At 38.2% G+C, this 72,089-nt stretch overlaps 1 protein-coding gene across 1 annotated transcript; it reads right to left on the bottom strand.

Moving 5' to 3' along the window:
- Nucleotides 1–23,121: 23,121 nt before the first annotated feature.
- On the bottom strand, nt 23,122–69,630 carry dchs2 (dachsous cadherin-related 2). The gene is made up of 20 exons (XM_056459462.1): nt 67,781–69,630; nt 64,491–64,682; nt 64,153–64,384; nt 55,845–56,081; nt 50,894–51,922; nt 49,791–49,978; nt 48,751–48,847; nt 48,482–48,639; nt 46,059–46,893; nt 43,757–43,996; nt 38,636–38,770; nt 36,421–36,630; nt 33,381–34,232; nt 33,130–33,243; nt 30,131–30,342; nt 28,903–29,054; nt 26,652–26,782; nt 26,269–26,555; nt 25,907–26,048; nt 23,122–25,775 (listed from the first exon to the last, which is right to left on the bottom strand). The coding sequence occupies exons 1-20, from the start codon at nt 69,518–69,520 to the stop codon at nt 23,164–23,166; spliced, it is 9,795 nt and encodes a 3,264-aa protein (XP_056315437.1). The 5' UTR covers nt 69,521–69,630; the 3' UTR covers nt 23,122–23,163.
- Between the last annotated feature and the right edge of the window lie 2,459 nt (nt 69,631–72,089).

Here is a 72,089-nt window from a genome sequence, read left to right as displayed (position 1 = left end):
CAATCGTCGCTTCATTCCTGAAAACCAACGGGTAGATCTGATTCATTCCACCCATACATCTTTGGGCACAGGGCATCCCGGGACCAACAACACCCTCTCGTTGCTATCCCAACGCTTTTGGTGGCCGCACATGGCGAGGGATGTGAGGAGATACGTTCAAGGCTGTAGAGAGTGCGCTATGTCAAAGAGTCCTCGCCATCTACCTGCAGGTAAACTCCATCCCTTGCCCATCCCAAACCGCCCCTGGTCACACCTAGGAGTTGACTTCATGACAGATCTACCATCATCTGAAGGTAATACCTGCATTTTAGTCATTGCCGACCGATTTTTTTCCAAATTCTGCCGTCTGATTCCTTTGAAGGGTCTGCCCACAGCCCTAGAAACCGCCGAAACCCTATTCAACCATGTCTTCCGATGCTTTGGGTTACCTGAAGACATAGTCTCGGACCGTGGACCCCAGTTCATCTCCAGACTATGGAAAGCCTTCTTCAGACTCCTAGGTGTGACCGTCAGCCTCTCGTCTGGCTATCATCCACAGACCAACGGCCAGACAGAGAGGAAGATCCAAGAAGTGGGGCGGTTCCTCAGAACATTCTGTCACGGTCATCAAAACTCCTGGAGCCAGTTTCTGGGCTGGGCGGAATACGCCCAGAATTCCCTGCGGCAACCTACCACCGGACTTACGCCATTCCAGTGTATTCTGGGCTTCCAACCTCCACTATTTCCCTGGGATGGCGAACCTTCTGATGTCCCCGCAGTGGATTACTGGTTCCGGGAGAGCGAGAGGGTCTGGGACGATGCTCATCACCATCTCCAGAGGGCAGTTCGCAGAGCCAAGGAGGTCTCCGACAAGAGGAGGATCCCAGGTCCAAGCTATGCGCCGGGGCAGAAAGTTTGGCTCTCCACCAGAGACATCCGCTTGCGACTGCCCTCCCGAAAACTTAGTCCCAGATTTGTTGGTCCCTTCACCATCCTGGAGCAGGTCAACCCCGTCACGTTTAAGTTACAGTTACCACCACAATATAGGATCCACCCCACATTCCACGTTTCACTCCTCAAACCCTTTCACGACCCTCTGACTCCCTCCACAGAGCCTGGCCATGAAGAGGAACCTCCTCCCCCACTGATGTCGGAAGTCGGATCCATCTACAAGATCAAGGACCTTCTACGGTCCCGACGTCGTGGTGGTCAGCTGGAATATCTTGTCGACTGGGAGGGATACGGTCCGGAGGAGAGATCTTGGGTCCCCAGATCAGATATATTAGATCCTGCACTTATGGAAGAGTTCCACTCCAATCACCCCGAGTTTCCAGCACCTCGTGGACGTGGTAGACCACCACGGCGTCGGAGGTATAGGCCCTCAGGAGCGGGCCCTGGGGAGGGGGGTAATGTGACGGATTGGCCAGGCTCTTCCACCAGCATCACGCAAAGATCACCATCACCTGAGTATTAACCACACACAGCTGCACCCAATCACTTATAGTCACTATATAAGCACACACCTCACTTCACTCAGTGTCCGGTCTCGTTCCTACGAAGCGGACTCTGAGTGAACACCTCCTGGTAATCACTAACATTCGATCTCAGTATATTGTACTTATCTGCTCTCTGTCTCTCCTAGTTTGTCCAGTGTTCCCGGTGTCCTGTCTGCCTTGTGTTTGTCATCAGTCTGTCTTCCCCGCAAGCCCTCTGGTGTGTGCATTCGGTCTCCCTCAGTATCAGTCATCCAGTCTGCCACCAAGGATCATCCGCACAACCGGACTCCACTCACTTCTCCTCCGTTCTCCTTATGTGCTCATGTGTTGCAAATAAACATTGTTAATAATTCACTCACCTTCCTTGTCCGTCTGCTTCCCATAACAACAATGATGTTGTTTGAGTGTTTGAATATCCCAAAATATACAGTTGAAGACCAAATGAAATGACGTGAAATTGTTGTTGATACTTAAATATTTCAAATATATCCCAACTGATGTGGACCTGAGCATGGAATTTTTCATTTTTTCTTATGTTTTTTTTTTTTTCTGGAGAGTCTTGTTGATTTTATCTTGGCTGGAATATATTACTAACTACAAAGATTAAAATTACTAGTCTCATTAATATTAAATTCTTATTATTTTATTGCCTACAGAAAACTGTTGTCTAATTACTTACATAATTAGCCTATCTTGCCTAACTTTAGCTGTTAAATTTTACTTCACGCCGAGTAACTTGTAAAATAACTAGAAAAATATTATGTACTGTCAGCAAGAAGGTCGCTGGTTCGATTCACTGCTGGGCCAGTTGGCATTTCTGTGTGGAGTTTGCATGTTCTCCCCATGTTGGTGTGGGTTTGCTCCGGGTACTCCGGTTTTCCCCACAGTCCAAAGACATGCCCTATAGTTGGTGGTTCATTCCACTGTGGCGACCCCTGATGAATAAACGGACTAAGCTGAAGGAAAATGAACCAGCTATTAAATTTAAAAAGGATATTGCTATCTTCAGCTGTATTATGGACTTACAGTATAAATCAATGTTAAAGAAAATCCTGGATTACACTTTCAATTGCATTTCTGTTTACCAGTATATCTGACAATACAAATAAACATAAACATAGTCAAATATTGAAGTATACTATACACTATAAAATCTGTTGTTTTGTTTAAAGCCAAATTTGGGTTAAATATAGACAAACCAAACCACTAGTAGTTCATTACCTGGTTTATGGATCTTAATTTGCACGATAAATCTATACAATATATTATTCAAAATAATAAACATTTTAATAATATAAATTTGTTAAACTCGAAAGTTCATTCATTCATTCATTTTCTTTTCGGCTTCTGGGAAACATCCCTACACATTCATTTACACTCATACACTACAGACAATTTAGCCTACCCAATTCACCTGTACCACGTCTTTGGATTGTGGGGGAAACCGGTTTGTGGGATTGTGGGAGCACCCGGAGGAAACCCACACAAACACAGGGAGAACATGCAAACTCCACACAGAAACGCCAACTGACCCAGCCGAGGCTTGAACCAGCGACCTTCTTGCTGTGAGGCGATAGCACTACCTACTGCACCACTGCATCGCCAAACTCAAAAGTTTAAAATATCAAAAGTTGCCAGAAAAAAAAACCCATAATGCAATTTGAAAACATAATCAAAAGGAAATCACCTACTAATCATAAACTATTGACAACTGTGCATTTACACTGCAAGTCTTAATGCACAGATCTAATCTTTTGAAATGATCAGATTGTGTGACCTGTCTGTTTACACCACCTCCTATCCAAAGTGTAGGATACCTATCCAAATGCTATGAGCACAATTATGAATTGTCGATTGTCGACTTTCCTTAATTCACCTTTTCGAAAGTTTACAAAAGTTCATCCAACATCAATTAATTGAATAACAAATGCGAAAGCATTTTTTAAATACTGGAATCACATGGCTTTAATGTTTGCCACATCAGTGACACGACAGCTGTAGACCAGATCTAGAAGGCAAAGGGGGGAAATCAAATCCACAAATTTGAGGAAAAGGAAATGGTACAAAATTTCAGCATAAACAGTGCACATGAATATGTCTGTGTCATAAGGACACCTCATTCTCACTCATCCTTGCTACAGATGCAAAATGATTTTTAACATAATCATCAAAGTGAATCAGATATCTGTGTTTAGACACATGTCGGATGTCTACATATCTAATATGAATTCAATTAAAATCTCCATTTGGAAGTGACTTAGAACAGATTAGAAAAATACAGATCTCATGCACATTTTTGTATCAGGTGTGAACAAAAAAAACGTAAGTTTTGAGCCAGTGTAAATGCAATCCAAATCAATAAGTCCCAATAGACTGTGGAAGTGGCATTGTTATGCATGATGCAGAGTGGAATTGTAAAGTCACTGTAAACGATGGCTACAGAAAGTTTAAAAAAAAAAATTTTATAACAGTTATTTGATATACTGTACGTAGCAAGTTTTACCAATATACAACAAAGCATATAAAACGTAATGACATTAACAAAAACATTATTGTTTTACTAAATAATGTAGTTGCTTAGAAATGGTTGTGGTTGCAAAACAGATGCAGAAACAAACACTTTACTTTTATTCTTGTAATGCTTTTTTTTCTTGTGTAACCAATGTACCAGCTATAAAGACTCCACCCCTTTCAGGAAAGGAGGTGGGAAGCATCAGCTCATTTGCATATAAATACAACATATTTTTGCTTAAACCCAAGAAAAATTTACATCTCTTATGATCGCCAGTGATGTAGCCCTTGCGGGTCGCAAGAGAGCACTCCCTGTCATTCACTCAAACTAAATATCCCATCTTGCCCTGCAGCACACACCAGTTTCAGTTCTTCTCCTGATTTCACACACACACACACACACACACACACACACACACACACACACACACACACACACACACACACACACACAGCTGAAGGACATCATCACTGATATCACTGATTACATGGACCATATACAGCAGTTGCCCCCAACCTTTTTATCACCGTGGACCAGTCAATGCTTGATCATTTTCCCACGGACCAGGACGGATGTGGGGGATGGGGCTGGCGGTGGTTTGTAGGTAGCTAAGCGACCTTCTTCCATTTTCTCAGAGGATGACAAGCTGACAAAATATTGATGTCACTCTGATACAAGTTTTATTCATGGAGAAAATTACAAAGCACTGCACTTGGGTGTTCGGTGGTTGTCTGAGATAATTAGTTGACCGAAATGTGTATATTCCATACAAGCTGAAGCTGATCGTCAGTTCTTGTCACATGACTCGAGGTGCACTGGGCCTTTTCCTCTTAGCAAAGAAACCTTCCAAAGACGTCTGTATCTTACTCATTTTGCAGCTTATGGGTTAAATTTGGGCGCTCAAGTGACTGAGATGTAAGCGAGACAATACTGTCATTTTTTTAAATAAAAGATTTTTAGAAATAATTAATGTCTTGTGCGGCCTGGTACCAATTGATCCACGGACTGGTACCGATCCACAGCCTGGTGGTTGAGGACCATTGATATACAATATACACCACTCACACATACATCCAGTTGCTGAGTCTTGTTTCACTGTAGTGTACTTTTCTAAGCATTTTCCCTTGCCATTTTGAGTCTTGATTGTTTATAGGGTTCATGATTGTTTGCTGCCTGTCCTGACCCTTTTGCCTGTTACATCGTTTGATGTCTGGATTATCTACGTCTTTCTGTTTGCTCCTGTATTGAACTTTGCCTGTCTGACTACTCGAATAAACTGCATATTGGATCCAACCCATCATCACACACAAAGCATTGCAACATCATAGTAGAATAAATGATCTGTGAAGTATTTTGATCTGAAACTTCACAGACTTTACATTCTGGGGACCTTTTTATAAAGGTGCATAATAGGACCCTTTTGACACAACAATTTCACATTAGAGAATTTAGAAACATTAATATTAGAGGAAAAACTACATTGCTGTGTATATTTCAAATGTATAATTAATAGACAATGTTTTTTTTCCATATTTGACAATAGCAAACCTTAGAATAAAATGTATATCTAAATAAAAGTATGAATCTAAACAAACTAGTTTTTCTTCTCTTCAATTAATAGATTTTAAATAGAATTTACAGCTTGTTTTCTTAAATATGAAAGACATTCTCTATCAATAGACATTTATTTAAAACAACAACAAAAGTTAGGATAAAGTACCAAATCAAAAGTTTTCAAGTTTCAACAAACACATTCAGTGGAGCGCAAGCAAGTCTGTGAAATCATGCCTTTTTTGTGCATAAAAATAATGCATTCCCCTTGCCTTCCAAGGTCCAGAGCACATCTGAAAATCATAGAGCTGGTGTTCCACATGGTTTTGATAAGGCTTAATGCTAACAACAGAATGTGAAGGAAGCTGAGGCCTATTGTACAAAAATACATGAAGTCATAAAGGATATGTAGAGATCAATGCACAAATCAAAGTATCCTAAAAACACGTTTTAGAAATAAATATTCTGTAGAATGAAAAGAACCACAAACCATATATCCAATTTACAGCTTAATTATTATTAATTAAATTTAAGGTGCTGTCATTAATTTTCTTTTTGTCTTTTAGTCTCTTTAAACGCTAAGAGAAGAGGCTACATTTTCAGCTTGAAAATGAGGCCAAAGCCCAGCTGAGGGATTAAAGAAACCCAACAAAAATACAACTCAAATGAACTTGGGGATTTTGGGGCAAACCTTTGACCTGTCCCCAATCCCTAAATGTCTGGTGTTGTCGAGGTTGTTCAGCGGTGATGAATAGTCGGCCATCATTTATTCAGAGCTCTACTGTAGTGCTGAAAGACAGTAAACAGAGAACTGGAGCTGCTGTAAAGTCTGCTGTCTGTCATTTATCTGCATTTAACGCATCACTCTAAGCCTGCTGAAATCTAACACAGATGTGTAGTCTCCTTTTTTCATGTTCTTTGGCTGCTTTGTCTTAAAGGCCCGGGAATTTTGTCGACGAACTGCATGATTTAATAGCTTGGGATTGCAAGGGTTTTATTTTTACCAACAAGTGTTGGCATGTGGCTCAAAGCTTATGGACTTGACGTGTAATAAACTTTTGATGGCTTCGGCTCAAGCTGAAATGAAATGAGGGCATTCCAGAGAAATGTTTGACGGACAGTTGAAGTCTGAATTTTTCCATACTGGATAAACAGGGGGTGATTGAACGGATATGGATGGTAAATGTTTAAAATCTTTTAGTGTGTGTTTTATTCAATTAATGTGTATATTTTGAATAGGCAGCAATGCTTAATTTTAGAAAATAGCAAAATGACAGAACTATCGCCAAATATATTTAGCCAAGCTCTGGATAGTTTTTTTTTTCTTCAGATCAAAAACAATGCTGATGACCATCTTTTCTTAATAACCTCTAAATAAATATACATTTTTGAAATCACACAGATTTTCGGCACAATGCTTATAAACAACTTCTTGGTTCCTAATCAAAGTTTTTATATTAAATATACACAGATATAAAAATAGTGAAAAAATACTAGAAAGCAGATTTGTCCTCAATTACTCACCCTTGTGTAGTTCCAAACCCAAAACTTCCATTCATAGTCATCTGACTTTCTAATACTGTTTTATCTATAATTTGTTCAAGTAAATATATGTGTTCTTTGTTTACTTCTATTGTCCACATTTGAGAGCCACTGAGGCTGTTTGTATGTGTATTTAGAGACATTTTGCCTAAAAACATAACTTAAAAACTGCCACTATACCTATTTTTGACAGCATCCACCTCCTGAATTATATATTCAGCTTAAATTAATAGACAATTGAATCTAGTTTTTCTCTTTTTTCTGTTTTTACTACTAAGGTAAATAACATTAGCATAATTTTTATGTAATTTTTGTTACAATATATAAGCATATTGTGTCTGCCCCTATGTTCTGGTCAACTTGGTTAAAACAGTTATAAATAGGCATAACAATCTGTAAAGCACTGATAGCAAAAGCATGTAACTTGCTCTATGTGATTTAACTTCCTCTGGTAGGAAACTCTGGAAGGCACTGAGATATGTCAATTATACTTCTCTCATTAATTTGGACAAAATATTTAGGATACACCAATAGTAGATTGATTATTTGTCAAATGTTATTGCAACATTTCAGTGAATTTATGGTACATTTTCTCACCCTTTGTAACTGAACGTGTCTGGCAACACAGTTGAAGATCCAAAATGCAGTGTCTTTATTTAATTAAACACAACCCAAATGGCAGACAAACTCAGTGGGTCAGGAGGTATTTGTGGTTCAGACAACCCCAGAGGGACAGGAGGCTTTGGTTCAAGAGGCACTGATAATTCAGACAACCTCATTGTGTCAGGAGGCTTCAGGAGGCACTGGTGGTTCAGAAAACCCCAGTGGGTCAGGAGGTCCTGGGTCAGGAGGCACTGGAGGTTCAGACAACCCCAGTGGGTCAGGATGCTCTTGTTGAGAAGGTACAGGCAGTTCAGACAACCCCAGTGGGTCAGGAGGCTCTGGGTCAGAAGGCACTGGTGGTTCAGACAGCTCTGGTGGCACTGGAAGGTCACACTGCTCTGGCGGCACTGGATAGTCACATGGTTCTGGCGCCATTCATGGGACTCAGATGGTGGTGGTGAATTTGGGAGGATTTGCCACCTGCCATTATGGGAATTCTGGAGGATCTGGTGCCTGCCATTTGTGGAATTCAGGAGGATCTGTTGCCTGCCTTTCAGGGATTCATGAGGATCTGGTGCTCACCATTCAGGGGATTCAGAGAGATCTGGCAGCATTGACGGCTCTGGCAGGGCGGCGATGGGTCTGGAAGCTCTAGTGGCAGCGACAGCTCTGTTGGCGATGGTGATGACTATTGCAGTTCTGGTGGCAAAAAACTGCTTTTGGCAATTTTCAGAGGGTCTTGTTGTTGATTTGACCTTTAAAGGCAATCCAAAAGAGTAGTCAGCATCACAGGTGAAGAGATCGTAAAGCAGGCAGTAAACAGCATCAACAATAAACAAGGCGAGAATCAAAAGACACAACAAGACTAGACAGGAATGACATTTTGTAAAGTTGCAACAAACAAGATTCAGCAATGTGTGTGTATGAGAGATGAATATATAGTCCAGGTAATCAGTCCATCATGTGTTTCCAGCTGTGAGTAATCAAGTGTAATGTGTAACTGGTGTGTGTGTGTGTGAGGTGCATGATGGGATGTGTAGTTCATTTCAGTGGCAGACGTGTTGTTCAGTTGACAATAAACGTTCTCCAGTGATCTGTAAGGATGAAATCACTGGTGATTGTGACACCATTAAATAGTTTCAGAAACCTGCTACATATGTGGGACAGAGACAAGCTTCACCTCTTTGACACCAGCTCTGCTTGTGCGCTGCTTTCCTGCTCACAACTCAACAAAATTTGCAGCTCCGAGTGCACTAGGGGATGGGCTCTTGATTCTTGCACCTCCACCCTCTCGCCCATACTTCATCATGCCCTAGAAAAACAGTAAGATCAATCTTGCATCTGCATGCTTTTAATCAATATTTGCTGGTGTTTCCATCCTCGGAATTGGTTGGAAGCAATCGACGTGATGGATGCATGCTTCATTACAGATCCCTCTGTGGTTGGGCAGAGTAGTCCTCTTCTCTGTCTCCTTAGGTTACTCTAAACTCCTGGAGAGTGCCCTAACACCACTCTGGTCTGTGGGCGCTTGCATTTTTGTTTATTTTTGAGGACTGGCTTATTTTAATTTAGTCTCAGGATCAATGCATTATGCACAGAGACATGGTACTCTAGCACCTCAACCTATTGGAGTCTCAGGTCAACCAAGAGAGGAGCGGGCTCTCCCCCGGGCACATCCTTTTCTTTCTCTGGATGGAGCTGGACTTAATCTTTCTTTAGTAAGTCTCACAAATAAGCATTTCAGTCTAGTGCTGGCTCGTCTGATAAAATTCGGCAGGTAAAACAGTGGTCCAACTGAAACATGTAAAGGCTCCAGGGGCATATGGCATCCGCAGTCATGATTCACCGCTTGGATTGTTGCAAATGAGACCACTTTATTGCTCACTTCACAATCAGGTCCTCAGATGAGCATGTCGCAAAGACACATGCTGGGTGACCTTTAATCCAAAATGTGGTCATATACTCAGAACCTGGATACATTATGTCATAATGACAAATATTTTCAGTTCAGGCTGGGGCACATTGGGTAAATTGGTATGGAGCTGCAGTTTCGCAAATAGACTCTGGCTGCATTGGCATGTCTAGTGCCTGGGGCTTTTGACAGTGTTTCATGGTCTCTGCTGGTCTCAATTGGCGTGAGAAAGGAGTCACATACTGGTTAGTATGCACAGTAGAGTGATGGTTCATATATCTTTAACCTGGGGTGTGGTTGGTATAACAAGCTCTACATCTGCTCCTTTGGAGTCACATGTGGTTGAAATTGCTGCATGCCTTTCATATCCAGGGTGAGCTTAACCGTGCAGCCAATGTGCTCTCATGGCAGCTTACGCTCTAGGGAGAATGTCCCCACCCTGGTGCGATCCATTTGAGCCACAGACTCAAATTTGGGCCAGACTACTCTTCTGTTAGGCCCATTAAGTTGTCTGGTATGGCCGCCTGGTCAACCTGCATTTATGAGATTGCATGATTCCCGCTTGGTGATCCCATATGTGTCAGTTCCAATTCCATTGGCCCCTTCCCTACCAGCTAACCCTCTTGCTCATATAAAGTGCTCCCTTTAGGTTACGCCTAGCCCATATTTTGTTTATTGTCACAGGGTCTCCACATTTGGGTAGATAGTGGCCCAAGAGGCATCCTATACTTGTGAGACTAGCATGCTTTCCCAATGCACTGTTGATGTGCTTTGCACTCACACTACCCGAGCCCAACTCAACCAAGCTCTGACCCACCTATTCCAAGCAGGCCACAGCCACACTTGTAAAATGAAAATGGGGGTGGGGAAATAGGGGTCAAATGCACCCGGGTGCGGTTTTGATAGCCTAGTGTGAATTCACCTTTCAGGCTGATTTATACTTCTGCACGCTAGCGGGATTTTATGTTCCTCTGTTGAGTTTCTTTGCAGGTGTTTTATTTTTCTGAATGATACCTTAATGTACAAATAGCTCATTCAGACTTGCTCATACAGAGGCAGGAACTGGCGGACATGCAACAACTTTTTAACATAAGGTAAACATGAAACAAAGTTTCCAACTGGAGCTTCTCCACAAGACTCTTCACTTTTAAACACTCCAATGGGCTCGCTACTTTTCCGCAGCTCTTGGCCATACCCACACACATTAATGCTACCAAGCCAACCAATCATAGGGCTTGTGCTAAGTGTCATCATGATGTGGTTACATTGTTTGAGAGGTGTGCATCAGCGTTGGCATCAGCATGGTATGCAGCAGTGCGAAGGCTATGCCAGTTCCTATGCGTGCACTTGCAGAAGTATAAATCAGCCTTAACTCTCCTTTAAGCTTATGTACTCAGAGCATTAAAAGCGGCCATACCTGTGAGAAGCTGCATTTTTCCAATAGGATTGTACTCTTCAGAGTGATTGGTCTGCTCGTGATTACCCATAACGTCTCCATTCCCTCCTTTTGGGAACAAGGGTTACACCAGTACCCCAGATGTTCTTTATCACATTTAAGCGTTTTGCATTATTTTACATGAAATGGATTCAGTTTACTGTAAATTATACATTTGTTGAATATAATTTCAGTTAAAGGAAAATTAATGGAAAATGCCTGAAGCAGGTCTGCAATAAGTCATATATAGATAGAGATCTCTTCATAAATGTATTTAAGTGTCTGTGTTTTGGTTGAATAGAGTTTCATTGAAGGGAAATTTATTTGTTTTCTGAAGATCAATCACAAAGATGAGTAAATTACTTTTGTGTGTGTCCAAAGACAGCATGGTTAGTTTTTGTTAGTTGTTTATGAATGTAGCTGGGTGGAATAGCCCTTTATGGCTATTGGCTGGTCTAACACTAATTTGTTGAGCCTATGAGGACCTGGTTGACGATCACTGTTGGCTGGGTCATGTTAAGTCATCGAACCTATCAGATTCCAGTTAGGAAGTATAAACATTGAGCGCATTTGGTAACTTTGTATGCGTCATCTATGTTGCTGTCCTTTTTTTTTCTGATGGGTAAACCCTTCCGGTTGGAAGTAGCGGTAAGTGTGGAAGTTGTGAGTTTTTGTACACCTTAGTCTATTCGGGTTATAACTGTAGTGTACGTGTTGCCAGGATTCACTGGTTTGGTCCTCAGCTGCTCTGCATCAGATGCTGTTCGTCCGGCAGACTTTTTACCTGCTCTGACTCCCGGCGCTTTGATGTGCAGTGGAGGTTTCCTATTTAGTGTTTACCAATGACTTTCAATGTTTGAAGAGTGATGCCATGTCCTAACATCTGTGCAGTATGTATGGCAAAGGGTTTGTTTGTTTTGATTTTTGTTTCTTATTTGTAATTTGAGGCTTTGTGCCAACATGTGACTGTGCACAAGGGTTTTTATAATTGAGATCCAGCTGTGTGCATTGTACTGGTGTGTGTGTGTATATACTGAGTGTTGTGCTGAACAGATTTTGCTGTTTGGAATAAGTTTGCTGTGTATCGACAGGGTTTTGTGTGTGTGTGTGTATATTTCTTGGTGTGGTGGACACTTGCAATCGTCTGCTGGTACCCTGCTCTATTGTTTAGGAGTATTGTTGTCTGTCTTTGTAAATGGCTAATGTTAAACGATTTTGTATGTTTTTAACTTTTGTACTTTAATAAAATGCCTTTTCTGAGTTTACATCTCCATGCTCATCCTACTTTGGCTACGAAGCTAAGTGCCTGTTAAATATTATTATTATTATTCCCGGCATAACCGGGTGGCGTAGCCGTTTAGGTGTTGATTTAATTTCTTATGCCTCACCACATTACGCTTAATGTGCATATTGTTAGGGAAGCAGACGGACAAGTTAGGTGAGTATATAATGAAAGATGTTTATTACAGCAGAGGAGCATACGAGGATAACAAAGGGGATGTAATTGTAGTAATGTTGTGATGGTATTCCTTCTTCGGAGCAGGATGGATGACAGACACTGAGGGAGACCGAATGCACACACCAGAGGGCTTGAGGGGAAGACAGACTGAAGACACACTCGAGACAGACAGGACACCGGGAACACTGGACAGACTGGAACGAGACAGAGATCAAGTAAGTTCAAGCGTTTAGAGAAATGTGATAGTGACTACCAGGAGGTACTCGCTATGAGTCCGCTTCGTGGGAACGAGACCGGACACTGACTGAAGTGAGGTGTGTGCTTATATAGTGAATGGATGTGATTGAGTGCAGCTGTGCGTGGTTAAAACTCAGGTGACGGTGATCGTTGCGTGATGCTGGTGGAAGAGCCTGGCCAATCCGTGACATTACCCCCCTCCCCAGGGCCCGCTCCTGAGGGCCTAGACCGTCGACGCCGTGGTGGTCTACCTCGTCCACGAGGTGCTGGGAACTCGGGGTGATTGGAGTGGAACTCCTCCATGAGTGCGGGATCTAATATATCGGATCTGTGGACCCAAGACCTCTCTTCTGGACCATATCCTTCCCAGTCTACGAGGTATTCCAGATGACCACCACGACGTCGGGACCGTAGAATGTCCTTGACCTTGTATATGGACCCTTCTTCTGAAATCAGTGGGAGAGGGGGTTCCTCTTCATGGCCAGGCTCTGTGGAAGGAATCAGAGGGTCGTGAAAGGGTTTGAGGAGTGACACGTGGAATGTGGGGTGAATTCTGTATTGTGGTGGTAGCTGTAACTTATAGGTGACTGGGTTGACCTGTTCCAGGATGGTGAAGGGACCAACAAATCTGGGACTAAGTTTTCGGGAGGGCAGTCGCAAGCGGATGTCTCTGGTGGAGAGCCAAACTTTCTGCCCCGGAGCATAGGCAGGTCCAGGAATCCTCTTCTTGTCTGACACCTCCTTGGCTCGGCGAACTGCCCTCTGGAGATGGTGATGAGCATCGTCCCAGACCCTCTCGCTCTCCCGGAACCAGTAATCCACTGCGGGGACGTCAGAAGGTTCGCCATCCCAGGGAAAGAGTGGAGGTTGGAAGCCCAGAATACACTGGAATGGCGTGAGTCCGGTGGTAGGTTGCCGCAGGGAATTCTGGGCGTATTCCGCCCAGCCCAGGAACTGGCTCCAGGAGTTCTGATGACCGTGACAGAAGGTCCTGAGGAACCGCCCCACTTCTTGAATTTTCCTCTCAGTCTGGCCGTTGGTCTGTGGGTGATAGCCAGATGAGAGGCTGACGGTCACACCTAGGAGTTTAAAAAAGGCTTTCCATAGTCTGGATATGAATTGGGGTCCTCGGTCCGAGACTATGTCTTCAGGTAGCCCAAAACATCGAAAGACATGGTTAAATAGGTTTTCAGCAGTTTCTAGGGCTGTGGGTAGACCCTTCAGAGGAATCAGACGACAGAATTTGGAAAATCGATCTACAATGACTAATATGCAAGTATTACCTTCAGACGATGGGAGGTCTGTCATGAAGTCAACTCCTAGGTGTGACCAGGGGCGGTTTGGGATGGGCAAGGGATGGAGTTTTCCTGCAGGTAGATGACGAGGACTCTTTGACATGGCACATTCTCTACAGCCTTGGATGTATCTCCTCACATCCCTCGCCATGTTCGGCCACCAGAAGCGTTGGGATAGCAGCGAGAGGGTGTTGTTGGCCCCGGGATGCCCTGTGCCCAGAGAGGTATGACTGGAGCGAATGAGATCTACCCGTTGATTTTCAGGGATGAATCGTCGATTGGGGGGACAGCCCGGCGGAGTTCTGGACTCTGGGGTGGCGACAACTGTTGGAGCAGACCAGGTGATGGGACAGACAGTGATCTGATCTGGGAGAATGTTGGCCGGGGTCTCACTTGTTTCCTGTTGGTCATGGATTCTGGAGAGTGCATCCGCCCGGATGTTTTTGGATCCTGGTCGATATGATATGGAGAACTGAAATCTGGAGAAGAATAAGGACCACCGGGCTTGACGAGGACAGAGTCTTTTCGCTTCTTTAAGGTATTGTAAGTTTTTATGGTCGGTAATCACCTGGAATGGGTGTTTAGCTCCCTCCAACCAGTGTCGCCACTCCTCCAGGGCGAGCTTGATGGCTAGAAGTTCACGGTTCCCGATGTCATAGTTCTTTTCCGCCGGGCTGAGCTTACGGGAGAAGTAGGCGCATGGATGGAGTAGTGAGGGATTCCCATGGAGCTGGGACAAGATGGCTCCTACTCCGGTGGTCGATGCATCCACCTCGACCACGAAAGGTAAGTCGGGATTGGGGTGAGTCAGGAGTGGAGCCTGCGTGAAGGACTTCTTGAGTCTTTGGAAGGCTGCGGCCGCTTCGGGTGACCAGGATAGTGTTTTGGGTTGATTCTTTAGGAGGTTGGTAAGTGGAGCGGTGATAAGACTGTAGTTGTTGATGAAACGGCGATAGAAATTGGCAAACCCTAGGAATCGTTGGAGTTCTTTGATGGTTTTTGGTTCAGGCCAGGAGATGACGGAAGTGACCTTCCCCTCGTCCATGCGAACCCCTTTTCGGTCAATGATGTATCCGAGGAACTGGACAGATGGTAAGTGAAATGAGCACTTCTCAGCCTTGAGGTACAGTTTATGGTTCCGTAGGGTTTGTAGGACCTCCGCAACGTGGTGGCGATGTTCGGCCTCACTCCGGGAGTAAATCAGGATATCATCAATATAGACAATGACGGAGATATGGAGGAACTCCCGGAGGACTTCGTGTATGAAGTTCTGGAATACGGAGGGGGCGTTGACCAGACCATAGGGCATGACCAGATATTCGTAGTGTCCAGTAGGGGTCACAAACGCCGTCTTCCATTCGTCCCCCTCGCGTATTCGTACCAGATTGTAGGCGCTGCGGAGGTCCAACTTAGTGAATATCCTGGCGGATCGGAGTTGTTCCAGGGCCGCAGGGACGAGAGGAAGTGGGTATCTGAATTTGATGGTTCCTTGGTTCAGGACTCGATAATCAATACATGGCCGCAGCCCTCCGTCCTTCTTGGCCACGAAGAAGAAGCTTGAGGCCGCGGGTGACGTGGACTGGCGAATATACCCCTGACTCAGAGCCTCCTGAATGTACTCCTCCATGGCCTTAGTTTCTGGAAGGGACAACGGGTAGATCCTACCTCTGGGCATAGGAGCATCAGGAAGCAGGTCAATGGCGCAGTCCCATGGCCGATGTGGAGGTAGCTGGGAAGCTCTCTTGGGGCAAAATACGTCCTCGTATGAGGAGTAGATCTTCGGGATCTGGATGGATTGTTTCTCAACTGGACTTTCGACAGACGTGACATAGACATTTATGGGTCTCTGGATCTGCAAGGGTAGGTCAGGAAAACAGCTGGAGACGCATTCTTTACCCCATCTTTTGATTTCTCCGGTGCCCCAAGAGAGGATGGGATCATGCTTCACCAGCCACGGGCGCCCTAAGATGATGTCCATTGCTGCTCCCTCCAGAACCAGAAATTGAATTTCTTCTTTATGAAGTAACCCTACTCTGAGGGTGACGGGTTCACATTTACGATGGATACGTGCCTGGGAATGGATATCGGTGGTTATAGGTTGAATCTGGTAGACGTGCGTCGAGGCTTCGGTGTGGAGCTGGAGGCGGCGACAGAGGGCGTGCGAGATGAAATTTCCGGCTGACCCGGAGTCGATGAGAGCCGTGACTGAAATGGAGACAGAATGGGCAGTTAACTGAACATTGGTGGTGAGAGGGTGCATTTTTTCAACGGGAGAACTGAACACACTCACCAATGAACGTACTGGACGAATGGGACAGTCCAGCCTGACATGTCCTTCGGCACCACAGTACATACACAGACCCCGGGTCAGCCTCCTCTGTCGCTCAGTAATCGTAAGTCTACCAGATTCGACGATCATAGGTTCTGGTTCTGGAGGGACGACTGGCTCTGGCGGACGAAGGAGTGCTTGTGAGTTTGATGGGAGATCATGCTGGTAGACCTTCAGACGATCAGAACATCGAAGTGAGTGTTGGATGAATTTTTCCAACCCCATGGTATCGTCGAGGGCTGCCAGCTGTAACCTTAGGTTGGGCTCCAATCCGAGCCGGTAAGTGGTTAGGAGAGATCGCTCATTCCATCCACTAGCAGCAGCCAGAGTACGAAACCGGAGCGCATAGTCCTGGGTGGACATGGCTCCCTGCTTCAGATGATATAGTTGTTCTCCGGCTGCTACTTCTCCATCTGTACGACCAAAGACCTCCTTGAAATATGTGATAAAGTTATGAATGGAACTGGTTACCGGCCCAGCTTGCTGCCAGATGGTCTCTGCCCACCTGAGAGCCGACCCAGAGAGAAGGGAGATGATGAAGGCAATTTTGGACCGATCTGTAGGGTATAAATCTGGTTGCATTGTGAATATCAGAGAACATTGTAATAGAAAGCCATTGCACTCCTCCGCCCCGCCAGAGTAGGGCGCTGGTCGAGCCATGGGACTGGATGAGTGGGTGGACGGTGAAGAAGTGCTCGGTGCTGGTGGTGCTTCGGGAAGTGGAGTAGCTGGCATTAAAACTCTCTTCAGGGAGTCCACCAACTCCTGAATGGGATCCGGAGTGCTCATGCTGTAAACTGTAAGGTCCGGTCTTCTGTTAGGGAAGCAGACGGACAAGTTAGGTGAGTATATAATGAAAGATGTTTATTACAGCAGAGGAGCATACGAGGATAACAAAGGGGATGTAATTGTAGTAATGTTGTGATGGTATTCCTTCTTCGGAGCAGGATGGATGACAGACACTGAGGGAGACCGAATGCACACACCAGAGGGCTTGAGGGGAAGACAGACTGAAGACACACTCGAGACAGACAGGACACCGGGAACACTGGACAGACTGGAACGAGACAGAGATCAAGTAAGTTCAAGCGTTTAGAGAAATGTGATAGTGACTACCAGGAGGTACTCGCTATGAGTCCGCTTCGTGGGAACGAGACCGGACACTGACTGAAGTGAGGTGTGTGCTTATATAGTGAATGGATGTGATTGAGTGCAGCTGTGCGTGGTTAAAACTCAGGTGACGGTGATCGTTGCGTGATGCTGGTGGAAGAGCCTGGCCAATCCGTGACACATATATGTGATATCTAGATGCATTTCTTTTTGGTTTTGTTTAAACCCTTTGGAGTGAAAGCATTCCAAGTAAATCACATAAATTGAAAAGATGGTAACGAGTAGGGGTGACTTGTGGGAATTGTGGTCATGGGCTTTTACTGAGTTTGGATTATAGGAGCTGTTAAACTGACTGAGCTAAAGCTGCCATCTCACTCGTGGTTTTGACTGCTCTTGTCATGGTTCTGGAACTTGGAAATGGCAAACTGGCCAGAATTTATCCATTAAAACTAAATTCTGCATCTTCTTTCCAACAAAATCGTACTTCCACTTCAAAGTCATGAAGCAAAATATTTGGCCACAATTTTATTCAGTGTAATATTCTGGCTTGAGGAGTATTGAGGTTTATATTTGCAAAAGGCCTTCTGTTTTTGTAAATGAACTAAACTAATTAGACATTTAGAAACTACAATAGTGAGGAGATCTCATTCAAAAGCAAGACTGAAAAATTGACCGAACATGGTTTTTATTAACTGCGTTTTGTCAAATGTAAAACAAAGTCTGCCAAAAAATCTTTAAATAAAGAAGTTTTGTCATTGGTCAAGATTTTTATGTTGAATAGACATGACATATACAGCATTTTTTTCGTTATCTGTTCTACATTTTGACTAATTCACTTGAACTGTTAATAATATTTATTCAACTATGATGCTAAAACTAGTTTAATAGTTTTGAAACACAACAGTTTCTAACAATAGACTGACAGTAAAAAAGTGCACATATGATAACCACTTACATTATTGAAACATTTTCCAGTTTTGAAATGCTGGTAACTAATGCTAACTATTAATATTTCTTATATTTGCCTTATATTTTCTTAATTATGTTTTACAAACTTTAGGTTGTAATTTAGCTAAAATAATGTACTTTATAATTCTTAGTACATTCTCATAATGTTATAGTTATTTTTATATAAGTAATGTAAACCAATGAACTGCAATAAACTACAATCAGAATTTTCATTACAAACATGTTTTTTTTCCTCTCCAAGGAACATAAATGGTTAATTTCTGACAAATATTCTGACTCATCTGAGATGGGGAAAAGTCCATACCACTATTATGTTATATTCAAGTTATTTTCCAGGAATAATTAACAGTATTGTGATTCAATACGCTTATTTCACGCGGCCGCCATTTTAAAGAACCAAAGCGAGGCTGTGGTGGGAAGAAACGCGGAAGTATAGGACCAGCACTGTAAACATTGCGGTGACATGCTGTGGACTACAAACCTCCAGCTGTTGCCGAGATTTCAAAATACAGAAATGGTGTAAACATCACTTTAATATCATTCAGTACGTTTAATTTAAACAATTAAAAGCAATTTAGCATCAAACAACATCACAAGCTCTGTAAGAGTAATATGCTCAAGTGTCCTCCTAGGCTTCAGTTCATGGCAGCAGGTAAACAGAGGGGACGCTTCCCTGCTTCAGCCTATGTAACTTGGTGAGCGATAAACACTGCAGTCCTCGGTAGCACACCCTCGTGTTGTCCCGGTACTGAAGTTTTAAAACAGTCTAATTCCCGCTAAGTTAAAATTGAAGCGCCGCTGAGCGCGGATGACTCGACTGATCTTCACGGCTGCTTCGCGATCCAGTCTCCATTGTGTTTGCACTCAGTTTACCGCTCTTCACCCAGTGCAAACACAGATACACGGAGACTGGAGCGCAAGCGCGAAACAGCCATAAGGATCAGTAGAGTCATCAAGCAGATCGCTCGGCTGTGTTCGTGCTCAGTAAACAGCGGAGGGTGAACTGATGACCTTCTCGGCCAATCACAAGCATATCTGTTAAGCACGTGAACACAATGGCCAATCAGCGCTGTTTTAAGAAAGCCTTCAACAGTGCCGTAAATGTTAGCGGGAAATTGATGGTTTTTCTTTTAATTCAGTATCGTGACAAGTATAATATAGTGAAAGAATCAGTTCATTAACTTGAGTTTGATAAATGGCATCTAAAACGTGTGTTTGGGAAAGAAAACGTTAGCTAACTAGTGCCGTTTCCCTTAACTTAGCTGAAAATGAGCTCTGATATCCCTTTATATTTTCACCATTCATTCAGAACGGACCTTCGGGTCACTCAGAAGGCGGTGAAATGATAAATTTGTGTCTCTTTCTATTCGCTGATAAGATATACAGCCAAGTACACAACGTTCTAATGAAACTCCCAACGATACTTCCGGGTTTCTTCCCACCGCAGCCTCGATTTCGCTTTTAAAAATGGCAGCCGCGTGAAATCAGTCTATTGACAATGACTAATCATTTAGATGTTTTTTTGCTAACTGGATCAACCATTAACATTTTTGTTATTTAGTAAAGCTTTTAAAAAAGGTTTCACAAAGGAAAGAGCCATGCAACTAGTAGTTGAGTTAAAAACAGACTATTTAGATTTTTGGTTAATGTGTTCCTTTAAACATGATACACATATCTCAAATATCTCACAGCTCTACACACATTTCTAAAAAGATTGATCACACAAAAAAAATTCTTGTAATGTCACGCCAGCAGAGGGAGCCCTCACCCAACTACTGACTCAGCTCCGCTCCCTCTGCAGTCACTTTCTGTTTGTGCTGTATTTCAGCAAGAGCTCAGGCCATGCTTCCTTGCGAAGTATTACCAGTTCACCTGCCTTACCAAGCATTGTTCCAAGTCACTTTCAAGACTGCTTTCCTGTGTATGACCCTGCCTGCCTTGATCAAGTATGTTATCTGTCTTTGACTCCAGTCCTCCAGCGCATAAGATGATGGGCTCACGCATGGGTAAGCGCCAAGCTGGCGCTAGCTCACAAGATGGCTCCCTGTTTCAAGTCTGTTCCTGCTATAGTTCCAGTCCAAGAGTCGCCGAAGAATACCTCTGAAATTCTCGAATGGCCAGGGGTGCGAGACCCACTTGTGTCCCATGAAAGGCCAGAGCAGTCACCTGAGACCCACGAAAGGCCAGCGCAGTCATCTGAGTCCCACGAAAGGCCAGAGCAGTCACATAAGTCCCACAAAAGGTCAGAGCCGTCACCTGAGTCCTACTAAAGGCCAGAGCAGTTACCTGAGTCCCACGAAAGGCCAGAGCCATCACCTGAGTCCCTCGTAAGGCCAGAGCAGTCACCTGAGTTCCACAAAGGACCAGAATTAACACCTGAGTTCCACAAATGGCTGCAAGAGCTGTGTAATTTGCCCGAGTCGTGTGACGTGCTAGAGCCATGTGACTTCCCAGTTCCACCCAAGCCGTGTGACGTCCCAAAGCCTCCTGAGCCACTGAAGTTAAAGGAACTGCCAGTGTCTCCTGAACCCAAGTCTCCTGACCCACTGGAGTTAAATGAACTGTTAATGTCTCCTGAACCCAAGCCTCCTGACCCACTGGAATTGAATGAACCGCCAGTTTCTCCTAAACCCAAGCCTCCTGACCCACTGGGGTTGAATGAACTGCCAGTGCATCTTGAACCTAAGCCTCCTGACCCACTGGGGTTGATATCATGGCCAGTACTTCCTGAACCTAGGCCTCCTGACCAACTGTGGGTATATGACACGTCTATGCCTGCTGAACCAAAAAGCCTCCAGATATACCTTAGCCCCATGCTCCAGGCCCTCCGCAGCCCCACTGTCCAGGCCTTCTGCAGCTCAGCACTCCAGGCCCATGGCCCAGGCCTGACCGACCAGCTCCCAGACCGCGGGGGCGCCCATGTGGAGCTCCAGGAGTTGCTCCTAGAGGAGGAGGAGGGGGGGGGGGGGTTTCTGTAAAGCCCTTGCCCAACTACTGACTCAGCTCCACTCCCTCTGCAGTCACTTCCTGTTTGTGCTGTATTTCAGCAAGAGCTCAGGCCATGCTTCCTTGCGAAGTATTACCAGTTCACCTGCCTTACCGAGCATTGTTCCAAGTCCCTTTCATGACTGCTTTCCAGTGTATGACCCTGCCTGCCTTGATCAAGTACATTATCTGACTTTGCCCTCTTGCTCTGTTTTGGACTGCTTATTGTTGCCTTGAACTTTTGCCTGCCTTCTCACCACGTCTTCTGGATTTGCCCTTGTGTATCTTGATCTGTTTTGGACTGATTATTGTTGCACTGATCCTCTGCCTGAATTACTACTACGTCTCCTGGAATTGCCCCTGTGTTTGTTGTTTGGTTTGAACTGCTTACATGTTGCCGACTCTCTGCTTGTTTACCCTTTGATGTCTCTGTCTAATCCCATTAATAAATTTCTGCATATGGATTCTAATACTGTCTCAGACTAACCATTACAGTTCTATCAGTATTATACATCATCATAGTATTATAAAACTATATTTACTATTTAACTATATTTAAGTATTTATAAAACTTTTGTTTATCCTCAACACAATTGAAGACTTTTTAAAATAAAAATTTTAATGAAACCAGCAACAATCAAAAATGCACAAATATATGGTGTCATGGCTTTGCAATCCAAAATGCCATCAAAATGAAAGTCAATGTAGCAAATACAGCAATGAACATAAATTTGCCCAGATTGTATTGTTGAAATTTTGAAAAATTTCATAGCATTTTTCCAAAATATGTGTTAAAATGAGATTTGGTACCAAAAAGCATTCCATTTCCTGAAACACAGAGAAAGTTGTGGGAAAATTAAGACAAACCACAGACTGGATGAAAACATCCCCAACAGCTCACTATGCTTTTCTTAGGTGGCTTAATCATTTCAATGTTTTTGAGTTAAAAAGGTTATTACAGATAAGACAACGTGTCGATATTTTTTATTTTATTTTTAAGTTTATAATATAATGCATTTCTCACAATGTAATTATATATATTTTAACAGTATGAGAATAACATTATATTACATTTTGGGAACCTTGTTACATTATGCACATTTCATTACAATAATAATGTAAAAAAATATTACATTATGTGCAGTTTTTACATGTAGCTATTATATTATGATTTGCTACAAGTACATAGCTTCCAATAAGAGTTGTGGCATAATTATGTGTGATCTTGCATACACCGTAAGTTGTGGTGCTTGGAGACTGAAGCGGAAGTAAATAACTCTGAATAAGGTTGTAATTGTAATTGTACGTATAGGTATACTCTGTAAAGTATAATAAAGTGCTCATTTAATTTTATATAGTGGGCTCAGAGAGATCTTTGCATGCCAGTCTATTACTTAACCACCACAATTCAGAAATTCAGAAGAAAAAATTTGGCAAAATAAAAAATAAGCTAATGCGAACAATTAGGAGAATCATCAACAAATAATAATTAGAAATAATAAAAAAATCAAGCATAATACAAATGTTTGTGTGTTGTATTTTATAACAACTTAATACCATAGTTAAAACTTTGGTTATTAATATTATAAAAAATATAAAAAGTCCTTACAGTCATCTTGATTAATACAGTAGATCAAGTTTTTTTTCATAATTCAACAATATTGCTCAAAAACCACACTATAAATTAATTTCAGAAAAAAACATACTGTACATACTTACATACAACATACAAAACAAATATATACAATATTAAATTTGAATCTCTGCTTCATCCAACATGTCTCTAGGCAGTGTTGCTATTTTTGTGTAGGATCCCAAACCTGTTTCTGAGACCACTGGAGAGGTACTGGGTGTCCGAACCGTAAGTATTGACAGAGAGGGGGAGAAATTAGGAGTCATTGCTGAACTTCTCAATTCTGTGTTTCTAGTGAAGCTCTTAGTGTATGTGGGCAATCTAACCAGGGGCGATCTTCTATAAGGCATTCTGGGTGGAATGGCACGTATTCCTGGCTGGGCAACAGCTGTAATGAGCGGCGGTGGGTGTAAAAGACTCTGAGACTCTGGCTCCACATCTCTGGTCCTCATTCCTTCATCTGGAAGCATCCCAATGTCTGTAAAAACAGAGGCCAAAGTTTGGAAGCGTGGCTGCCAGTTGATGACGTAGTCCCAACTGTGGCTTCCATGCAGCCTTTCCTCAGAGGAAATCAGATTGGCGAGTGAACCCTCAACTGGACCCTGGTCATTACGCATAGACATGCACCTTCTCATGACCTCCTCAACTTCCTTCATGTTAACCACCTGTGGAAGCATGCCCTCACCTCCTCCTTCATCCTTGAAATTATGGAGACTCTCAGAACTGGGCATATCCACTATTCTCACTATACCTATATTGGGATCAAAAGGCGGATCTTCATCTGCAGAGTGGAAGGAGAATTGATCAGAGTCTCTGGGAATCCCTGAGTCTGAGACTCTTAATGTTTGTTGTGTTGTGAGAGAGCTAAGCCTTTTGAAATATGGAAACTTGTTGATCATCTTGATTTCTTCGTCCTCTGCTGTCTCTTCCTCTGTAGATCCTCTTCCACTTGAGGCATTCGAGTTTGAGTTACTTGATGGGTTTGGGATATCTATTCCTCCCCACGAGTCTACTGGCTCTTGTAAATCTTGGAGGTTAATACCACTAACACTGTTGTGAAGGTTGCCAGCAGTTGTTTCGAAAGAGTCAGTCTCACTGTTAAGATTAGCAGATAAAGAGGGTGTCTTCTTTGTGGCATTCTTTTTGGAAATGCACCTTAAAACAAGGGCAATGAAGCTTAGTAGAAATGTGAGGAACATGATCAATGATACACTGAGAGTGGCAGTGTGAACACTGAAATCAGCACTTGCCAAAGCCTTCGTCGAACTGGATATGTTAACAATAACATGACAGGTTGATGACCTGGAGTCCAATTTGGGGCTGCTTGCTAGAACAATCAGGTCCTCTGTTGTCTCATTTGAGATGGGGTTTTGTTTCTGGTACACAGAGTTTGAAATAAATAGACAGCCATTTGTTTTGTTAACATTGAAAAATGGGGAAGGGCTGACTAAAGAGTACTCTACTAAACCATCCAAACCACCATCATGATCCATAGCCATCAGGTAGCCTATACTTTGGCCAACTTTGGGATTAGCTGGCAAAGAGAAATGGTACACATTCTGTGTGAAGATGGGACTAAACTCATCAATGCCTTCGATTTCAATTCGTACTCTCAAGGTTGCAACTTGATCTCCTTTGTCACGTGCCTCTACAACAAAGCAGAAATTACGATCTCCTTCATAGTCAAATGTCTGTTTTGTGTGGATGTCTCCAGTTAGAGGATCAATACTAAAGGCTTCCTTCTTGTCTGGGTTGCTACTGTCATAGTCCACAAAACAGGGAGTTACAATGGAATAACTAAGCAGTCCGAAGGTTCCAGCGTCTTCATCAATAGCATGTACTGTGCATACAGGGGTAAAAGCTGGAAGATTTTCAGACACCGAGCAGTTGTAGGTAGGGAACATGAAGAACGGGGAATTGTCATTCTCATCCAAAACCAAAATGTAAACAACAGCAAAAGATACTTTTTTGTCATTTGAAGTTTCCCAATCTGATGCTTGGACTGTTACGGTTAATTTGGTATCCTCCTCATAATCCAGTGTCCCATTAACTTTAATGACACCAGTTGAAGAGTCCACTGTGATTAAGCCTTTGCTGTTACCTGAGACTATATTGTATGTAATGGTGCCATTTGCACCTAGATCAGGATCGTAGGCAGACACTTGGACAAGAACCATACCTACAGGGCTGTTCTCTCTGACCTGTGCATGGTACTCTGGATTACTGAAAGCAGGTGCATTGTCATTAATATCAAGGACTTTGACTGAAACCACAGTTGAGCTATTTAGGGGAGGGATTCCCCTGTCTGTTACAGTCACAGTTAATGAGTATGCATCTGTAGTCTCTCGATCAAGAGTATCACAGAGAACCAGTTGGCCAACAGTTCGACTGTGTGGTTCAGCTTGAATGCTAACAACTTCAAGGCAGAACTGCCTCTCATCATTTCCACTAATGATTACATACTCTAAATGCGTGTTTTCATCTGAGTAGTCCTTGTCCTCTGCTAACAGAGTAATTAGAGTACTTCCAACAGACACATCCTCAGGAACACTTATCTGGTATGAGTTTTGTGTGAAGAATGGGGCATTATCATTGAAGTCCACCACTTCTATATCCACAGAAGTGACACAAAAAAGGTTAGGGTCACCACTGTCACGTGCCTCCACCAGAAGCCGTAATATGTTTCCATTTGTAACATAATTCAGAGGCTTGTTGGTAAACACAGAACCTGTAGGCAGTTTAAAAAAAAAATTACACAGGAATGTTTACAGCAAAATACCTTAAAATAGAATTTCTGACTTGTTTTGTTCTATTATGCACTTTGAGAATTGTGAGAAAATCATGTCTTCTGAAAGTTACCATTGTCAGGATCAATGTAGAACCCTCTCACTGGGGAGGAAAGTAGCCTATAAGAAACTCTTCCGTTTTGGCCAGAGTCTTTATCAGTTGCTAAAACAGACACAACAAATGTGTCTGCCAATGTATGCTCCGGCAACGCAACCTGAATGAGTAGAGGAAAAAAATAATCAATGCTACATGAAGGGCACATACCGGCATATTAAAATAGTAGAAATGACATTAACCTGTGATAAAATACGTTATGAACATTGTTAGTATACTACAAAACCAAAATGTAGGCAATAATGTACAGTAAATATTTAAAAACTATAAACCTTCAAAAGTGACCAAGACCCCTAAAATGATTGAATATAATATATTACCTGGTAAGACTCCTGAGAGAAGACTGGAGAGTTATCATTGACATCCAACACCTGGATGTAGACTTCAGCTTCAGTTTGATGAACAGAGTCTGATGCTTCCACTTTCAGCGTATAGACAGCTTGTTCTTCATAGTCCAGGATTTTAGTTGTGGTAATAAATCCTGTGTACATGTCAATTGCAAAGCTTCTGCTGGTATCATCCTTCTCTATTAATCTGTATGTTGCTGAAGGACTAAGGTCCACATCGTTTGCAATCACTCGGGTGACAATATAACCAAGAGGAAGATCTATAAAAAAAGTTGTTGAATTTTTTGGAGAAATATAAAAAAAAAAAAAATTCTGAATGTTCTGCTTTAATCAGTGAACATAACTAGGTTACTTACTTTCTGCAATAGTCACTGGTTCCATGGATGGAATTGTAGGACTATTGTCATTTACATCTACAACCTGGACACGGACAGTACAGGTGCCTGTAAGAGGTGGATTTCCCATGTCCTTGGCCTGGATAATTAACCTACATTTGAAATAAATATTTTCTTAAGAAAAGAAGTTACAAACTGTGTGGGCTAATTGGAAAACAAATGTGTCCCTGGACCACAAAAACAGCCTTATTTTGTATGAGTATATTTTGGCAACAATACACTGTAATAAGTAGCAATAAACAGTTTTTTTAATGCATCATTAGCAAATTAGGTAAACATTATGTTCCATGATTTTAAAGGGTCACGAAACACCAAAACACGTTTTTTGAGATGTTGACAGTCATATATGTGTCCTTTGTTGTTAAAAACACTATTAGGAGATGTTTATTTCACAAAAAAGTGAAAATTGGTTGTTTTTGCGTTATTTCGAGCAAATTCGTTCTTTCGGTTTGAAAAGAAATTTTGAAGCTGCGTCACGGCCATGAGATCTATGTGTAAATTCCAGCATGTAGAATGGATGTCTGTACTGGCCGGTATAACGTGATGTCTTTGAGTTTTCAGCATTCATTTATGAGAAAGACTTGGTTCTAACCAATCAGCACTCTCTATAGTGAATGAGGTGCAACTTCATTAATATTCATGATATAGCTTCGAAGACTGTTTTTACCTGTTACAGTGTTCAGACAGCAGAGAGACGCCATGTTGTGTTGCCAACCGTAATTAAAACAAGTGGAAGCAGAAGAATTGTTCGGAGACATGGGTCGTCAGTGTTGCGTTTATAAATGTGCCGCAACAAAGATTTTGTTTCCATTTCCCCGCAATAAGAGCACCAATCGCGTGTGGACCCACATTTGTGGATTACAGTGGTCTGCTAACACGCAACAAAAATATGTTTGTAAGAAACATTTTTTACCCAAGAGCTTTTCGCATCTTGAAATGGTGAAATCCGGATTTGCCACTCGCCAGTTTGTGTTGATTGTCTTGTCATGACAGATTTGGTAAGTGTGTGATCAATGTTCATTGTTTATGTTTAATTAGATGGCAAAGTTAGTTAGTATCGTCAGTAGTACTCTTTCAGTTTTTAAAGACATAGCTTAGTCAAAAATGATTTAGTAAACTAAGTTTACAGTACGTTAATATCACTACAATATTATGGACTGAAAGATCCACTGTAAATGCTGCTCTCCGAAAGTAAACATGTAAACCCCTTAATCAAACTATTACCGTCGTGTAGGATATTTGCCGCATTTTGTGACATGATAGTCTATACACACGGCTGTTTGATGCTATTCTCTGCACCTACCGAGTCTCTGCATCTACCAAGAAATGCAGAGGGATTTCTTTTCTCCCATTTGGCATGCGGTATGAAATTTTATTAAAACTACACTCTTCCAGCAGTTCCTTGCATCCAATATCACGTTTGTCATAGGGGGGGCATGCACGAATTGTTCCTGAATGAAAGTGTAAGTGCCAAACTGCAGATAAAGTCAACAAATGAAGAATGAAACACCCGAAATTACATGAAACTCTTTAGGAAACGTTTGGTGACGCAATGATGTTAATCGAACTATGTGCTATAACATGTAAACAGAATCATGAAAGGAACGTTCAAAAAGCAAGTCATGTAAACACCTTAATCATATTATTCTTTTATTCAGATTAAGGCAAATAATTTGATTACTGATGTCCACTGATCTCCTATGCGTCTGTGTTTGTGTTGCTGCTGTGAAAAGCAGCTGTAGTGCACTTAATGAAACTCCCATTTTCATGTCAATTCTTCCCTCTTTCACCACTCGACACTCCCACCTAAACAAAGCTGGACCAATTTTCCTGACTTTTTTTAAACTAGAGGTTTTTAAACTAGGGGTTGGATCATGGTCTTTAAAATGTTCTACTGATAATATATTAGTAATGCACATTGTTAAGAACTTAATTTAAACTAATTTAACTGTAATTTTCTATGTACAGTATTTAGATTTTTTGAACCCTGATTGCAGATTTTCAAATAGTATCTTGTCCAAATATGGTCTTACCCTAGAAAACCATAGGATGGAATGGAAAGCTGATGTGTATGTCTCAATTTACAAAAAATAAAAAATAAATGAAAACTAATTGGGGCTTTTGTGGTACAGGGTCACAAAGTATGTCTGAAAGGCTTTAATAGATGAATGAATTAATTCAAAGTAGAAGAAACCAAGAGGGTATTTCATACTTGTAGGATGAGACAATTTCTCTGTCCAAGACAGCATTTGTGGCAAGAATCCCTCGAACAGAGTCGATCACAAATGCATTATTGTGGTTCCCATCCATAACGAAGTAACTGATCTGCCCATTTACACCACTGTCAGAATCTGTCGCTAACACCTACAAAATTACAGTTATAAAATGTTTAATCTCACACCTCGTAAAAAACTGAAACTGAAAATCACACACAACACAATTCAGTTGTCATTCAAATAGCTACATGGCTACTAATGCATTCTGAGTTTATAATAAAGTCACTTTACAATAACAGTACATGAATAATGATGTATTAATATGTAAACTAAACGTTACTTTATTTTGAATTAATGATGAGTTAGGGCACGCACTAATCATGAACTAACTTTAACAACAACATGATTCACAAGAGTTCAGGCTACCCTAATTACTTGTTTGTACATGTTGTTAATTAATGTATTAATTAACATTTAAGTTTCAGCTTAATGTAACCAACATGAACACATGAGCTTTAAATGTATAGTTATGTCGTGACTTTACTTGGAGGGGCACATCATCATTAACCCATTCTTAACTACTCATGAACTCCTGTGTTTAAACTTTTCATGTTCAAGTCGACCGAACACTTTTCTATTCAACCCAGGCTCATTCTGAGAACGTAGTCCTGGGGACGTTTCTGGAGACCGCGAAATATGTCCCGGGAGGTACGTATTTTTGCAGTTTTTGTTTTCGCGAGTCCGCGAGAGGCCGCTGTGCGCGCTTTTTCCCGCGCCGTTCTCGCGTAAACCCGCTGGAGGCCGCTGTCGAATGACCTTCTGCCTGGATGACAGAATGATTGACCGTGCGACCGGCCAATCGGCTGACCCACCCTCCTCCGTCCCTAAACCCAACCAACGACGATTCACAATAGCCATCCAGAAAAAGAAAAGCCCTCGTCTGATTTTTACCACGTTTACGGATTTTGGACACCTCTGTACTTACAAGTAGTTAAGGAAGCCGTTATTCATACATGAACTCATAGGACTCATTTTGTAGGTAAAGTTAGTTCGTAGTTAGCGCATTCATAAAGTAAGGTTTACAAATTTACACATCATTATTCATTTACAGTTATTGTAAAGTTTTACCATAAAGTCTCTGTTTCTATTATATGAATCAGAAGTGCATCAAAGCTAATTCCATAATAATCATAGCATGTTCAAACCAAAGCCCAAGACTTTTACCTGCATGACATAGGTGTTATGAATTTGTCCCTCCCACACAGCTGTTCTGTAGTAGCTTTGCTTGAACACTGGTGCATTGTCATTGATGTCCTGTAGAGTGATGGCCACCCTGGCGTACGCTGATTGGTGTCCGTTTTCAGCTAGGACTACTAGTTGAACTTTACGCTGAACCTCAAAGTCTAGTAGTCTCTGATCCCTTACAGTGATATCACCTGTCAAAGTTAACAGAAAGCTTGTCAATGTCACTAGCAAACATACTATATCATGCTTCATAATTTACAGTAAAGCACTTAATATAGTCTTTATTCTTTAACAGCAATACCTTAAAATGTAATTAGTTAACTTTAAAACTTTTAAACCCAAAACAAAACATAAAAAAACTGAGGTCATATTTACTGTAATTTTACTCTGAATTTTAGTTGCACTAAAACTTTAATTTTATTTAATATCACTGAAACAATAATTTATTGGCCGACGCGGTGGTGCAGTGGGTAGCACAATCGCCTCACAGCAAGAAGGTCGCTGGTTTGAGCCTCGGCTGTGTCAGTTGGCATTTCTGTATGGAGGTGGCATGTTTTCCCCGTGTTCATGTTGGTTTCCTCCGGGTGCTCCGGTTTCTCCCACAAGTCTGAAGACATGTGGTATAGGTGAATTGGGTATGCTAAAATTGACCGTACCGTACTGTGTGTGTGTGTGTGTGTGTGTGTGTGTGTGTGTGTGTGCGTGTGTTTGTGTGTGTGTGAATGAGTGTGTATGTGTATGAGTGTGTATGTGTATGAGTGTGGATGTGGATGTGGAAGGGCATCTGCTGTGTAAAACATATGCCGGATAAGTTGGCGGTTCATTCCGCTATGGCGACCCCACATTAATAAAGGGATTAAGCTGAAAAGAAAGTAAATGAATGAATGAATGAATAATTTATTTAATTGTTAAAACCATGCGACCAGCTGTCTTTAAAAGACCAATTGTTACAGTACTCCTGCAATCGATCATTTAGCTAGTAATAGCACACATGCTAACAAGCTAACCAACAGAGAAACAGCCACAGGATCAATGATTGAAGTTATTGAATACCCTCAACCCAACCACAGACTCAGGACAATAGTAAACTCACCTAAATTGCAGACATAACAAAAAACTTTTAAAGTTTTAGCTCACACAGAAATTATATTCTGTTATTAATTACTTACTCTGATGTTGTTACAAACCCCTTAGAGATTTGTTCATTTTTAGACCACAAATTATGATATTTTAAATCCAAGAGCTCTCTGATCCTTCATAAACAGCAATTGTTCCAAGATGTTCAAAGCCCAGAAAAGGAACCAAAAATGTCATCCAAACATTTTATCTGTCTTAACGGAATAGAGTGGTTCACCTGTAATCACACAAAGCTCCAAGAACACTCATTTGTGGCACAAAAAAGCCCAAAAAACTGTTAATACAACTTTGTTCACCTACTGTATATCTTCTTTCACACATCAGGTCATGGTGTGCATTTACTACGGGCAGTACAAGAAGTCAGCAACACAACATGCAAATGTCCTATTGCCAGTAGTAAATGCATACCATGATCAGATGCTGAAGACATTGGTAAATCTAATCTTTTTTACAGGAGCTTCATATGTTTACAGATGAACCACTGATGTCACCCGCCGGTGACCTACTCACACCTAAATTTCTCCACGATAGACGTCTAACATTCTCAAGCCTCTCGTGCCTACATTGGAGATGTACACAAAACATTTGGCAAGAAGAGAACTTGTCATACCCAGCTTAGCCTGGTTTCTCAAGGTTTTTTCACTTCATTTCCATTTTTTGTTCTTCACCATTGTCGCCACTGGCTTGCTTGGCTTGGAACTAGTACAGCTACGCATTGGTGGAGTTGCTCTTCAGTGTTTCAGCTTTCAGCAGTGACATTTGTCACCTTAGAATTATAAGGTTATATCTGACATTTTTGTCAAAATTGAGTTATTGACATTCTTATTAAATGACAACTTATTTACATTATGGGATTTTTTTTATTTTTATAATTTGTGTACATTTTAAGACTTTTTATTTAAAAAACAAATGTTACACACGTACTGTTTGCTACATGGAATGCAAAAACTTTGAAGCTCAATATCTCAAAATCATTCAGAATGCAGATAGAACCTTATAATTCCAAGGTGATGATTTGTATTACAACAAACTGAAGTAATTTTAAACTGTGACAACTGAACTTTAATGTACTAGAACTTGCTGATTTACTAGAATTTACTGGACCATTGCTGTCTATGGAGTATAAATGAGCTCTCAGATTTAATTGAAAATATGTTAATTTTTGTTCTGAAAAAGAACAATAGTCTCAAGGGGTTGGAACAACATGAGGGTGAGTATTTAAACATTTTTGGGTGAACTGAACCTTTAAAACTAATCATAAAATAACACTAAACATGAACAGATCTTCCCCAACTGTATTTTTAAGACAAATAAAGCACTTCATTTCCACATTAACAAAGCAAAGCATGTTCAAAAACTACAAACTATAGTTTAACAAAACTCCTTTAGCTTAGTCCCTTTATTTATCAGGGGTTGCCACAGTGGAATGAACCGCCACCTTATCCAGCATATGTTTAGGCAATCAATGCCCTTCCAGGCGCAACCCAGCACTGAGAAACACTATGGACAATTTATAATTGTATAATTTTATAATTATAATTATCAGCAACCTTCTTGCTGTGAGGGGACAGTGCTAACCACTGAGCCACCGTGCCACCCCCTCATACAAATTAATTTAACTTATTATTATTGTTCTTATTTTGTTGCTATTATGTTTTGTCAATAACCTTTGTGGCAATATTTCTCCAAACATGTAGTAATATTTCTCCAAAGCAACTGCAACATGAAGCAAATATAAAAAGAAAAAAAAATTCAAAAGTATAATAAAAGTTATAAAAAGTCAAAAATATATAAAAGTTAATTTAATTTGAAAGTATTTATTTACATTTTTATACACTCACCTGTAACTGGGTTAATATTGAAGGCTTCGTTTTCATTGCCACTAAAAATATTGTACTTGATCATTCCTTCATCTGATGTCTGGTCATGAGCTACAACATTGGCCACCCAAGATCCTACAAATGATAATTTATTCACACACACGCATGCACACACGCACAGATGCATTATTTATCACAAATAATGACCCAATAAGAAAACATCTCAAAGATATGAAACTATTCTCTGGACTAAAAAGCTACTCAAAGTATACCTGTCTTGCTGTTTTCTGGAACTGCAACTTCATAAAGGTCTTCAGTAAACTGCAACAGTGGCTCTTCATCATTAAGCTGAATCAGCAGAAGGCAGCTGGAGGTGAGGGAAGGTCTACCTAGATCCTCAGCCTGTATGCGGAGCAGCTTTGTCCCAGATACTTCATTACTCAGGGGTGCTTTTAGCCTCACAGCTCCAGATCCATCGACCTGAAACAGTTCATCTTCTTCTGCAAGTCTAAACACTACAGTCCCATTATCCCCTTGGTCAGGATCATGGGCCGATACCTTTACAATGGGTCGATTGGGACGTGCGTTCACTGAAGACACTGACACTCGCATGGGTTCCTTAACACATGCTGGTGGATTATCATTAATATCTTCCACTTGAATTGTAACTGTAGCGATGGAGCTTCGTGGACCTTCGCTGCAACCGTCAGTAGCTACAGCCCTGAATACATGCTGGGAACGAGTTTCACGGTCCAATGGCTTTTTGAGCTTTATCATTCCAGTAGAGCCATCAACATGAAAGTTTCCAGAATTCTCCTCCTCCAGGGAGAATGTCACTACACCATTGGCCCCCTCGTCAGGATCCCACGCAATCAGATGTAGGATCTCTGTACCCGCAGGGAGCCCCTCGCTAACGCTGGCTCGATAGCTTTTCCGGGCGAATGAGGGGCTGTTATCATTTTCATCTGTAAGGGTGATGTGCAGCAGTGCAGAGGAGCTCAACGGCAGATGGCCGTGGTCTGCTGCAGTGATGAGAAGGGAGTAGTTGGAACGTTCCTCTCTGTCCAGGGGTCTAGTAGTACGGATCATCCCAGTCACTGCATCAATGCTGAAACACTCTATATCTTGTAATAATGGATAAAAAAAGAGATTTAAGAACATTTATTCTCAAACTGGAGCTTTTTCCTTAAGTATGCAGTTCTTGTCTATTCACTACTGTTCAACTATCATTTCATAGTAGTTCAGTCACTCGCTATTCTTTGACTTAGTGCCTGATTTATCAGGGGTTGACTGAACCGTCATCAATGACGTGCAAAATTCAGATGGAGGGCAGGAAGTGATTTTTCTACTCAGGATTTGCTATCAGAACATCAAAATGTTTATGTTTTGTGTTTATAATTAATTAAATCGGCCAATATAAGAAATGTCGAACAGCTTTTATAGATTTCCAAAAGTTTTTGCCCAAAAAAGGGGGAAAGTTCAAGAAACTGGAACTGAAAAACGTAAGAATAAGCGGTATGTCATAAACAATTTTTTTAATACATTCATGTGTACAAACTATATTGAATGTGATAGTTCATTTGGCAGCACCGATAAAGATTGTATACAGGCCTAGCTATGTGTATAAATATGTTAAAGTGTTATATAAACATCAGATACAAACACCACCGCACTTATACAAAATTGAGGAGATTATAAATAACGTACCCTGAAATCTCTGTCTTGTTTTGCAATGATCCAAGTCTTTACTAGCGTTTCAGTGGAATAAACAACCATAACGTAAATATTGAGGTGCACAGCAGCGGTGAATGTTTGTTGATGGTAATCGACAGAACTAAAAAAAAATGCAACCCTTGTGACAAAAACTAGACGGTCATTATTGTGGAGCACTTTTTCACCTTTATAACAATAAATGAATAATAGACTGTGTGTCACTATGTGTCTATGCTTTTGTATGCTTTAATCTGTTATATCATAATGTCTGGAAGATATCCGCATGGGAAAAAAAAAGCAATAGTACTTTATAATCAACATGTTTTTGAACCACAAAATAAAGTGTATAATGAGTATTACTCTTTGTTAATGAATGCTACAGAATACTGTAGCATAGTAAACTGATAAACTGTAATAAATACTGTAACATTAGTTTAAACTATAATTATAGTAGAAAACTGAAGCCTATTAATTAATTTGTTTATTTCTACAGTTTTGTCGAACCAGAGCAACAATATAACTACTATGACAGTTTAATTCAAGTAATTATCTACAGTACGCTTCCAAACACTATAATATTTACAATAGTATTTTTCATGTAACTATACAGTATCTACTGCCTTGATGACAGGCAAATATATTTTAGTTCAGTAGAAAACTCAGCACTCTTTGGTTATTTTATATTTATATCTCCTTTAAAATATGGTATAAATGGCAAAAATACTGACTTTCCTTTATGTCAAGCATTCAGTTTTTGCATTCTGTTCTCCATCTGAATTTCGTGCGTCACCAGAACTGCTTGATTGCAAACAACCTATACAGTACCACGTGGCCAGCCTGGACTCAAACCAGCGACCTTTTTGCTGTGAGATAACAGTCCCTATTCAACCTATTCAACATTTAGGTAACACTTTACAATACAGGAGATTTAGTTATTGTTTTTACCAACATGAACAATCAAAGAACAATGCTTGTACATTCATTCGTTCATTTTCTTTTCAGCTTAGTCCCTTTATTTACTTGCTTTAACACTCATACACTATGGCCAGTTTAGTTTATTCAATTCACCCATAGCGCATTTCTTTGGACTGTGGGGGAAACCGGAGCACCCGAAAGAAACCCATGCGAACACGGGGAGGACTTGCAAACTCCACACAGATAAGCCAACTGACCCAGCCGAGGCTCGAACCAGCGACCTTCTTGCTGTGAGGCGATTGTGTGTCATTTACTGATTGATTATTTTAAATGCTATGTGGTTAATAAACACTTAATATTAAGTTTAAATTAAGGAGCATTTGTCTTGTTTTCACTTCCAGTTTTAGTCTCACTTCAGCAAAAGGCTTACTTGTACTTTTTACCCTACCAATATGTTTGCTATGCAACAGAACTATAGCTTTAAAAAGAAAATAAACAATATCTGATGGAGTATACATGTCATAAATATGTCAGCTGCCATACATTATAAAATATTTAAAAAGTAGGTCAGAGTTCATTAAAATGTCTTGTATGAATGAACAAAATAACATAAAAATGGTTATGAATCTATATGTAAAACAAATTATAATGTCTATGATGGTGAGGTTGGATGGATTTACATACCTTCTATGGAGTACTGAATAGTTCCATTTAGCCCATTATCAATATCAGAGGCCTGGACAATGTGAATGACTCCAGGAGCTAAATTTTCTGGAATTACTATATGTAAATCAGGTTGGGGAAATTGCGGAGCATTGTCGTTTTCATCCAGGACAGCGCACAAAACTGTTGTAGTTCCAGATAGAGACAGAGTCCCACCGTCCTCTGCCTGAACTGTGAAAGAGACAAAAACGTGTAAGAAAGTTGTAATATATTACATTATAATTACAGTGTTTTAAGTTTTTGTAATGACATGCAATTACAGATAAAGTCCAACATGTCCTGAAACAAAAACATCCAGAATTGATAGGGCTATTATTGTTAACAGTAACAAAATAACCCCAAAATTTTGTTACTTGAATAAATAAGAACTGAAATAAAATATAAAACATAAAATAACTACATCTGAAAATTGTGTGACAACTAATTAGACAATACTTGTCACTTGTTTAGCCAAAAGTGAATAAAAACAACAACATGAACAAAATTAAAACATAAAAATTTAAATTAATCATGATATTAATAAAGCAGTATGTCAGTGATCCAAACAAGGCACCACTGCTTTACAATGATCATTCCAACACCGCCTCGCTATTTTAAGCTCATCTGCAAATTTTTGTTATTGTATTTGATGATTAACTCTAATTGTCCATTACCTACAGAGACCGAGAGAGCTTAACATGGTGCTATTTAAGAAAACACATGCAATTACAAAAAAACGGCATCAAATTACGAAAAGATCTTCATTCATTTGACAGCACACATGCTGCAAATGCTCACAACGCAAACAAATTAATAAAACACACTGCATTTTCTCACAACACTTTCAAATAGCTCGGAACACAATGAAAATGTTGCATCTAGACGCAAAGTCTAAAGCGCACGGTGCAAAAGCATTAAGGGCGTGTCCAAATCTACTTTTGCTATTTTAAGGATGGAAAAATACGCTCTTCGCCCTGGCGCATGGTCTAACAGCGTTGTGCTGTCCAATCCGAGTCTCATGACATATTACCTTTAAGATTCAGTTGCGTCACGCCATGGCGCATTTGCTAATTACATGACGGAATTTGTAAGTGGAAAACTGAATGCTTCACTAGTGAGAAAACAGTTAAACAGACCATCTGCAGCATGAGCATAGAGAACGAGCCTCCTCCATTCGGCCTCTTTACTTTCTCTTTCTCTTTACTTTTACTTTTTACTTTAGTGGATAAGGAAACAGTGCTGTACACTCCACTGAAGACAACCATTAGCCTACATATTTAATTCCATTTATTAAGTGCAAATATTTGTTTCAAAACTATTTCTAAATTCACTTCTAATTTCTAGAAAACGTATATAAATGAACAATAACAACGAAGTGTGGTCAAATATCCAAACACACGTACTTTTCTTATGCCCCAAATAGTGACGCATACATCTTCAAAACCTGACAGGTGGACAAATCTAAACCTGTTTTTATTAAAACAAATATAAATATGCATATAATAAATGAAACTGCTAATAATAATAACATTATACAAAAGCAAATTGTCATGAATCATCTAAAAAAAAAACCTGAGTTGAGGCATGAAAGTAGTGGTTTTTATATTTATGAAGAAAATTAACTTTGTAAAAAATGTGTAAGCGTTTGAACCCACATGGGTGTATAACTAATGCGCTCTGCACTGGACTTTCGACCTGCTTTTAGTAGTCAATGGTGTGGTCTATTTCAGTTCTTCAAAATCCACCAACAATGCGCCTTAACACACCTCTATTTTAGACCAGCACGTCCATGAGTCCACAAAGTGGTGCAAATGGATTTGCTATTTAAACAACTTGTTGCAAATTGTGAAATTAGGGTTGTGCTGGTCTGAAAATAGCAACAAATCGCGCCAAACACGTCTTTGTTTAAATGGGCAATTTAATATGAGCTATAAAATATGTAATTTAATAGTATTGTTTTACTCAAAATTATTATACTTAAATAGTTTGTGCACAATCAATATTCCATTTAAGTAAAACAATTAAAAAATACACAACACATTTTCAACAATACAGCAAAATATTTCATTGCAACCATTACATATTTCATTACACTGCACCTTACAAATTATGCAATCTAATGTAAGTATTTAATGCTCTGTGGATGACTTTGGTGTGATGAGTGAGTTGGAGTGATACAGGCAATGAAAGATCTCACCTCTAAGAGTAAATGTGGATTGGATCTCTCTGTCTAGCCGAACGGAAGTGCTGATGTGTCCAGTGTGGGAGTTTATTGTGAAGAACTCATATCCAGGGCCAGGTAACAAGCTGTAGCTCAGAGCAGAATTCACCTCTGTGGAAAACACAGATGATATTCATAGACTGGACACAGAACAAGATTATCTATAGTACAACAAGTCACCCCACCTTTTGATTATGACCCCAAAACATCAACAGAGACTGGAAATACCGCTGAACTTATTAACTAATTGACTCACAAAAAAGACATTTCAAGTGATGTTACAACAATTATAATTATTTTCCTTTATTTTTAATTGCATCTAATGTGTGCTTTTTCAAAAAAAAAAAAAAACATTCTGAAGATCCGACGCTGAGATGTGTTTCACAGCTGAGTGAGGTCTGTTTAGTGTCCAATCTGGAAATCTGAAATCCTATCTAATTTCTGAAATAAAAAACAAAGCTAAAGTAATAAAACCTGCTATAATTAAGTGCATTGCCAAGAAAAGAGAAAAAATTGGGATGAAAAGTGAATATGAGCTGCCTGGATGTAAAACTAAGGCAGTGATGGAGAAGCACAGTGAATAAGAAGTGTGAGTGTGAAGCACAGAAACACACTCAGACAAACACACAGCTGCACACTCTATATGCACCAGACACTTTTTTAATAAACACTCCATATTACAAAAACTGAAAAAGGTAACAAAAACACTCTAAAATATAGCTGCAAGCAGCAATTATCGGGGCTAAGCAACCCAGCAGCCACATCATAAACAAACACGGCAACAAGCTACAGAGCAACTAAAAAAATTCTATAACTTCTTGGCAGCATGGTCTGAGCCAAACTTGGTGGAAATAGGGCTAACGATCTATGGAGAGTTCAAAACAACAGATTTCAAACTAATTCAAGATGGTGGACATCAATTCATCAAAGTCTTGTCAATTAGGGAATAAATTATATTCATGTTCCCTGTATGATACAAGGAATCTGCAAGACCAGTCTCATGACATTCAACAAAACTATTCAAAAGTCATTTGATAAATTTTGTATGATTTCTATTGATAGAATTTTATTGTTTGTCAATTTTACCCAGAAGGTGGTGCAAACTCATGTAGTTTGGTCAGTGTCAGACCACACACATTAACTGTGATTTCAATACTTCAAACCATTACAGTGATTCAGCGCGTAATGGCAGCATTACATCAAGTTTGCGCAAATGCTAAATGACAGTTTAAAACAGTTTATAAACAGTTTTGTCTATCGCCATGAATGCCATAACTTTTGGTCTACGTGGTCTGAAGATGATCTTGGTAAATTTGGTTAAGATTGGACCAGCAGTCTAGGAGGTGCTAAAAAAACAACAACATTTTGAACAAAATCAAAATGGCGGACAGGAAGTTTGGCAGATTATGACATAATTGGTGTGTGTTGTCGACATGACCCAAGGAAAGTTGTGAGACTAATTTCCTCAAAATAAGTATATGCAGTCAAAAGTTATTAACGAACTTGTAAGTTTTATTAATAATGGCTAATGAATGTCTTATAACTCTTGACCCATAGGTGGCGCTGTCACCAAATTTTTATTGAGTGGTCAGTATGAGACAGACAGACGTAAAATCATTATCTTTAACTATCGCAGAGATACAGCCTCAGATATAGTTTGGCATCATGCCATCACAATTGTCAGTGCAGTAAACAAAAACCATTTTGCGAAAAATTTGAAATAGCAAAAAAATTTCATGACAGACAATGATGTCATTTGGTGCGTTTGAAACGGCTTGATTGGAAAAAAAGAATCTGAAAGTAGCCCATTCAGTTCAAAAGTCAATAAGATAAAAATTAGTGTAACTTTGGACAAGTGGTGGCGCTAGAGAGTTTGAGTTAGAGAGTCCAAATTTGTTGTGGTTGAAGATCAGACTGTCCTCTATCAGTGTGCCAAAGTTTGCGCAAATGTCGCAAATGGTTAATAGTGCTGTCAGAGACTCCCAAAGCAGAAGAAGAAGAGGAAACCGGAAGAATAATAATAAGAACCGGAACGGATACAATACGTGCCTACACACTTTCGATGCTTCGCCCCTAATAAATAAGTAATAGAATGGATATCACATTGAAAATGTACATTATGTTGTATAACTGCAGATTAAGTATGTACTGTATACGCTTTACAGTTGTATGTCCTCTCTACATTCCTTACACCTCACACCTTAAAGTCCACATAAAATCAACATTTTTATTGTTTACTTTGTTAGTTCACATTGTTATTTTTAAAGTGAATAACTAATCCGCGCAAGATAATGCAGTAAAAAAGTTTGTTTTGGTCACACCGCTTGAAAAAAACATCTTACATATCTGTGTTGCATTTTTTGAGTTTTTTCTTTTATCAGTTAAATTACCATTAATTTTTTTTTTCTGCTTTGTGCTGCCAAAAAGATCTATTTTATCTTAAAGTTTAAAAACAAACTGCTGTTTTTAGAAGACATGCAGTCAAACAGACAAACTCACAGCAGCTCATAAGCTGGAAACTTCACCTGCAGCCACGAACATCATCTATCAGCTTTATGAGCGTACTAAAATCAAACTGCATTAATGTAACAGATAGTTGAATCAATTACCAACAGTATCAATCTTCATCTGATGAACATTTGGCACAGTGGTTTCATGGAGTTTTGTGAGGTTTAATGTAATGGAAGATAAAATCAAAGAACAAACCATTGACCACACTGCTGAAAGGAGTGAATTCTGGGAGAAAAAATAACCGGCCTTTATTAGCACAGATGGCTTGAGTTAGTGAATCATCACACACAATTTCAAATATCCTGCAGGAGGCCTGACTGCCGTTCTAGGATAACGTCAGAAACGCAGAGAAAGCCCGACACTGATATTGCGGCTGAGGTATTTTAAAAGGGCCTGGTAGATTTGCGAATATTTGGAATAGGGACAAGACGCACAGAATAACACACGGCATGCGAAAAAGAACACAAAGACCTGTTGATTTATGGTAGCAATCAAGTTTGAGGAAACATAATTCAGGTTGATGTATGTTTTTAACAGCAGTCTGTTAACTAAATAAATTTAAAGGCTGATGACCAGGGCCATCTGGGCTTCCAGACTGAAATAATGATGGATAAATATGAAAAGAAATTCACTACCTCAAGTTATTTGTGCTGACATGTTTTCCTACTTTGAGACAGGCTACTGTTACAGGAATGTGTAATATGTAATAGTAAATAACCTAATTTTATCACAAAATAGAAAACATGAAATTCTAATATACATACCCTGTGGCTGTTTGCCACAATGTTTTTTTTTTCCTTTATTTTTAACTGTATATAAGCTTTTATTAAACGGATTGTGTGTGGGACTCTTATTTTGAAAATGGTAAGGGCAGGGAGACTAAAGCCGGCCTCACCAAATCATTACATTGTTTTCTATTTGCTGCTAAGCGATGCAGAGAGAATCATGCATACACTCATAGTAAACACTGTTTAAAAATGTTAATAAATGTTAATGCACATCTCTGGTATGCGATGGACTTTAAGGAGCATATCTCAGCCAGCCATCTGTTCAAGGAGCATTAGAAAACAAAATGTGGGATATACAGATTATAAATTTATTTAGCACCACTGCAAAGGGGCATAATGTCTGTTTAAATTTACAGAATCTTTTGTTATTTTAATGTGTATATTGTGAAATTTGCTGCATGTGTTTGTGATGATGCAACAAAGACACGTAAACTGCTGAGTATTAATGTTCAATCCAATTTTATGCATTGTGTCACATTACTCTGCCCTTGCTGTGATTTTTCTTGATCAAAGAACTCCAAAAAGAGAGAAGGCACTGAGACGAACATCAGAGCAGAAATCATTAACATTCACAACCCTTCCAAATATGGTCAAAACTGAGCTTCTCATTGTAGTGATAGTTTCGTGGTTGTAAATGAGCATATAAAATCTTTTCCACATACCTACAACGTAGATATCAGGGTAAAATTACATTCATTAAATCAATGCACCCAATGGAAAAAGCAAACAAACAAATAAACAATAACACTGTTTACTATGAGGAGCTGTGTAGGATTTCAATCAAACTTTGCTTATAAAACACGTGCATATACACCTACTGTATAAATTACTCGCATATACACCTATATTATTGGATGTTCAAAACAATATATATAAAACTTGCGCTTATACATATAAACTTGATGCATGCATGCACTCACATACACACGCACATACATATAAACTCGATCCTTGCATATAAACGCACATTAACACACGCACAAACATATAAACTTACTAGTTTTTTCAATTTAGGGGAAACCGGAGCACTCACGCAGACACTAGGAGAACATGTAAACACCACAAAGAAAGACTTCCTGGTCCAGCCTGGACTCAAACCAGTAACCTTCTTGCTGTGAGGAAACTATGCTAACCACTTTGCCACCGTGCTGCCCCAATATTGTTTTTTGCAGCACTAAAATGTATTACATCTACTTGGCAAAGATCAGGCCCCTGCACATGTCGTATCAAAAATGTTAAGAGAAAATCATGAAATGGAAGGAATAACTTATTCCCTTAGACTTCAGAGAAATACCTTTAAAGCTAAACGGTATCCATTCCCATTATAAACAATAATACATTACTAACTATATTTACACATATAAAGTAAATTTAGCAAACTTCTGTACATACCTGTACATGGCCAGTATATTTATCTTCTCTCTACAACTGCTTTTTTTGTTTACATTATATGCACTGTTTTAAAATGAAACTTTGGAAATGCCTTTTACTATGTGTTACTTTGTGTTTTTCTTCGTTATTTATTAGTCCCCCCCCCCCTGTATCCTTATTTACTCATCTCTGATGTATAATTTGATAATATGTTCTAATAAAAAAGAGTTTAAAAAGCAAGTATGATCAAAGTATTATTAAAATGTAGCCATACTGCAGGCTCTGAGAGAATTAGCCCATGGAAATGCACTAGGACTAGTGCAGGATGCAAGTTGAAACTATGCTGCCATCTTCTGGTGATTTATGAACATGGCATTTCATTGGCAGTGTTTATTATGACCAAGTAAACTTTTAAAATAAACTGTACCTGAATCCAGGTCGACTGCAGTGACTTGAACAATGATCTCTCCTGGCTCTCTGTTCTCAATGACAGTGGTGTTGTAAATGTGCTGCTGGAACACAGGAGGATGGTCATTAACATCCAGAACCCTCACAGTGAGTGTCTGAGTGGAGGACAGAGACGGGACACCATTATCTCTAGCCTGGACAGTGAGAATGTGGACATGCTGGGATTCATAATCCACGGAAGAATTCAGGAACAGATGCCCTGCAAGAGAGAGAGAGAGAGTTATATATATATTAGTTTGTTAGATAATCATAACAAGCACATGGTCAATAATATTTCTGCTAAAAGTCATTTAGAACAGTAGTTTCCAAAGTGGGGGTCGCAGGACAATGACAGGGTGTCCCTTGGTGATTTCTAAAAGTCAAATAAATTTTATTGAACTATTAGAATTACCACATTTTAACCATAACCCACAGAAGATAAAAATAGTAGTTAATAGTTACAAAAAAAAAAATAACAACATGCAAGTGAAAAGCCATCAGCCTTTCAATAATTTTTTCCATAGGATTGGTGTGTTTACGTTAGATTAACAACACTGCATTAGTGTCAGATGGAACAGATTGATTTTATAACACCGGGTTAAACTTTGACATCTTTATGGCAATCAAATACATTAAAATATTAACACAAGCCACTACTGAACATTGAGGATGATCTCTGAGTAGTGGTCTCCAAAATTAAGCAAAGAATAGACCTGTGCTGAAAACTTTATGCCCACCAGTCTCTTTAGTTGAGGTTAATATTAAATGAAACTAGTGAAGCTTGTGTTTATATAGGCCCATTTTTGTGTGCACAACGTTTACATATTTATGGGGTTTGTGGGCGGAATAGTTTGGGAACCCCTGATTAAGATGCAGCGTGGGACTAAACTGAATGAAAATTTAATACTTTATTTAGTTAAAACCAAGCTCGATGTTAAATTCATCTTAAACTATGACTACATTTTCTTTATTTTAAATAATATGTACTGATTAATCAAGCCAAAGAAGAAAGAACATTTATTAAAACAGTAGTGTTGTTTTTATATTTAATTTATATTAAAGCAGGGGCGTAGCAACCAGGGGGGACGGGGTCACTTTTAGAGACAGACTATTTAGAAACAGGCATTTAAGAATGTAAACTTTTGGATTTCACCACCATCCTCCACCCACCCCCCCACCCCTTGGCCCAATGTCCACTACTCCCCTGTATTAAAGCAGTTGCTCTCAGTCCTTTTAACATCAATAGCTCATACAAAAAAAAAAAAAAGACTTTCACCTATTACAACTTGTAGTGCTACATATCGTCAAAGCTAAGAAGAGAACAGACTAAAGTCAAAGCTTTCTAATTGTTTATATCTAGGACAACTTTACAGTTCTGTGCCAGTGTTTTGTATGACAATCGGCTATTGTGCTGGATTAGATCTTGCTCTGAAGTAGGACTTAATTTAGTTCCCCAAATATAATTTCTGCAGCAGTTCCTGTGGTCCAAACAAACCAAAAACTGGGTAACTATACCAATAGTTCTAGGTAAAGTTCCTCTGGTGCAAAGGTTTCTATTAACAAGTCCTTTGCATAGTATAAAAAACAATGAAAAATATCTGCTCACAGTAGAAAGTCACACAGTTTGGAATTACAGTTGAAGTCAGAACTATTAGCCCCCCTGTTTATTTTTTCCCCAATTTCTGTTTAACAGAGAAAAGATTTTTTCAACAGATTTCTAAACATAATAGTTTTAATAACTCATTTCTTATAACTGATACATTTAATCTTTATTTAATCCGTGATGACAGTAAATAAAATTTTACTTGATCATTTTCGAGACACTTCTATACAGCTTAAAGTGACATTTAAAGGCTTAATTAGGTTAATTAGGTTAACTAGGCAGGTTAGGGTAATTAGGCAAGTTATTGTATAACGATGGTTTGTTCTGTAGACTATCGAAAAAATATATAGCTTAAGGGGGCTAATAATTTTTACCTTAATATGGTGTTTAAAAAATTTAAACCTGCTTTTATTCTAGCCGAAATAAAACAAATAAGACTTTCCCCAGAAGAAAAAAAGTATCAGACATACTGTGAAAATTTCCTTGCTCTGTTAAACATCATTTGGGAAATTTTTAAAAAAGAAAAAAAAAATTCAAAGGGGTGATAATAATTCTGACTTCAACTGTATATGAGGATATGTAAATGAAGACGCAATTTCTTTTTTAGGGTGAACTGTACCTTTAACATGGGCATTTTCCCTTATCGTAAAATTCATTTACATCCCTAAAACCAACATACCTGTGCTTTCCATGTGAAAGTAGCCCTTCTCGTTCCCTGAAGACACACTGTAAGTGACATGCCCATTTCTTCCTTCATCTTCATCTCTGGCCATCACATGATGAACCAAAAGTCCAACTTCTGTGTGCTCTGGGACACATGCTATATCCATGGAGACAAATGTAGGACTGTTGTCATTGATATCCAGCACAATCATCTGAGCTATGATTGATGCATTTTTCCTTTCGTTGGGCTCATTCAAGCTGTCACTGGCTGTCACTCTAAATATAATGTTCTCAGTGCGTTCACGGTCCAGTTGTCCATTTGTTGTCACAACTCCAGTGTGATGGTCAATGTGTAAAGGCAGCCCTTCAATGGCAGGGCTGGGGTCGTAGATCAAAGAATAATAAAGCTCACTGTAGTGTAGACTTCCATCACCATCATGTGCATTAAACACATATACCACTGTTCCATTGGAAACATCCTCATAAACACCAAACATCACAATGTTGCCATTGCTAGGGAACCAGGGGTTGTGATCATTAACATCGAGAATGCTGACCGCAGCAAATACAGTGACATTAAAAGTGGGAAAGGCTTCTGCACGCACAACCAAGAAGTAGCGCTGAGTGACTTCGTAGTCCAGATGCTGTGCCACATAAAGCTGGCCACTAGAACTTTTAATGCCAAACTGCAAACTACCATCACCCTCAACAATTGAATATCGTAGTTGTGTATCTGGTGCATTAGAAACACCAAGTGATCCAATGATAGTTCCCAGTCTCACATCTTCTAGTACAGTAAAGTGTTGAAGGCTGCTCTGGAAATTTTCTTTTTGTTGATCCAAGACATAAACCTGGAATAAAACAAAATTTAAGAACAAAATTTGTTATTATTTTTAAACTCTAGAGACAAGACATTTGGTAACACTTTATTTTGATGGTCCATTTGAGTATTAGTAGACTGTCTGCTTAATATCTGTTGATACTGTTCGTTCAACAGACATTTAACAGACTATAAGAAACTTTGCAAATACATGTCAACTTACCCTAACCCTAACCCTAACCCCAACCTAACAGTCTACTTATAATCTAATGAGAATAAGTTGGCATGTAGATGCAATGTAACTTAAATTCATCAAACAGACCATCAAAATAAAGTGTGACCAGATATTCTTTTAATGGACTAATAGAAAAAACTCATCAAAAATATATTGGTAATTATTTTATTGGACTTTAAATATAAGCGTGTATGTAGATTTTAGTCATACAAAAAAAAAATTAAATCATGTTTTCTCAAAATGTATATATATGTTTATTCACTGAGCTGTCAAAAATCTTTACACATTCCAAGAATTTCCAGTATTTTTTCTATCTATATTGAGAAGGTTTATTCAGAGAAGTTTTGTTCATACAATTAAAGACAAAATTATTAGCCCTCCTGAATATTTTCAGATATTGCCCAGGTTCTATTTAATGGTGAAATGATTTTTCTTTTGTCTTTGCCATTATGATAGTACATACTATTTAGGCAAGTCATTGAACAACAGAGTTTGTTCTGTAGCCAATTTATAATTGAAATTATACTGTATTATATTTATATACTGTAAAATATACAAAATATACTGTAGAATAGAATTTTTTATTGCAGCTAAACTAAAACTTTTTCCAGAAGATTAAACTAGTTTCTGTCATGCTGTCATGCAGAAAGGTTTCCCATAGTGTCATCTTCAATGCAGAATCTGATCTCGGGAACCATGGGATGGAGTCATAACCCAAGAAAATTAGCCAAGTTACCAAACTCTGCCCAGAAGTCTCTGGCAAACCAAGAGGCTTGTCATTAACTGGAACTGGGAAATTTGTGAGTCAAAGTTCCATAAACCTGAACCTGATGAAATTTGTATTTCACTTTATTAGAACAATTCACACATGAATGGCAAATGTGAGAACTTAAAGGTAGGGTAGGCAATTTCAGAGAGGCTAGCAACTGCAAATAGCTTTGAAATAATAATAATATTATTCACTGATAATCACTGCCATATCTAAAGCCACACTTCCTCCAAAACATAAATGCGCATAGTCAGATATATGGCTCAGGTGACAAGACCACAGAGTCAACAAGATTACATCTTGTATTAATCATTGAGAAACAATACAGTTTAAAGCACATATCATTACAGTAGTAAAGTAATAATAAGTGAATCTAAATAGTGAAAACACATTGGTGATGTCTGTGCGAACAGGGAGCACAGAAGTACTGTATGCAAATCCATATGTCAACCAAACATTTTGATTGGACATTTTTTTGGCCCTTTGCTCAACTTAAAGATAGGTATTGAGAGGAGAAGAGACTTTCAAATTGGCTTTTAAACCCTGCCTTTAAGAGGACATTTCTCTTTAGACAGTAAAATCACTGTTGTTCTATGTTGAATTAGCTCCACTAACCTGTATGTGAACAACTGCAGTCTCCTCCAGGGGAAAAAGGCCACTGTCTGTGGCAACCACTCTCAGGGTGTAGCGCATCTGCGGGTTTGAGGAGAACTGTGGTGTCACTTTGACATCACCACTATGGCTATCAATACTAAAGTGGCCCAGCTGATTATCTAAATGTGAAAAAAGAAACCAAGAAACCTCAGATTAAAATCCATGGTGATTTGTATCAGCACAAATGAACCATGAATTCAAAATAAACTGTTTTCTAGTCATCAGTTTACCTGTCATGGAGAACTTGACAGTCCCATTCTCTCCAGCATCAAGGTCTTTAGCAAACATGCTGATAACAACAGAATTCACTGGAATACCTGCCCACACCTGCACAAAATGGTATATAATCGTCTGCACACCATAAATGTATTTGATAAGTGCTGTTTAGCAAAATAATATACAGTATACTGATCCATTTATGTGTTTCCATGAAATTCAATGTACTGATGCTGTACTGTAGCTCTAGGATCTAAAAAAATATGCTATCAGATCATCAATACGCACATACACCTATTTGGGGTCGGTAAGATTTGAATGTTACTGAAATAAGGGTCCATTGCTGGTTAAGGCTAAGATACAATTATTGCTAGTTATATACCATTAATAATGTTTGCCTCAATAAACTCCTAATTCGCTGCTTCTTTATAGTTATTAAGGTAACAGTTAGGATTAAAGATGTAGAATAAGATCATGCAGAATATGTACTTTTAAAGTACTATTAAACAGCCAATATCTTAATAACAGGCAGGCAATAAATCACTAATTAATAGTGAGAATTAGTGCTTAAAAAAAGTGTTACCAAAAATGAACACTGTGTGTAACACTGTACTTTATTCTTGTCATGGCACTGGTGAATTTACAGTAGTTATATCATTCTGATGTACAATAAAATGATGATCAACTGCATGATATTCTGAATTGGTTCTGAAAAAAAACCAAGCACTGCTATTATCACAGATAAGAATGGTTCTTAAGTATTTTTGTTAAACAGTAATACATTTTATGTTCAGGATTCTTTAATGATACTTAATATAAATAAACAATTAAGTAATACTATCCAAAGAACAGCATTTAAATGCAACTGAATGCTTATATACACTGTAACTGTGATCAAATGTATGCACTATTACTTAATAAACCTATTTTTTAAGTAACACAAATATCTTACTGACCCCAAACAATCTCTCTCTGTTTATCTCTCTTGTTGCAGAGTTTTATAATTAACCAGAATGTTTAACAACAATAAAAAGCAAAATAATATTATTATGACCTGTACGTTTAGCTCTTTAGAGGAAGGTATGTGTGTGAATTGTGGCCGGTTGTCGTTGACATCTGTCACAGTAATGTGAATAGTAGTGGTGGTGTTGAGACGAGGTCGACCCTGATCTGTGACCATCACCCTCAAAACATGCTGCGCCTGCTCCTCACGATCCAAAGCCACCAGGTTTATGATCTCTCCTACAGTCAGAGGAAAAAGACAGATTGAGAAAGATATTGGCAATAAATTCCACAAATAATTACACTAAGAATTAATACTAATACTAATAATAATGGAATTAAATGTAAATAATTATATATTAAAAATAAAATTTAGAAGTATAAAGATTAAAATAGTGTTTTCTCGTAAAATATACAGTTGAAGTCAGAATTATTAGCCATCCTGAATTATTGGGCCCCTGTATATTTTTTCCTCAATTTCTTTTGAAAAGATTTTTTCAACACATTTCTAAACATAATAGTTTTAATAACTCCTTTCTAATAGCTTATTTATTTTATCTTTGCCATGATGACAGTACAAAATATTTTCAAGATACTAGTATTCAGCTGAAAGTGACATTTAAAGGCTTAACTGGTTTAATTAGGCAAGTTAGGGTAATTAGGAAAATCATTGTTTAAGTATGGTTTGTTCTGTAGACAATCGAAAAATATAACTTAATGGGCTAAAAATATTGAATATTTATTCTAGCTGAAATAAAACAAATAAGACGTTCTCCAGAAGGAAAAATATTACAGGAAATACTGTGTAAAGTTCTTTGCTCTGTTAAACATCATTTGAAAAATATTTGAAAAAGAAAACAAAAACACAGGAGGGCAAATCATTTTGACTTTAACTGTATATTCATATATTTAATAATTTCCCACAAATGAAATTTATGGTAAAGAAATTAAATAATATTTTATTTTTACATTTAAAATATACATTTAAAAGTACATAGAACTTTACGGGAACAAATTACAAAAACATAATTAAACAAAATGTTTTGGACTGGATATATATATTTTTGAATGCTTAAAAAAACAGTTTATGAAAGATAATATAAATTAAATATTTGTTAAATTAAATATTAAATTAAATTTGCCAGCAATTCTGACCTGTTCTGGAGTTGACAGAAAAGTATTTTCCATCTGTCAGCAAGATGTAGGACAACACTCCATTGTTAAGTGAATCTCTGTCTGAAGCTTTTACTGTTCCAATCACTCCATGAGGAGACGGTCCCTCCTGCACGCTGAAGAAATACACATCCCTACTGAAAACTGGTGCATTGTCATTCTCATCCTGAACCATGACCACCACAGTTGCTGTGGCCTCCATTTTGCTATTCTGTGCTTTTGCACACACAAAAAATCTGTAGATAGGTTCTGTTTCATAGTCAAGTCTCTGAGATACAAACATCCATCCAGTTTCAGGGTGGATTCTGAATGGTGGGACTCCAGAGAGAGGTTTAAGAGAGTAAGTGATAACAGAGGTTTCTTTTCCAGAGGTTCCTTTGGATTGAGATTTAGTTCCGTGAGCACGTACCTGAATCATTCTGGTGTCTTTTGAAGCACTTTCTCCTATTTCCACTTGATAAACCAGAGTTTCAAATGCTAGAGTGTCTTCCACAGAAGCAGAAGAATCCATCTCTACCACTAGCCCTAATGTAGAGCTCAATGAAGGATGACCCTCATCCTCAGCTATGATGCTGAGCTCGTACCTCGAGCTGGAATCTCTGAAGACATCACCATTCAGTATGAGAGTCCCAAGATTTGGGTGGATGGTAAACAAGTGGCTTTTAGGAAGTAACATGTAATGAATTCTGCCATTAAGTCCACTGTCTGTGTCGTGGGCATGTGCAATGAAGAGTGGTGTTCCTGGAGGGGTGTTACGGGATATGGTGATGTGTTCTGAGGTCTTCTGGAACACAGGAGGGTTGTCATTGACGTCAATGATGGAGACATTGACCTGAGCACTGCTGTGGATAGGAAGGGTCCCTGTGTGGAACTGTATGTTTAAAATGACATATAAGATAGACTCATGGTCCAGGGGCTGGGCAGTGTTGATGATGCCAGTCTGGGAATCAATTGAAAAAAGCCCCTGCGGATCACCTGAGGATATCACATATGAAACTACCTCCACTGAATCTGCAAATACAAATAAACGCAAAATGTCATTAATAAGGTGAAATTAAAACAGGAAAATAGTAGACAAGTTTAAATCACACTGTTTTGTCACTTTAAAGTCCTTCACTTGAATTGTATAAAGAGATATTCCAAGATTATTACAAGATTTATTTCAGATTTTTAGAATAGTTTGTCTATTCTTGTTTTGGTGGCAGATTCTGGACACTGGTCCTGACCAGTCTTGGATGTAGTGCTCGGCTTGAGTACTCGGGCCGTGCACTCATTACTTCTGTCTTTGTCTGTGTCTCTCTGTGCCATGTGCTCTCCTATCTATTGTCTAGACCACAGGTATAGGAGGCCCGCAGCCCGCAGAGTCCTTCAGGCTTATTTGAAACGTGCAGTTAAGTATGTTGGAATTGGGTTGGAACTAAACTGTGCAGGGCTGCGGCCCTCCAGGAAGTGAGTTTGACACCCCTGGTCTAGTCCCACCCATCCTATAGTCCCATTATTAGCTCATTTGGTTCATCTGTCTGTTGATTTTTGCTCCCTTTATAGCTTCTTCATGTTCTCTATCCTGTCCTTGTTTGTTGTCATTCTTTCATGTGATTTTGCCATCTAGTCAAGATTTTATAGTTCATGTTAAGTCAAGCTCATGAAGTTATTGTTTTCCCCCAATTGGGTTGTTTAAGTTGATTTTTGTGTTCTTTTTGAATTAATAAAGTAATTTTGGTTGTTGTAATTTGATCCTCACCTTATCTCCAACACCAAATGATGATCCCTTGGTCATCGTGCTTAAAACATTTGAGATGAATGTGTCAGAGCTATTAACCTAGTGCTGTGCATACTATTTAGTGCAACTGTGCTGCGGATGTCTGCAGACCCTCCTCCCTCCAACTTCAGTTCCTGTCAATATTTACTTTTCTATCATAATAAAGACAAAAATGTCGAAAATCAAGGTAGATAGTAAGCCACTTGTTAATAGTGTCAATTGGTACTTAAACTTAAGTGTTGCCCATTATAAGGCTATGTTTAATTTTTAAAACAATTAAATTTCAACAAATATCTAAATATTGTTTATTAATCTTACAGCATACATTAATACTTATTCCATTGTATAGATGGACTATTTTTACACCCTTTTTAAGACTTTACATGACAAGTTTGAAAATAAATGTATAGACCTTTCAATGCCAGGTGAATTTTTGTTAAACTTACTCCCAAACCATATGCTTATAAAATGGGGTCATACTGACATACTCTTAACTTATGCATTAAAATGTGTATTTTCAGATCCTAAGCTACTGTTTGACAGTTGAGACCTTGATACAGCAGGCGAAATCCAAAGCTGCCAGAGATTAAGAGACCCTCCCCCTTAACTCAGAAACTCAGAAATTCTGGCCTTCATTTGAAGAAGAGAGGGTTAATCAGTTAATCTAAAGGTAACCTCAGTTGACTGTCTCCTGTTCAAATATTGAACGCTAAACACATGTCTGTGTGCATGTATTACAGCATGAACAATATGTGAGAAAAAGAAAACAAAAAACAACCCAGTTTTAGAATCAAGAAGTAAATGTTTCAAGTGACTAATTCTTACACATTATGCCTGTTTTATAATTTAAGATGAAACATTCTGCACATTCAAATAGCAATTGCTATCAAAAGCTTTGACACATGATAACATACTATAAAAGTACCATAACTATATCAAAATCTAAAATCATTTCCGATTACTACAGAGTGTGTTAAGAATGTGTGATAAACTCTGGCTAACCCCTGTTCACTAAACACAACTGATTGCAGACTATGAGAGCCAAAGGAAACAGAGCATGACATATCTCGTTAACATCCTGGACATCTAGGCTGATATTTAACCCTCTGATCAGCTAATCCCTGCCCTGCAAACTGGATTAGTCACTGGGGTAACAGTAGTCAGCTAGTAGTGGAAAATCACAGTTTAAAACACACATGCATTTTGATGCTTAGAATTAATTTGGTGCTGCAAAGCTTATAACAGATTTTTTTCGTTTTTTTCTAGAAAAAAATTAAGAAATATTATTATTAATAATAATAATATCAAAAAATAAGTGATAAACACAAATTGTGATTACAGTGTTGTGCAAACACAGTGTAATGCAAATATGACTACCAATTTATTAAACCATGCATTCATTGATTTTCAGTCTTAGTCTCTATTTCAGAGGTGAACACCCAGAGAAACACCCACTAATTCACACTCACTTCAGGTCACCTATAGTGCATTTCTTTGGACTGTGGGGGAAACCGGAGCACCAGGAGGAAACCCACGAGAACACGGGGAGAACATGCAAACTCCACACAGAAATGCCAACTGGTCCAGCCGGGACTCGAACCAGCAATCTTCTTGCTGTGAGGTGACAGTGCTAACCACTGAGCCACCATTCTGCCTTTTTATTAAACCATAGACTAATAAACAAACAGATACAGTAGTATACAGTAATATACAAATGTACACATTATGCCATTTAGCTACATCTAATGACTTTTTTGGAGCAGAGCTTAGTTACTTTCCATTGAAAATAGTTGGCAACCTTGTTTGTTGGTAGATTGTTGGAAATTATACCTGTTTAGGTTAATTAAGAAACTTATTTTGACTTGAATAAAACCAGTTACCTAATGCTGAGTTCTCACAGCACAATTTTAGGCCTGGAATATAGCCTAATCCTTAGGAAAATAGGCACGCGTTTGTAAGCCAATTCTTGGCAATTGTTTTGTAGTCATGCATCATGTATCTTCAGTCACAGATCCATCATGCAGTATGAAGACAGCAGCCACTGAACGCTACCCTAGATAGTCATGCATTTTTAAAACAACGGCAATCCTCATGCAGTGTGAACTCATTACACGTTTTTGGTTACCATATTTATCAATGTATGACCATATTAATGTTATTATATTGTCAAGTCACAAACTCAACGCTACACTGTAAATCCCGCAGTTGTCAATACTAAAGATAATAAGTAAATATAACTTGACATGACTTAAAATATTGGCATAAAAACTTAAACAAGTGTGTTAAAACTTTTTATTAATATTTTAAGTTCTCTGAACTTAACATTTTAATTTCTTTAAACGATTCACCATGTCTATGTTTAAAATAATTGGTTGCGGTTGAAATTCTGCTTTGACAACCACGCTGATTGGTCGATATATTTTATATGACACATAGTGGTCATTTTGCTTGTGATGCTGAATTTAGTTGAAGCACAGCAGGACAGAGGCACTACCTGAACCCATCTGACGAAAGAGAAAAGTTAAATTAGTAAGTAGACATTTAAATGCTTATATTCATTTTTCGTAATTGATATACATGCAGGGGTGACACGGTGGTGCAGTGGGTATCGCTGCACAGCAAAAAGGTCGCTAGTTCGAGTCCCGACTGGATCAGTTGACATTTCTGTGTGGACTTTGCATGTTCTCCCCGTGTCGGAGTGGGTTTCCTCTGGGTGCTCTGCTTTCCCCCACACGTCCAATGACATGCACTATAGGTGAATCGGGTAAGCTAAATTGTCCAAAGTCTATGTGTGCATGTCCTGGTCCTCCAGGTAGGGGGTTGAGTGTTGGGCTAATGACCCACCTCATAAAAATTTGATGTTACTAAACACCAACATGGTGCGGCTAAATATCAACTTCGATATAAATGGCCCTGGGAGTAAGTAAAGAAAATAAAAGCTGAAAAATTTGGAAGTTAAGTCTATTAGCCATTTTAAACATTTAAGTTATCTGTAATTAAACATTTAAGCTAATTCAATGAAGAGACCACATTTGGTCAATTCAATTAACTGAGTTGTCAAATTCCCATTACTCAAACAACTGAGGGATTTACTTTTCTCAAATCAGTTGGGTAGTCTCAACTTATTAGGGTTTACAGTGTATGTGTCACAGTATTCCCCACAAAATAACTCACTTGCAGGGGTAATGGCCTGGACCAAACCCACAGAAGAGCCCACTGGTGCGTCCTCAGAGATGGAGAAGGTGTATTGGGCTTTCTGGAAGAGGGCAGGAGGCTGGTCGCTCTGCAAGATGTTCACAGTGATGTTAGCGGGATGAGCGGCAGACAAGCCTCCTCCATCTCGAGCAGAGACAGACAGCTTCACACTGCTACTGCGCAGCTGCATTAGAGAAGAGCTCAGGTAGACCGAACCTGCCGAACACACAAAATCTACATCAACATCTTGCCTAAGGGTGATCTATTAGGACCTGAAGCAGCAATTGATAAGTACATAAATCTGGAGGAAGGTCTTTGGGGGCGATTTTTGATAGCAACCTGCCATTTGAAGGCCAGATTTCAAGCATCTGTAAAATTGCATTTTTTTTATCTTAAAAATATTGCCAAATTTCAACATATGCTATCAATGTCTGATGCGGAACTGCTTATTCATGCTTTCATGACCTCTCAATTATTATTGTAATGCGTTACTAGGCGGTTGCCCTGCTGGCCTAATTAACAAACTTCAGTTGGTTCAAAATGCAGCTGCTAGAGTGCTTTCTAGAACAAACAAATATGATCATATTACTCCAGTTGTTTCATCATTGCATTGGCTCCCAATCAACTGTTGGCGGTAGATCTTTCTCATGTCTGGCACCTAAACTCTGGAACAGCCTTCCTAGCACAGTTCGGGAGGCAGACACACTCTGTCAGTTTAAAACTAGATTAAAGACACATCTCTTTGCATTAGCATACACATAAAACACAAACGCTGTTGAAATCCAAATCCTCTAAAGGATTGTTAGTCTGCATTATTTAGGGCAACCGGAGCCTGGAACACTTCCCTAAAGACATTATAATTTAAATGGCATCTGCACTTATGTTAGTCTGTTTTTATTATTCCCGAGGTTGCCATAAACCTGGACCAGGCCGTATTCTGAGCAGCTGCTGTGGTGGTTATGGAGGAGACCCCAGTGACAGACGAGTCCTCGCATTGATCCTGAAGGGACAGCCTGTACACCAGCCGGTGACCTCTCCCACCTGCAGCTTCTCCATTATGGACGTCCAGCGCTCTCTAGCCTTTGGTGCCTAGACTGCAGCTCTGTACAAGACGTTTGGCCATAGGAGAAATGGTCGCGCCCAACTGAGCCTGGTTTCTCTCAAGGTTTTGTTAATTCTTCACTTTCGCCAATTGGTAAAGTTTTTTCCTCACCGCTGTCACCACTGGCTTGCATGATTCGGGATCTGTGGAGCTCCTCATTGATGGATTTGCTCTTCAGTGGTTGAACTCTCAGCAGTGAAAATTAAATCACACTGAACTGAACTAAACTGAACTTCAACACTGAAAACTGAACTGACACTGTTTCAATTTACTATAATCTTCTATGTGAATCTACATTGTAAAATCGCTACAGAAATAAAGATGAATTGAACTGAGTTGAGTTGAATTGAATTGAATTTAGGAACACGATTGGTGACTGCTGGCGTAGATAGTATGTTGTTTTCAAATGTGATTAGGCATTAACTTTCTACTGAACAAAATGAAGTATAACAATCAAAACAGTAAAAAGTTGAGTAGTGGCTACAACAGTTTGACAGCACTCAAATAGTAAAACTGGAAAGCACTTTAGACATCTGAATTACAACAGCATTACGTACTTTAATAATAATATGTGATTATATAAACTGTGCAACTGAAAAAAAACAGTCTGAAATAACCAGTTTGCTGAAAAGATCTCTAAATCTGATCACTAGAGCACAATACGCACAACTAACAGTTAAAAGAAGGTTTATATTTGCAACCAGGGCTTGACATTAATACCCCCCAACCTGCCAAATGCAGGTAGATTTCAGCTGTGGTGAGTTAGAGAGCCACTCCAACTAGCCACTTTGGCTGGTTGAAACTATTTTTGAATTGTAGTTAATCAAGAAGCAGCATGACTGACAAAATAACTGTTCATGCGAGCAAAAGAAAGCTGGTGAATACTGAATGAGAGGATGACCACACGCACAGTGAGACACAGGCTTTCTTCAGTCACCGATGAGGACTTTAGTATTGTGCGCACAGCTGATGTGATGCGTTCAAGTGTTTATAAAGCTCCTGTTTCCTTACACGACGCAACATTGCCTTTAACCATTCACTGAACATATTATTAATGGGCCTAAAGTTAACTGTGTACATGTGATCATCCTTTCATTATTACACCATTATTGCAACTTGTTTTTCACCTGGTTTCTTTGGCTTACAGTTATTTTTTTTTTATTTATGGTTTAATTATCATCCTTTACAATAACATTGCTTTAATAGGAGATTAACTTCCCATTTATGTATAGTGAACTGGTGATCAGGGACCTTTAGACTGGACAGACTATTGTGCATACTTTTAGATACATGGAAATAATTCTTTTTAAAATGTCTTTTTTTTTAAAGAAAGGTTTTGTTGAATAAAAAGCACATGTATGCAGCTAAATTTAGCTTGTTTTCATTTTATTTTTTTATTAGTTAAAAATTTGCAGCTAAGAAATAGTTATTTGTTTATTTATTTTGGTGTGGCCAGAGAAAAATTAGGTAAATCCTTAATGTTGAGCCCTGAAAAGTAATGTGAAATAAGAACTAGATGCAATGCAACTTCATGAAACCACAACTCATTTGCTCATGCACATTGAGCAAGCTCATACACAACACACAAAAAGTAAAATGAATGAGGAGGCATGTGGACATAATGCAAAATCTAAATCAAGTCATTTTAGCATGCCAAAGTCAAATTTATGCAAATAAAATATATTGTCCCAACAACAAAATTGTGGCTAGTGAAAATGGTGAGTGGCTAGTAATGTTGAAAAACTACTAGCCACAGTGGCTGGTGATCAAAAAAGTTAATGTCAAGCCCTGTTTGCAACTATTAAGTCACAGAGAAATCTGTACTTAACAACCATTTGAAATTGATAAACTCTATGAAACACAAGTTTAATATGTCATAAAAATTAATTCTTTGACTGCTACATAACTCAGAACTCACTGAAAACAATTTCATTAAGGATTCTACTTTACCTCCAGCTCTGTATAATTCTTTAGCGATATTCATTGGATAACAAGGATAAGCTCACATCACTGATGGTGATGTGGTTAGGTTTGTTGCTAGTTCCACTTTTGACAGATGGTGGGGGGCCCGCTAGATTCTGTCACCTTAAACTAACTTCAAATCCTTTTCTGTTGATTGAAACTGGGGTGAGTAACCTTATGCATTCATGCAATCAATGGCACACAGAAAGTTAATCACAGGCACACAGACAAGAGCAATAGGGATTAATCTTTGAAAATTGTATTTAGCTATTTGTTTTAGCAGTCCCTAGCACCTGCATGCCAAAGAACAAGAAAGAAAACTTAGGACTCAGACTTAGGGGTCTACCCAGGATTTGATCAGGTGATACTTAGACATCTGTATTTAATCCACAATGATTGATCGTTTTCTGTTTGTTTGGTGAGAATAAGAAGTGGGACCTTTATTTTGATTTATCTTCCCAATTTTCCATACACTTTCTGCATTGTTCAGGTGTTTGCAAGATTTTTAAAACAACAATTTAAGATGGTTAGACCAGTTAACCAATCATCTGTTGAGGCACATTTACATATGGTAAATCTTTTCCATCATAATTGAAACATGCAACTAACAAAAATGTTCTATATAAAAATTAATATGATGGAAACATACAGTGTAGCTAATTTTTAATGAGTGTAATATCACTGTTACAATTTTTATGTAAGAAAATATATTCACCAATGTCTGTTAGGCCTCATTCATTCAATTATTCATTTTCTTTTTGACTCAGTCCCTTTATTAAACTGGGGTCGCGGAGAGTAGTATGATGGAGATGGGACGACATCGCTGCCGTCTATTAGGCCTATTTTATATATATTTTAGTTTTTTATTTTAAAAAATATGCTACAAGTAGCAATTTAAAATATGATTTATCAAGTTTATTTTAGCTTTGAATACAATAATTATATAAATATGCAGCAAAATGTACATAAATAATTACTTAATATAAACACACACATTCAGCATGACATCATGCCAAATACGTACTTGAATTTAAAACATCACTGTTTTAATGTTTGAATTTAAAACACTGTTGTGTCTTTAACTTTGTGCAAGCAAAACTGTATCAATACATATTGTTGATGGCCATGTGTGTAAGAGAATACATATCTACTGTAGCATAAGCCATTTGTCCTTGAGTTTTCTTTCTTACAATTACTGAGATGCTTGATCAAATGTAGTGAAATTATTTTACATTTGTTTCAAATGTTCTACACATTAATGTAAAAGAAGAATATATACTTTAGTGTGAGCACACTAAAAGACAAGGAGCATTTGTTTTCTGATCTAAACCACTGCTGCTTGCCCTCACTGCTGTCTTCTAAATGTAAAAGAGGATATAATATATAACATGGAACAATGATTGATGACAGAACTATGATTAACGTAAGAATACCAACAAATTAAGAACAGACCTGCTACTTCATTACAGGGTAATCTGATTATTGTAATGCGTCACACCAAACAGCATGGCTCAGCAGTGGCTCTATGTGTGTGAAATGCACGGTGACGGTGATTATACCGGATGCTATTCAAAAACCTTGAATATTATTTACTAAACTCGAGAATTTTGATTTTTGACATCTCTAATAGGTCTGCACAATACCATGATGTATATTGATTGTATATTGTCGTTTCATATTATGCTCTCACTTATATTGTAGTGTCGCATAATACATTTATCATTGGATGAAGGCAGAAACATAAATAACAGCATGATGAGAAAGTTTTGCATTTTTTAACAATACTTGAATATTTCTACATCCATAAACATTTTGTCTGAAATTCTAAATAAAGTTAGAAAAATAAAAACATATGAATGAGTAATTTTTTGAGTATAAACTTTAATTGAAAAAAAAGAGTCAATAAATATACTGTAAACCATTCATAGATTTTTATATATACTCCTATATCCGTATCTACTGATAACCAGATTACTATATCATTATCAGGATGAGATGTCATGATATGAGATTTTTATCATACTGTATCATGTAACTCTAACTCTTTATTGATTGTTATGCTTAAAATAAAATAACTTACATAAATGTAATTAATGCTAATATGTACTGTAAGTGTACCTGCTTGCACTAGAACACTTTAAATGTATTAATTTGCACAAAAAAATCACAGTAAATTGCAGAGGTGAAATGACAAATTAAATGCTTTGTAAAACCTATATGAATCCTTCAAAAAAAATAATAAGAAGAAATTCTCTCTGCATGTGCTCTACGTAGACACCACAAAAAAAAGTCATGTGTCACTCATGTCCGGTAAGAACTTAGCAAGGTGCTGTGTAAATCCATTGGCTTCCCACTGGGACATGACAGACCCCATTACTATATTTGTAAACGAAGACTCTCAGCCTGACTGTCAAGACAAGCACGCACTATCATGTCTAAACCCAATAGATAGGTTATCTAATATTGCCCTATGGGCTGTAGTTTCCAGCACAACATATTTTAAGTGGGTTTGCCTTTGATTTCTTTATTTAAAGGGATACTTAGCCCAAAAAAAAAAGTCTCTCATCATTTCCTCCCCCTTGTGTTGTACCAGATGTACATGACATATTGATTGTAGAAATAAATGAGCTATCTCTGTGAGTCCATATAATGCAAGTGAATATAACCCAAAAGTTTTCCCAGTGATGGGTTGCAGCTGGAAGGGCATCCGCGGCATAAAACATATGCTGGATAAGTTGTGGCAACCCCAGATTAATAAAGTAACTAAGCCGAAAAGAAAATGAATGAATGAATAACCCAAAAGTCAGGCTTAACCCAAAGAAAGGGGTTGTGAAAGAAATATACAAATATTTCCATTATTACAACTTTAAGAAAACCAATGATTTACCATTAAATTTACATGAAATCCCTTCGTCACCTTAGTATTATAGTGTTCTATCTGACATTTTTGTCAAAATTGAGTTATTCACATATTCTTATTAAACAACAACTTAATTACATTATGTGATGTTGTTTACATTTTAAAACTTTTTATTTAAAAAACAAAAAGGTTTTATCAGCAAAGTTGAACTCTAGCTTAGCTCTATAAGGTTCTTTCTGTGAGTCAATCAGCATTTTGAATGCACAGACGAGGACCAATCAGGATCAGCTTTCTTTGTCATTTTGCTGGACTGCTCTTTTGACAGCGGGAAAGACCAGAAAGAAACATAATATCAGAGTCGACTAAATAATGTCGCACCACCCAAAATTGAGATGACAACTGAAACTGAAAATATGTGTGTAAATGTGATGATTTAAAAGCGTTTTTGACATTGAGATTAAATTTATTATTTATTAATTTTTTTTAAATATATTTAATATAAAAAATGAAGTGAAACTTTTTATTTGTGTATATATAGTCAGTAAAACATTTTTCAGTGTTTATTAAACTCATTTGCTCATTGTCTGTTTTCTTTTAAAGTCTTTAAATTTGATATTAAGCCTTAAAGGGCAAATAATTAATTTAATTAATGGGACATATAGTTCAATAAATAAAATTCAATAGTTCATATGAAGCACATAATTCAATAAATATGACCATATTAATTACATAAAATTAACAAGTGCACTGGACAAAATACTTAGCACAGCCTTGTATGCTTAATTTGAAAAAGAAAAAAAATTCATCCTGAAACATTAAATAAATGTTATAGAAAGCAAAATTTTACTTTATCAAACATCAACATTTTGTTACAACAATTTTTTAAAATTAAATTAATATGCAGACTTCATGTCTTTAGCACCTTCATAAAACAACCAAACAAAAAATATCCTAAGGTTTAATTTCATGAAACCATCAAATCAATTAATCAATTAGGCAATCGATCATTTAAATCAAATGTGCTTTTTAATTGTGACATATGTAAATGTAGCTCTTAAATGACAAGTAAGTAGTAGCTCTTAAAGGGCAATTGCAAAAAATTTTTGAGACATTTCTAGAATGATCTTGCGACCTGGTAGCAACTTTTCTAATGCCTGGTGTGTGGTCAGAGAACTGAATTATTAACTGGTGTTGTACGGATTGTCATGTTTGTCTTGAATGTTTTTAAAGTGCTAATTTTTGGGTTTTATCCACTTGTATATGAATAAGTCACATTTTTAAAAAAGATATTAAAAAAATGTGTTTGTGCTCATCTTAAAGGATAATTCACACAAAAATAAAAATGCTGTTATTAATTACTCACCCATCATGTTTCAAAACCCCGAGACCTCATTTTTGAGGCACAAATGAGGACATTTTAGATAAAATTTGAGAACTCTCTGACCATCCATAGACAGTAATGACTGAAAGACTGAAAGAGCATTCAGATCTAAAATATCTCAATTTGAGTTGTGATGATGAATGAATGTCTCAGGGGATTGAAATGACATGAGGGGGAGTAATTATTACCAGAATTTTCATTTTTGGGTGAACTAATCCTTTAAGAAAAGAAGTCATCCACATCTGAGACATTTTGAGTTACTGGAAGAATAATGAAGATTTTCATACTTTCATGTAAATAAAAGTTTTTCCAGGTGAACAAATAAAAGTGCTAAACCCTCACCTAACATACAAGTTGGACATACTCTAGTGCAGAGATGCCTAAACTAAGGCCCCCGGTCAAAAGTTGGGCCATGGTAACTTTTGATTTGGCCCGACATCCTATCTCAGAAGAGAGGGAATATGATGGAGAGGGTTTCGAGATTGTCCATTCAAATTTAATGAACCCTTTGTTTGTTTGTTTTACTGTTAAAAGCTAACTGTAATTATGTTTCAATTAAATGGTGTAAATGAATCAGATTTTGTTTAAATGTTCATACTGTCACCCGACAATGCAGAGACTTTGGTGAGCAAATCAAAGGCAGATTCTGCTTGACTAGTGTATTCACTGTGATTGTTTATGTTTTCATTGCTATAAGTAATCATTTTAAAAGATATACTGCATTAGTAAATACAATTTAAAGTAATATTTTCTATTTATTTTAACATTTTATTAAATAAATTGAAAAATTATTCATGGCAACTTCAATGTAATATGCTGTAGTTTGGTACACCTTTACCTTCGGCCCACAGCTATCAATGTTATTTGGTTTTTGGCCCTTCATACAAAAGGTTTGAGCACCCCTGCTCCAGTGGGACAAGCAACAGACACACATTTTTGTGCTTAACAAACACATAATGCATGTTAACTTGCAACACATTACCTGTTGACTGGTCCACGGTAAATAAAGTAGCAGAATCTCCGGGCTGAAGTTCGTATGTTATTTTCCCATTGTTTCCAGCATCTTGGTCAGAAGCATAAACATTAAGGAGCTCGGTGCCAGGTTGGGCATGGACACTAACGCTTGTGACATATTTCCCAGGATTAAAAACAGGAGCATTATCATTGACATCTTCTATGTCGATATGAACAAATGTTTGCGAGCTGAACCCGTCCTGTTCAGAAAAACAAAAAAACAGGCGTAAAAAGCATAATTGTAAGCTACTTTTTCAGTCTAAATCTAATATTCTACAATATGAGGATTAACAGACATAAACTTACTTGATCTTCAGCTTTAATCAACAGGTCAAAGGTCAAAAGGTCAGCTTCGTGATCAATATCTTGAGACACACAGATGTTCCCAGTCACAGAGTTTATGTGAAAGAAAGGGTGAACATTCTTGCCACTGAAGCCGTCATAAAGGGAGTATTGCACTGATCCAAACTCAGCACCATCGGCATCTATGGCAGTGACCTGGGCCAGATGAAATTTAAAAATTATTAATTATTTATAAATATATAAAAATGTATAATCATTTATTATTATTTATAATATATTTTAAAATAATACATGTTATTATCAAAATCTGCAGCTGACATTATCCCATGACCCCTAATGCCAGAATTACTCAGAAGAAACTTATATTGATATATTGAAATGTTGTTTACTTGTCAAGCACTACAATGATTCTTGTCTAATTCTTGTCTAACCATTATTATCCATAAGTGGATGAGCAAACAGATAAATGTTGGTGATGCTCAGTTTTAATATACATAAATGTGTCACCAAAGAAATCTTGTCTTTGTATTGAATATTTAGACAGACCTAATGGTCAGACAAATATAATTTTTTAAATATAAAAAAGACCAATATGTCTTATATTAGACACAATTACATTTAAGTGAACTGCATCGTTCCTAATCTAAAAGCCAGTCATTTTTAAAGAACTAGTAATCAACCATCTGACCATAAGGCCGGTCCTTATCTTATTAACTTCGGTTAAAGTGTTGGCACAGCAAAGGGTGTCTCAGATTAACCTTTCCCACTTCACTCTTTGAGCTGACAAATTGTGATATACCTGTACCATCTATACACATAATAAAAACTACATTTCATGCTCTGATTGCTTTCAACCAAACACTTTTGCTCACACTTAATATTAAACTGTGTTTTGTTTGGAATATCTAATCAATACCATGTGTTCAATAAAAAAGGTCAGGAGAGGTTTTTCTTAAATGTCAAAAATCTTAGTAATTTATTGGCTACAAACAAATAACTAGATTCACAGAATTCTGATATCCCCAATGCAAAGTAACAGTTACATTCAGGAGATGCGCAACAACTTTCATTTCCTGATTATTGCTTTTATACGCAGCTGATGTTAACAGGTGGAGTTTAGTGAAATTCGTCACTTGTCAATCATTCTCTAGTCGTCCATTGGCCGCACCCATACATACGTCCTCTTTTTCTACTAATTCTCTGCACAACCTCAAAAGCACAAGACTTCTCAACTGCAAGTTCTGTGTTCATTTTCAACCCATCTCTGCTCACAGGAAGTTTCGCTGCAGAGCTCAAGTTAATTTCAGACAATCAGGCCTTTACATTACTATCAGCTTCACCTACTTCTGCAAAATTGCTTCATTAGTGTGCAAGGCATATCACACTTGAGAAAAAGTTTGGTAAATATATCACCTTAAGCAATACAAATACAAATGTCCAATGAAAAGAAAAATAGACAAAAATTATTAAAAATATATTCCTTTTTCCCGATAGTTTTCATCAATCTGATCACAAGTGGACAGTGCTCAAAACAAATGTAAACAGGGACTAAAACAATCTGAGCTTGTCAACTTTGTGCTTGGAGTGGATTTCATGCTTAGTTTATTTATTTTTTGAAAATAAGAGAAAAGTTTTAATTCATATAATACAAATTAATGTAAATTTGTCAAATTGCAAACCTTTTTTCTGATGATATTGAGATTCATGGAGAGTGTTAACCTCTTATTAATTCAAAGCTTATGCTATGTTCCTTTTTTACACCTCATAACTCTGTATGTATTTGTGGTCTAGATCCTAAACAGATATACTGCAGAAGACTGGTCAGAAAATCGACCAAATTAAAAAGTACAAATGTGTTAAAAATGGGGTTCTGAATAATTCTTCCTATACTCAGCAACACCTTATGATCTTATGCTTTCTGCCATAAAAGAGATTATATCAACATTTATGAGCCCAGTTGTGGGTGGAAGGATTGGGACCTCCGGTCAAAGTCTGAAAACAAATGTCTGAGATCATAAATTCCAGAAACCCTCTCGCACGCAAAGCTCATTGCGACCATGATCAAAAAGAGAGATATCTAAAAATATATTCAGTGAAAAAACTGTACCTACCAAACATAAAATACAGCAAAACATCATTAAATCTTTTACACAAATGTATATATTTTGTTTCAATGTATCAAATGTAAATGGCTATATAAATGTTTTTTGTAAATACTGTAAAAGTCCAGTGAGATTTTTGCATGGATGTGCATGCGAGGATCATTTTAACAGATGGTCCCCTGAAATAGCCCTGGTCTCAACACTTCAGAGTTAGTCTGGGATTACACAAAGACACAAAACTAACTGAGACTAAAGCCTAAATACACCGAACAAATTCTCCAAGATGCAAATTTCTTTAAACACCATTCACAGCTAAAAAAGAACAGGTGCAGCTTTAAAGAGAAATAATGGTTACACCAAATATTGGATTAATTGTAAATCATGTGCATTAGAATAAAAACTATTCAATACAATCTTTTTGAAAACATTCATTGCCTACAGCAGTTTATACAAAAAGATTCAAACTCCAATACAGGCAAAGAAAAAAAGTGTCAGAGGTTTAATAGCCTTTTGCTCTACCATGATATACATATCAATTTTCCAACTCATTTATTTTTACATTTTTAAATGTTACAAGATTAGAAATCTTTTTATACCACAACTCTAAATATGATTTCATTTGTCATGCCGAATGCACTTGTGCCAGGCGAAAGCAGTGAGCAGAGTGTTGTGCTTATTTTGCAACACAGCCATCTTTGTTTCAATAAAAAAACATAGTACTGTCTCTGTTTTGAGAGAGGGTGGCTGTGTGTGTTGTTGTGATTGTAATAATGTAATTCTTGTGACCTTGTGATTCCTACAATGCTTTATTTGTTGTACCAGGGCTTCATTCACTATATTGTTATAACATAAAGTAAAACATACCTTACACCTATTATACCGATATATGGTACAATTATGCAAAAATATATATATATTTTAATAATAATTTGTAATGTCAATAGTAAACATAAATAAAATAAAATCATCAAACCCTAAAGAAAAATAACTCATGAATTTTATGTATAAAATATTTTAAAATCTCATGTGAAATATGGAAAATGTAATTCTTACATGGAAAATATCAAGTTAATTTTATTGCTGTAAATACGTCTGATGTTAGTTCCCAAGTGGAAAACATAGGAATTTCCTGTTTTTTATCACATTGTTTCATTTATAATCATCAAAAGGAGTGTAATAATAAGTTTGTACCTGTAAGATGCATGTTCCAACAGCTGTGTGTTCTTTGACAGTTGCATTATACAATTGTTGTTGGAAAATGGGTTTGTTGTCATTGACATCCTCCACATGGATGATCACAGTGGCTGTAGAAGACAGAGAAGGGGAACCACCATCACTCGCCACCACCACAAACCTCAGCTCCGTCTCTCTCTCATGGTCAAGGGCAGCAGATGTAGTAATGAGGCCTGATGTTGGATCTATGTTAAATTGACACTTTTGCTCTGACTGCACAATAAAGTAGATGATTCCAGAGTCCCCTTCTAGATCTCTGTCCGTTGCTTTGACTCGAAATACAGCTGTTCCCTCTCGCACATCCTCGTCAATGCTTTCCTCATACATGGTTTGATCAAAAACAGGTGGATTGTCATTCACATCTGTGACCTGAATCTGAAATGTTTTCTTGCTGCTCAAAGGAGGGGAACCAAAATCTGAGGCAGTCACAGTGAGTTCATACAAGTCCTTCATCTCTCTGTCCAGTGGGCCATCAACACAGAGAACATAAAGAAAATCATCCATGGATCTGAGGGAAAACATCCCATCCCCACCTTGGAGGAGCACATCGATCTTCTTGACATCTCCTAAATCTGGATCTGAGACGGCAATCCTGGCAACATAGTCTCCAGGTCCTGCTCCTTCAGATACTTCAGGTGCTCCAGCCTCATTAAGAAACAGGATGCTAATATTCGGAGGGTTGTCATTGACATTCAGGACTTTAATACTTACAAATGTGCTGGAGGATTCGGGTTGAATTCCGAAATCCCATGCTGTCACAATGAGTTCATAAAATGACTGGTTTTCATAGTCCAAATGTTTATTGACACTGATGATACCTGAAGAACTGCCAATAGCGAAAAACTCATTGGGGTCACTTTGACGGCGATTGATCCCATAGGTGACCTGGCCATTGCTTCCAAGATCTGTGTCTGTCGCAAATACCTGGCAGACTGGTGTCATTATTGTGGCATTTTCCATTACGACAGCATGATACTCGGATTGATTGAAAACAGGCTGGTTGTCATTTTCATCAAGTACAGAAATATGCGCTTGCAACTGGCCTGTTTTTGGTGGAACACCACCATCAAAAGCCTCAATTGTGAAACTATAGAAGTCTGCTATTTCTCTATCTAATCTTGTTTGCAGAATAAGGTCTAAATTGAACATGCCAACTCCATTACTGCGGATCTCCACTTTAAAATGTTCTCTCATTTCTCCATCTGTTATTCTGTAGCCCTGGGTGCCATAATCACCCTCATCCTTGTCCTGTGCTCCTTCCAACTCAAAGCGGGTTCCTGGAGGGCTTAATTCAGACACATTCAAATGGATTGTTTTTACAGGGAATATTGGGAAGTTATCATTTATATCCGTCACCTGAATAGATACTTTAATAACCTCCCCTGTTAAGGTTGCGGCCGCGAACTCGTACTTATCTGTGCGCTCTCGATCCAACACCACTGCGGTGGAGATGATCCCGGTGTCTCCGTCGATCTCAAAGTCTCTGAACACCTCCGAATCTCTGCTCTCAGATATAAAAAATCCAGAACTCTGGGTTTTCGCCGGTAGTCCAGCTCTTATATCCCCGACAATAGTTTCCGCAGGTAAACCTTCCTCTACGGAGAGACTGAGATTGAACACCTGCGCGCAAACGTGCTCACATAATAATGTGAGTAAGAGACACTGGAAGAAAGTCCGTGTGTAAAACTCCATTTTCATACGAAAACATTAGTAGGATTAATGAGTTATAATCATTATAGGCTGAAGAGGAAGCACGTCTTCACAGTATCTTCTTCACTTCGGACTGAAGTTTACGCTGTTTTTCGGGGACAAATGTTCCTCCGTGTCTTTCCAGCTTTTACAGACATTCTCCGCTCTGTGTACATGTACTTTTTAATATATAAATCCGTCTTCTGCCGGAGAAGTTAAAGCAGCACATAAGAAGGAGGTCAGAGGGTGTTTTGTGTCAAGCAGTATGAGCACCACTTGCCATGATGAGGCTCCCCCTGAGTCACGTGACGCGCGGACTTGAGGCAGGTGTAGCAAAATTCTGCCTTTCGGTTTACTTATAATAAACGTAAACACGCTTTATTTGGGTGATTTCGAAATCAATTAAATATTAGTCTATTGTGACAATCGAAATGTTATTAAAATGTGACTATTCAAATAACATTAAAATCTTTTCAAGCCTATAACGTGGCTTTTTCGCAGCAAAGGACTTCTTGAAATCAGCCATATCCCTGAACTTGAAGGAATAGTTCATTCAAAAATTAAAATTATGTCAGCATTAACTCAACCTTGACTTACAAACCGCAAAAGAAGTTAGGCCTATTTGAATTAGAAAATTGTTGCCATAGAATTTATATTTCCTCTGTGAATGGGTGGATGATTTTCCAACATTCATGTTTAACATTCAGAATTTTCATTTTGAGTGAATTAGTTAAATAAATAAATATATCAACAAAATTTGTTAAGATTTTAACATGGATCTTGTTCTTCTGATGTTCTTCTTCGTCTAATCTTACAAAATGTCCTTACAGCAACATTACAATTGGCTAAGGTTCATTATAGGCATTATATTTATCACACATTTACAAACATTAGACTTTATCGATCACACATTTTTCTTTTTAAATTATAATTTCAAAAAGTAGCATGTTTCAAGAGCTCATTTTTTGTTTGTTTTATTTGTGCCCAAATGCATTCGCATAGATTCAGATTACCCCACTGAAGACATCTGGTCTGTTTTGATAATCTTTTTTATTTTATTTTTATTTATTTATTTTTTTGTGGTACCTTTGCTGTCTGTGGAGGATGATGGAGCTCTTAGATTCATACATATCTTAATTTGAGTTCTGAAGATGAACGATTATCTTGAGGGTTTGGAATGACATGAGGATAAGTTATAAATAAGTTTTCATTTTTGAGTGAACTAATCCTTTAATGACATTGTTGCAATTATGGCATATTGATGGCAGCTATCAAGGTCTACTAGAAAACCATTATCTTAATATACATTAATCAAACAGTAATAAACATGTATTTTTGTAGATCAATATTTTCTGGTATAGTAATGAATTTAAAAAAAATGACAGAAAGTATTATTTTTACCTCATATTTTGAGATCTTGTGCGGTATCAAGGTGACCCAGTCAGTCAGTTTACATAGGCCTACTAATTTCTGTTTTCATACAAAGTAGAATTTTTTTTATCTTTAATAAAGTATCATAATTAAAGCTATTTAAATTCTGGTAAGGATTCAAATGTGTGGGACAGCCACATTTAGTTACAATAAAAAAATCATAACAAATATTATATAATAATGAAAAAAGTTTAAAAGTAATAATAAGCTGCTGAAAATTAACATGTATTAAACAGTACAAATAATGTCATATTGTAGTAAAATTTTCTTATATTATTATAACATTGTGAGCAGAGTTGTGGGACATGAACAAAAATATGACTTATAATGACTTATAATTTCTTCTGTTTAGACTAGATAAAAATCACTTAAATAATTAAATCTAAACTTTTTTGTCAAGATGTGTAATATTTATAAAGCATAATATAACAAATTTTAACATAGATCTAAAAATATATAAGTATTAATATAAAAAAACATTCTCTTTTGGCAAAAAAAGTAGATTATTTTATAGTGCCACCTTGTGACCGATTCTCACCAGTAGGTCTTTTACTACATCAAAACTGGCGGATAAAATAAATTACATTGGCTGCCTGACTTTTTTAAATTAATTAATCAATTTATTTATTGGCTTGTTTGTTTAGAACCCATAATCAGTCATTAACGTTAGTGTTTAATACGGTCTGCCCAAAATTGTAAGCAACCGAATAAATCGATACTGTAAATGTTGTGTTGTTTATTGTAAGTGGGTATACGTTTGGTGATTAAAGACTAAAAATTAAATTAAATTAAATTAAATTAAATTAATAAAATAAAAAGACTTTTAGTGGACTGTCGTGTCTTGTTGTAATGTAACACCCTTACCGGAAAACGCTTTAACAAATAACTCTGAAAGAATTTTTATATCCGGAAGGAAAGAAATGGTTGATACAATTCTTAAAAAGAAGTGTTAATACATAGGATATAGAATGTCTATGTATGTGTGTATGTATGTATGTATGTATGTATGTATGTATGTATATATGTGTGTATGTGTGTATATATGTATGTGTATGTGTGTGTATATATCAATTAAATAAGTTAGTAAGTTATAAAGATTTGGAACCATCTGAGAGTGTGTACATGGTTTATATCGATTTTCATTTTT

This window comes from Danio aesculapii, chromosome 1 (genome assembly GCF_903798145.1).
Source record: "Danio aesculapii chromosome 1, fDanAes4.1, whole genome shotgun sequence".
NCBI classification, from domain to species: Eukaryota; Metazoa; Chordata; class Actinopteri; order Cypriniformes; family Danionidae; genus Danio; species Danio aesculapii.
The sequence above is the reverse complement of the archived record's forward strand: the minus strand, read 5'-3'. Positions and strand labels throughout refer to the sequence as shown.

What these genes read in the sequence shown, in the direction of transcription:
- dchs2 (XM_056459462.1), bottom strand. Translation starts at nt 69,520, where the DNA reads ATGAAAATGGAGTTTTACACACGGACTTTCTTCCAGTGTCTCTTACTC. An exon ending in TGATTAAAGCTGAAGATCAA is followed by an intron (nt 64,385 to 64,490) that starts GTAAGTTTATGT and finishes TTTTCTGAACAG; the next exon opens with GACGGGTTCAGCTCGCAAAC. An exon ending in CTGCAGTTGTTCACATACAG is followed by an intron (nt 46,894 to 48,481) that starts GTTAGTGGAGCT and finishes GTTTTATTCCAG; the next exon opens with GTTTATGTCTTGGATCAACA.